Here is a 72,089-nt window from a genome sequence, read left to right on the forward strand (position 1 = left end):
CATATCTGGTGTCCATCTCTACCCCTCTCTACCCCTCTTTGACTATTCCTTTGGAGCCAGTGTCTCTTCTTAAACCTAGGAATCACATCTTTCTTAGACAGGAAGCCAGCAAGCCCCATTCTCAAGTTCCCACCCTCCTCTGACCTGGGGTCACAGGTGTGTACTGCAAGGCCAGCCTGTTACTTGGTTGTTGGGATCTGAATTTGGGTCCTCATGACATTCCAGCCAGTACTCTCAATTGCTAGGACATCTTCGTAGCTGCCCCCTACCACCAGCCCACTAACTGGTAAGCTCTACTCTCCTTTCTCTGAGTCACAGCTCTCTACAGGATCGGGAACAAAGTCTTTTTTTTTTTTTTTTTTTTTTTTTTTTTGTGAGGTCATCTCATACAATATGCATCATAGTTTAAAAAACCATTTTTTTTTTTTAGTTAGGTATATGTGTGTATGCCTGTGTAGGGATGTGTACATTAGAGGCCAGGAGCCCTTGGAAGGCAGCGGCAGTAGATCCTTCCAGAACTGGAGTTGTAGGTGCTTGTGAGCTGTCTGATACAAGTGCTGGAAACCTAACCTAGGTCCTTGGCCATAGTTTTAACTGCTGAGCCATTACTCCAGCCCCAGTGTTGTTCACGATTCCTTACATGCCTGTTGTGGTCGGTATTTCGTTAGCATCCCAAGTTTGGTAGTGAGATCTTTGGTTTCTTTAAAAACCCAGTTATGTTATGTGAATATGTCTCATGCTCTAGGAGAGAAATTATTTTTTTTTTCCAGCTGCAGATATGCTTGGAATTCTGGGGACACTGGAGAGAGTATAAATGGGAGCGCCCCAAGAGGGCCTGTGGTAGCTACTGCTGCCCCTGTTGCCGCTGCTCCCCCTGCTGCTGCCCCTGCTGCTGTGGCTCCTCCTGCTGCTGCTACTCCCCCCACTGTTGCTGCTCCCCCTGCAGCTGACCTTACTTTTCCTGGTCCTTGCTGCTGCATTTGCTGTAGTGTTTGCTGGATTGCTGGATATTCTGACCACAAAGGTTGGACTTGCCCCTAGGAACTCAACTTTCTTAATCAGCAGGGAACAGTCTGAAGAGGTCTATGCCCCTTTTCCCATCTGGCCTTCTTTCTCACCTACCAAGTGTTGAATGTTGTAGGAGGGCAGTTGGAGGAGATTAGGGTGGAATAAGGGTTGGAATAGATTTATAACGTATATAAGAACCCAATAAAATAGCTAAACAAATACCCAACATTAGACCCCTTGTGTCATCACCTCTGTCTGTCTGGAATGCTCTTATCATAGGCCTTGGCATGGCTTGTGACTTTCTTACCTAGCAGGCCCTAGGCTAACTGCCACCTTCCTCATACACTTTGTAACTCAGAATCCTGACACTTCCTTCTTCTTAGTGGTTACTTGGGTGCCTCATATGCTGTCTAAAACTGGCCTGTTGTATAACCTGCTGGAGTAGCGTGGCCTTCATTTTTTACTTACAATATCACAGTACACGCAGCTGGCTACAGTCTGCAGTTATGATGTGTCTTACTTAGGGTTCCTATTGCTGTGACAGAAAAACGTGACCAAATGTTACTCAGGGGAAGAAAAGTTTTATTCCACCTTACAGCTTGTAAATCCATCCCTGAGGGAAGTCTCGTGGGGCAGGAACCTGGAGGCAGGAACAGAGGTAGGAACCGTGGAGGACCATTGCTTACTGGTTTACTATTGTGGCTTGCTCTGACTGCAATTTTTTATAGCACCCTAGATCACTAGTCCAGAGATGGCACCTCTGACAGTAATCTGGGTTCTTCCATATCCCTCATTATTAAAACTCATCACACGTTTGCCACAGTCCAATCTGGGGTGTGTGTGGTATCTTTTCTCAGCAGAGGTTCCTTCTTCCAAAATGATTATAACTTGTGTCAGGTTGAAAGAAAACTAGCCAGCACACTTTGACAGATAACAGAAATGCAATGGTGAACAAAAATAGATGCTCTGTATTCACTGATAACAATTTTAATGTATTTAGTTAATAATTTATTATTTTATTACTATAAATTAATTATAATTTATAGTAATTATATTATCTTAGTTATTATAATTAACAATTAATAATAAATAATTTATTGTTAAAATTAGATTATTTAGGCAGCTTGTTATTCAGTCTTCAGCTTAGGAAATAATTATTATGTTCCTTCTATATCCCAGAACCTGAAGATTATGTCACTGAATAATAAGAAACAATATTTCCCTTACTTCCTGAATTCAAATTCAAGAAAGGAATCAGAAAAGAAAATAACAGGTAGACAAATATATAAGACCGTGAAAGGAGAACATCCAAATGTGCGAGAAGTGTGCTCTGACGTGGGAAGGCTGGGACAGCTCTTGTGGAGTGGTGTCCTTGGCAAGTCTCAAAAGTAGGAAAGGGTGCTGATGTGTTTAGAGAGGGACAGGAGGGAGGAAAGGAGGTTGACCAGATAGCTGGGAACCCATTCTGTACGGCGTTGGGTTTTACTTTAATGTGATGGGAATCCATCAGGGCTCAAAGCTGAAGAGTGACACAATGTTTTACAGTACAGATTTCCTTTTGGAACGATCTCTTGCTCGTGGAGTTCCTGCTGAGACTGGCTAAGAATACAGTTCCTAGGGCTCTTGACATTCCTGTCTGGTCCTCACACCAGGCCTTGGGATGGTAGCTAAGGATTCTGGAATGTGTTCCTGTACTTGGACATTTTGGGAGGAGGGCTCTTGCTTGACCAGTCTGTCTGGCAAAAGAATATCTCTTCCGACTCTTTTTTAAAAAAGAAAGAAGTACAGAAGGAGGGAAGAAAGGAAGGAAAGTATGAAGTGAGAGGGAGGTTTTGCAGAGTGATCACAGAAATCCGCTGACTGCCCGAAAAGACTAGTATAAACAATGAGCATGCATAGTTTGGGTCCTTTCCAAAAAACAAAAACAAAAACAAAACAAAACAAAACAAAAAATGCACAAAAAAACAAAGACCCCCAAATCAGGAAGGTCTTCTCTGGAATTTCTTTTTTCGGTTTAATGATTAATGTAGGCAGAAGTAGAGGCCAACTGACTGTGTAAAGCAAAACAGTCCCTGGGATCTGTTTGACCTACACGCGTTTGGATGACCCCTAAGACTAATGTTTTTTAAAACACGTTTTGACTTTCTCACATGGTTTGTCCATGGAGAGACATTTTGGAGTCAACCATGATGTTAATAAGTAAAAGAATTTCTGAGAAGGTTGGAAAAGGACACGGTGAGATCTGACCATAAGGGAAAATGGGAGCCAAGGAATGTTCTGAGGGAGCCCATGTGCCATGTATTCACTTCCTTGTTTCTAGAAAGACTGTTTGAATATATTATATTCTCTTAAGGCTTTTACTTGTGTGTGTGTGTGTGTGTGTGTGTGTGTGTGTGTGTGTGTTTGTGTGTGTGTGTTTTAATTTGAGAATTTTGTATATGAGTACACTGTATTTGCATTCTTCCTACCCCTTCTTTATTCTTCTCAAACTCCTCTTCTATTCCCAAGCACACCCTCTCAAATTCATGAACACACACACACACACACACACACACACACACACACACACACACACACATGCCAACTACTACTACTCAATCTACTGAGCTCTGTTGCCATTTCCCCAGTTGTTTGGGGCTGACCCCTTAGGATTGGGGATCTCATCCCTGTAAATACAAAGAAAAAAATCTGACCCTCCCTCTCTCAGTTAGGCATTGACTACCTATAGATATTCATTTAGGGATGGGGGCTTGCTAGTTTTTCCTTCGTCTATGTTGGCATGTTGATTGGTGTGGTCTTCATGGGTCTGTTCAGGTTCCCATAGTGTTGAGAGTTCATTGGGAGCAGCATTCTATCCTTGTTCAGAAGAAACCTTCGCACAGCAGACATTGTGGTCTTCAGGCTCTTACAGTCTTTCTGTCCCTCCTTCCATGATGTTTCCTAAACCCTAGGTGTAGATGTCATGTTACAAATGTCCTGATTGGGCCTGGGTACCCCATGGATCTCTACACTTGTCTCCATCTGCTACAAAAAGAAACTTCGATGAGGTGGGAAGATGGCACTTATCCACGAGTTTAAGCGTGAGTCTTTAGGAGGTGCAGGCAGAGTATGTTATTTTATTATATGGAGGGAGAACCTTCTTCTGTGGGACTTATGACCTCTCCAGCCAGGAGTCCTTGGCTACATGTACAGTACCAGGTATGTTTTTTTTTTCAGTTGAGCCAACTTTTGGTCTACTTCAACAGGTATTGTTTCCTTCCCCACACAGGCACCTTTAGGGATATCGTCCCAGTTCCATCTTGTGGGTCTCAAGCTTTATAGCTGGATAGGACTGCTGATAACTTCCAACCCTCGGCGGCCTGTGTAGTACCTACGCAAGCCAGTTCTCAGGGAGGAGGTTTTCAGGTTAGCATTAGTTTGACTTACCCATGTCCTATGACCAAAGTGTGTGGCGTCTGCAGGAACAGACATCACCCTTTATATTCTGGTCGAAAACCAAGAGCAATGACAATAGTCTGTGTTGCTTTAGGGTCTTTTGGAACCCTTTGACTAAACAGTAGAAAGGCAGGTTCCCTGTCCTTGGTTAGAAGTGTTAAATAGTCTGTGGTTCATATGAGGAGCATTGTTCCCTTGTGAAGGAACTACTGTAAAACTATAAACATACGAACATAGTGTATTCTTCATATAATCCACTTTAGCTGATTGGAATTGGGGGTGTCCATTTATAGGGAATGTGGTGAGGATAACACAGGCAGACTACTGTCTTCTCATTTTTGGAACAATGTCCAGGGTATTTAGCCACAGGTTCCTTAGGATACTCTTTCTTTCTTTTCTCTCTCTCTCTCTCCTTATATATTCTTATTATACTAAGGAAATAATCAAGTCCCTTATGAAAATCTTAAAATAAGGCTCTTGGTGGCTTTAAGATCCACTTAAACGAGAGCAGGTGTTTATCGTTGTTGCTGTTGCTTGTTTGTTTGTAGTTTTTCATCTGAGTTTACTTGGGATATGTTTTGTTGCTTCTTTTTTTTTTAATATGATTTTATTTATTTTATTTATTTTTATTAATTTGTTTTTGTTACATCTCAATGGTTATCCCATCCCTTGTATCCTCCCATTCTTCCTTCCCTCCCATTTTCCCCTTACTCCCCTCCCCTATGACTGTGCCTGAGGGGGATTACCTGCCCCTGTATATGCTCATAGGGTATCATGTCTCTTCTTGGTAGCCTGCTATCCTTCCTCTGAGTGCCACCAGGACTCCCCCTCCAGGGGACATGGTCAAATATGAGGCACCAGAGAACGTGTGAAAGTCAGACCCCACTCTCCACTCAACTGTGGAGAATGTCTTGAAGGTGGAAATGCAGGTTGCAGGATTTCCTCCTAGATGAGCTTTTGCCCTGAATTCCTACTGTTTTGTTTGTTTGTTTGTTTGTTTGCTTTTATCATTTTCTGGGATCCATAATAGCGATGCATATACTCTTACTCTCTTGAACAAATTGTTCTGACTTGGAAGTAGTCACTTGTGAGATCCAAATTTACATGATGAATAAAGTGTCCTTCATGGTCAGTCATAGGGCAAGCCTGTGTTGAAGTCAGTGGGGGACCTGTTGGCTCTTTCCGTTTTAGTGGTGGGTGACTGACGTAAGCCTTAAATACCCCTGCCTGGACTCTTCTGTTACAAGTACGTTACTTATAAGCTTTTGTTAGTGACTTTTACTCACTTCCTAATGTTTAATCACCATTAACTCAGAGCCTAATCATGTTCAACAGCTATGTAAACCCTGTGACTGTGTCAAACAAAGGACTTATTCAGAGAGCTCACAGAAGACCAGGCTGCCGTTGAAACTGAAAGGGCAAACAACCAGGCAAATATTTGGTATAAAGATGGACTGTCCAGTGAAGCTGAGCTGGTTATTTCAAAGTCTTGCTTTGTATTCCTTGGTCTCTTGACAGACATCGTGGTCTGAAAATGGTTATGAAGAAAGGGGAAAACCAAAAAACAAACAAGATTAACTTCCAGGACATCAGGTAGTAAAGTCTTTAGGATTGAAAGATCAATCATATGTAAGTGAGGAGTTTTTAAAAGAATACAGCGTTAGAAGGGAGACTGAGTTGAAATGACAGTGCAGCAGGCAGAAGCCTAACAAGTAACCCTGTGCCTTGTCTGGGCATTGTTAGTGATCAGACTAGATAGAGCAGAGGGAAAAGGCATACTTGAGCAGAAAAGCTGGCCAGAGGTCAAGGCAGCATTCACTCTGAGCCCAATGGGAGCCCCAGCCGGAGGGTCTGGCTGGTTGCTCGGATCCTGGGAGGTCTAAGCTCCGGAGCCTAACAAATCTTGGTGACACATATACTGTCCTCTTTACTGAATCTCATCTATTACTAGGATCTTGTACCTTTTTTTTTTTTTTAAACAGGGAGTAGATTTTCTGAACAGTTACTCTCATGTTATAGGTTAACATATTTCTCATCATAAATGAAAGAAAATGGCACCTCAGCTCTCGGGAGAACATTTAAAGTGAATCCCTTAAGATTTAGATCACTCCAGGGAAGGGTTGGCAAAGCTCATCTTTAAGGGCTGCCAAAGGCCTGAGCTTGAATCCCAGGCAGCATCTGGCTTTTTTTCTCAGCTTGCTTAGAAGGAGTATGCGGTGTTTCAGAAACACCAAGGAGGAGCCAAGAGGCACCTCAAGTCCACCATGATCTATGCTCACTTTTAATCACTGCACCATTGTGACTCAATTTTTATTTACACCCATTACTAACATATCTTAGTGATGCCGGTTCCTGCTCTCACACACACTTATATATTTCCTCTTGTGCCAATTCACATGGTTAATTGTCTTATGTCCAAGAACAAGCCAAGAATATTTTAAAATAAAAATATTTATAGGGAATGAAGAATACTAAATACTGACATTTGTAACTGTGACCACAATTACTTCTGAGTTATAATTAATGTAAGTACAGCCTTGTCATTTAAAATGTTCTACAAAAGAGCAAGAGGGACTGTGCTCATATCATATGCTTTCCCCCTCCAGTGGGGGTGCAGGAAGGGTTTTCTTGGGCTGGCTGTGTGAGCGCACAGGGAAGAAAGCACTAAACACAACACTGGACACAGGCAGGAAGTGGATTAGTGCACAACAAACCAGAAGCTCCACCTGTTAGCCTCCCCCCAAAGGACTGGGACGAGGGTTCCAAATGACACCATGGAACTTTCTTTTCACTTTAAATAATTTATGGGTAAATGTACCACAGTTTCTTTATCCATTCTTCTACTGAGGGACACTTAGGCTGTTACCAGGTTCTGGCTATCATGAATAAGGCCGCTGTGAACACGGTTGAGCATATGTCCTTGTTGTGTGCTGGTCTGGGTATATTCCAAGGAGTGGAATAGCTGGGTCTTGAGGAAGTCCTAATCCCAGTTTTCTGAGAAAGCGCCAGATAGATTTCCAAAGTGGTTGTACAAGTTTGTATTCCTACCAGCAATGAAGGAGTGTTCCTCTCTCTCCACATCCTCGCCAGCCAGCATGTGGTGTCGCTTGAATTTTTGATCTTAGCCATTCTGATGGGTGTAAGAGGACTGATTTTCACACGAACTCTGGTGCCCCATATTTGACCACATCCCCTTGATGGGGAGGCCCGGTGGCACTCAGAGCAGGCTACCAAGAAAAGACTTACTACCCTATGAGCATATACAGGGGGAGGAAGTTCCCCTCAGTCACAGACATAGGCGTGGGGAGTAGGGTAAAAGCGGGAGGGAGGGAGGAATGGGAGGATACAAAGGATGGGATAACAATTTAGATGTAATATGAATAAATTAACTTTAAAAATTTATCCTAAATAAATAAATTTATGGGATTTGATGCCCTTACGCACCCACCTCTAAGTAGAGTCATCCCAATATCGCAACATTGTTTTTTGCCACTGCTATTAACCTTTGAGAAAATGAACTCATTGGTCACAATGTGGTAAATGTGTATCAGAGTGACAGAGACATAAGAATATAGAAAACAGCCTTTCTTTCATAAAATATGTTACTAGGTTTTTTTAAAAAAAAAGTACTCCATTGATAATTATTGTTTAGATCACTGGATCTAGAAAACATAATTATAAGGAGGAAGTCATCTTAGTACAACTTCTTTGAAAACAGGTACTTTGATCCTTGGCTTCTAAACCGCAGTGCTCACAACAGTTAGTAAGGCACACAGGATATAGCTTGGGGGATGGAGTTTAGGCTGTGTCCTGAACAGGAGAAGAGACTACCATGGTGGTGTAATTGTTATGACTACTTTCTCAACATGTTCTATCTTTGTGCATCTTATGCTTTTAAAACAGAGTACACCAGTTTTGAAAGAGGCTTCTTTCCTACAGTTTGGCAGCTTAGGCAATTCAAATCCAAGAGGCTGGATCGGATGACTGGCTTTATGCTGCAATACCTCACACAGATGGTGGAAGCTTAGAGGATGTGTGTGTGTGTGTGTGTGTGTGTGTGTGTGTTCGTGCGTGTGCGTGTGTGTGTGTGTTCGTGCGTGTGCATACAGGAGGAGGCGCGAGCACGCTGTGCCGGAAAGGGCATGAGAAAGGTTAAACAGGCTTTTACAAAACAATCCATTCTCAAGATAAGAACCCACGCCTACCAAAACACTTTACATCCCTCATAACCTGATCACCTCTCACAGGCTCCACCTTTCGACCCTGTTGAGTCAGAGAGGAAATCTGACAGCCTGGAGGAAATGCTGTATTAAATATAAGGGCCCTGCTGTTCCTACTGTGCTATTTCCAGCACCTGGAGCAGACTCTCTCTCCCCTGCCAGGGTTTTCATACTGTCAGCAAACCTGACTCAGTGGTGACTGCGTCACGGAGAATTTCTGTGATTAGTCAGACTTGAGTCCCCCCTTCTTTATTTACCATGTGAGTTTATCTTACTTTGAATACGATGATGGCAACACTAGGGCATCTGTATCTAAAGCTATTGGCAGTTTTTGCCGGTTCCCTAGTTGTCTCTCTTTACAATGTCCCACTCGCCACTGCCTCTCTTTTTCTGGTTTGATCTTTTAGAATGTCTAAGATTTATGACTGAGACTTCCAACCCCACTCCACGCCACCCTCCTCCTGCTGTGTTACATGTGGACCACAATCTCCATGGTAATTAAGGTGATAAGTGACTCAAACCTCAAAATTCAACAGTTGGCACTGATGGACAGAATCCAGATCTGATAATCATCATCTGGTTTTGTTTCTAGAAGGGACTTCATCACAAGACAGTTCCGTGATACTTTCTTAAAGTAACAAGTTTGAGTTTTCGCATAGATCTGCCTTTCTGAAAATGTGCCCACATCTATGACAATGACTCTGGATAACTTCCTGGAAAGGTATTCCATGGGTGTGTTCATTTGTGCACTGCTGTCTATCACCAGCATGAATATTAGAAAGTTAGAGGTTCCAGAAAGGTTTGAAATACAGACATGTGATTTTGTTTTCGGGAACCACACTCACAGTTCCCCAGGGAGCTTAGTGAAGGAGTCACTAATCATACTTTTTGGGTGTCTGGGTTGCAGGTCCACTCCCCTTTATCTCCCGTATTAGATGCTATGACTATAAAGGGAACTGGGCCAGAGTTTCTGCTTTTCTGCCATAAACAGTCAAATAGGAGGGAGACACACTTAAGTGAAGGTAAGAGACCACAGAGGTTTGTTCAGATCATGATTGGTGTGGGCTGGGAAGACGACGGCTCGGCCAGTAAAGAGCCTGTGGCAGAGGCACGGAGACGCGAGTGTGGGCCTTTGGTGTGGCAGGACACAGACATCTGTAGTGCAGGGGTGCTAGAGACCAAGTCCCGAATCTCTTTGTCCTCATGTTCAGCATTATTTTGAGGAGCTAACCCTAAATTTGACCTGTGGCACCACATTACTGCTGACCGTGCATCAGAAATATAGTTGTATAGCTACAGAGTAAAGCCAAATATGAGAGAAAAGTAGGAAGCTGTTTTTTGTGGGATAAGATCCTGGTTACTTTTTATAATCGCATTTAATACAGATTTTTAAAAAGGAATTCTTTTCCTTACAAACACTTGAAGTATAGAGTTATTTTATTTAGGGGCCAAGGAAGGTCCTCTGAGGGGCAGGATATGGAAAAACCCAAGACTCAGGTTCTTTTCTCAAAGCAACTTGCCTAAATAGATCTCAGAAGGGCGCATTCACCTGGTGAAGGCTACGTCCCAGTAGCAGCACACACAGCTGAATGAGATGCTTTCAGGAGCCCACAAGCAGCCTCCCAAAGGAATTTTCTTTGTCAACTTCCCAGAACCCAGAAACCGAGTTAGACTGCAAACTGTTGCTGTAGATCATTTCTCAGAAGAAAGAAACCAGAATCCACCTTAAAAACAAACCATGCTATCAACCCTGGCTACTGAGTCATAAACTGAACACAGTAGGGGCAGGCTGAGAATGAGCGCTCTCTCTCTCTCTCTCTCTCTCTCTCTCTCTCTCTCTCTCTCTCTCTCTCTCTCTCTCTCTCTCTCCTTGTCTTTTCACACAAAGAGGTAAAGATAAACTTGAATGGTCTTACCCTAACATTCAAGGCCACCTCCCCTTCAGTTCTTGAAAGTGACAGGTATTTAAGGAATGCCCTGGGATTCCTTTGAAGGAAAACAACAGTAACAACAACAACAACAAAACAAACAAGGCATGCTGCACAGGTAGGGAAGAAAGCACGGGTCAATGGCTGTTTCACTTTCATTGACGCTAAGGATAGGGAGGTTGCTGTAACTGATCCTGGACCCCAAATACAGATTGCTGCGTTTGAAAGGAGCCTTGTGCTCTTATCAAAACCTAATGCAAAATGAAGTGAGACACTAGGCCTTTTTACTTGAGAGCCTAATAGCCTATTTCCGCATGCTTAGACTAGAGGGCTGCCACGCCAGTTTATCCACCTACTATCTCCGGTGCCATTCTCCACCTCTGCTCCGGCCACTCCCTTAACTTGATATCTGTTTACTCTAGAGGGAGCAGGCTTTGAGAACAGATCATAAATATCCTGGCCCAAGGCCTTAGCAGCCACAACAAGGAAAAAGAACATACTCGCCTGAAGATAATGTTATAGGGAATATTTAAATGTGCCGGTTAATTTTTTATCCACTTTAATAACTGTTTTTTTTTTTTTTTTCCTTCTCTTCCGTCTACTTCTTTGCTCTCTGTTTCTGCCCTGAAACTGCTGGCACACAGATTTCTGCAGACAAAATCCTCCAGTGCCTACTGCAGGGCAGCCCTGTAAGCACTAGTTCTTACCGTGCCTGGGTTGGGGTCCGTTCTCCGAAATGGCAGGTGTGAGTGGCTGTTTGAAATATTCTATGTTCTTCTTCAACTTCTTGTTCTGGGTAAGTATTTTTCTTTTAATTATCAGTTTTGTACAAGAAAGAAGATCTTGAGATAAATATCACAACCAAGAACAGACTTAAGCAGAGTTAGAGGATTGGGGGTGGGGTGGGGGTGGGGGGAGACATTTTCCATCTAAATGTTTAGATTTGTTTGTCTCTCTTTGGATGTTTGGGGAACTGAAAATAAGCCAATGACTCAAAAAAGTGTACTCAAGTTCTTTGAAGATAAACATTTCCCAAATGTTTTCATATTGCTGCAAGACTAAACACAGGGGGAAAATATCCCTTAATTAAAGCACAATTATTCCTAGTTATATGTAAATCAGCACTGTACGGTTTAAGGACTCCAAGGAAAACAGTTTGACTCAGTGTGGCTTCTGGTTTCCCCCTTTTGACATCAGGGTTGAAAACAGGTGACTAACCAGTGGCTGGCAGTAGTGATAAGTGCATGAAAAGATCATTTTCGGAGCCCCCAGGAAAAATAATAGGTCTTGAAATACTCCAGGAGAAGCCGTGAGAGTATTTAATCACAAGAGTCAGCTAAGCCAGTGACTATGTATCAGTATTTTGAAGTCAGTATTTTGATGTGTCATCAACCCGCCCTTTCAAACAACAGGGTTTGGCCTTGCAAACTATGCTTTTGCTGGAGTCTGTTGGTGTAGCTAAAACAAGGACACTGAAAGCATCATTTAACATTGAAAAATGAATATCACAACTTGAAGGGATGGGCTGGGATGTTTGGGAAATAGCCTTGCTGATTTATATATACGGAATAACTAAAATCTGTCCATGAGTAAAGCAATGGAAATATCCCAGGGTGCTTAAACAGAAAACATTTTTTATATTCTACATAGGAAAGTAGCTTATGCATTATTAAGAATAAAGAAAGATGGTTTTGGTGTCTGAACCTTTTGCTGGTTCAGTTCAATAAATTCCTTTCCTTTTCTTAACGAGACCTCGACAGGGCAGTGGGGTGAAAGAAAAGCTCCAATCCCATAAACTTCTGTTGCATTAAAATAAGGATGATATAAATAAACTAATAAAACTTTGGTGTGTGAAATGACTTCCCACTCAATGGCCAGTAGCCCTAATGAACATAGGTGACATAGTAGTGAGTTAAATTAATTTTAAAAACGTTTTCTTTATACTTTGTCCTTTTTTCCTAGAAAAAAGAAAATACTAGAAACTATAAAAAATTTTTGAAATTCAAGCATATATGACAAAATTTAAAAAGTAATCTGATATATTGCTACTCTTGAATTATTAAAGTCATTGAGAGTAGAATATAAAGGAAGAAATGAATGTGTTCTTTGGCTTTTTTTCAAGCCTTCCAACATTCATATAAGAAGACAAATTTGGAAAATAAACTCCATTACTTGGCCTCTAAAACCATGAAATAAATGTGCACACTCTCAACCCCTCGCCCAGACAATTATGAAGAAACTATTAGGGCTATCATTCCTCTATCAGTATGTTAGCATCTATCTCGAAAGGAAAATCCACTTACTAATGTAGCTACAATATCATTCTTATACTTTAATAATCAAATAAAGATTTCTTAATTGGGGTTTAAATTTCTGATTGCTTTAAATGTGTTATTTGAACTATTACCCAGTAAAGGCTGGTAGGCTGTGGCCAGCTGGTACAGCTCGTGCGGCCATTTGAATCTGTGGCTCTTTCTCAAACCTTATCGCTTCCCCTCTTTTTGAGGTTTTGTGTCATTTTTTTTTTTTTTCTCGAGGTTTCTGTGGTTTCAGTTTTCCTGTCCACACACTCAAGGTATGCCCTGCCATGCCTTTTTATCTTGTGTATTTCTGTAAGTTAGCAATGGCGTCAGGCTGCTTGTCGAGATTTAGTCTTCTGTGCAGGAGAAACTGCTGCTGCATGAGTTGTGCAGTTCTTTCATCAGGACATAGATGATGTGTCGCTGTGTGTGATGCTGCTCCAGTTCACTCTTTGGTCATTGAAAGATTGAAGTGGATGATAGTCTAGTGCATTCAATATTTCTTCATGTTAGTTGAGGAGGAATGTACTGTTTGGTTTCCAGAGCATCCAGTGTGTGTGTGTGTGTGTGTGTGTGTATGCACACCCACATAGGTGTGTATATATATATATATATATACACACACACACATATGTGTGTGAGAGAACACATATATGTACATAAATATATCACATACATTATGTATAATGAAAGGATACACAAATGTGATACAAATACTTCTTTCTTGCTTTTTATCAGATTTTATGAATGCACACACAAATATGATACAAACGCTTCTTTCTTGCTTTTTACCAGATTTCAAAACAATGAGTTAACTTTCTCATATCATTCAACAATAAGATATTTTCCTTATGAAATGAAAATATAGTTTAATAAAGTTTTTATTCTTATTGATGTACAGTTTATTCTGGCTTTTTGTCAAGAGGCACTTCAAGTTGGCTTCTTATTCTTTCTGACATGATTATAATAATCCTTATAACTTTTTTATTACTAAGTGGGGCAAGACTCACTTGCTCATTTTCTGAACAGTCAGAACTACCTATTTCTTTAAGAAATCCTGATCGTTTTGCTTTTTCCAGAACTACAGCCATTGTTTATATTTCTATGATATATGTGCCATCATATATGTATGGTAATTTAGACAACCAAATATTAATATGCTAATAAGTGCATAGGGTTTAAGATGTTAAAAATGTGTCTGAAAATACACACACCGGAAACACTTTTCAAACTAGGAAGAAGTTAAAATACATCTTTGTTTTATAAACCGAGAATGCAAAGTGCTGATGGAAATTGAGAATTCATTGTCTAATTCGCAAACAGGAATTTGGAATAGATCCAAATTTTAACAAAAAACATTACATAAAGATAATCCAGGAAAGGGATATATAATGGGTTTAAGATAAAGGCTCAAGGTCAGCTCCAGCTAGCCTCACTGTGCGCCATTTCATTCCCAGACACTGCCCCAGCTTTCCTGGGGAACTCTGATTACTTTATGGTTGCAATCTATTCTTTCTCTGAGGTCACACATGAAATCTTTCAGATACTATAGATTTCAGTTAGATAATTCTAACTTCCCTCATGGGTTTGTCTCATCGCCATGCGTGGTGGGACCTGCAGGCTCTATGTAAGGGACAGAGACTCTTGGTGAGAACAACAATTGGAAAGGCCAGTGATAACTTCTTAGCCACATGTCACATCAGCAAAAATGTGGGCATCTGGAGCTGTTCCTCAAGCTAAGGGACATTCCTTTTTTCACCCTCCTGTCTCCCCTCAGCCCAGAGCTCTCAGGGAAAGTTATGATCTTTCACAGGAAATTAGCAATTTGTCACATTCTTAATGTTTACCTAAGCAAAAATTTTAGTGTTCCCATTGATGTGGTTTCCTTGTAGAAGTCCAAGGCCTTGTGTTTTTAAGTACATTCTTTCTGGTTCTAACTTGTGAAAGTTGCCTTTGCTAAAGTAGGGCCAGATGTTGACATATCTCTGAGATATGCATATGGTCATTTGATCTAAACATAAGGGTTTCTCCTCAGGGAGAACTTGATGTGCCATACAAATATGTCGTGGTTTGCATGTGATAGAATTGCTATGGCAAGAAAAAAAAAACCCACATGAATTGAAAATCATTCCTAATCATCCTGGAGATTGCTGCAAATGGGAGAATTGGAGGTATTATCGATCCTAGGAACACTGCAGACACAAAACCTATTTCCCCGAGTCTCCTGTCAAACACAGGAAATGCCCAAATTCTCTCACACCATTCTTAGATAGGACAGGCCTGGGAGTATCAAAGAAACTTAGTGTTTCCTGGGCATCTGGGAGAGCATGGAGTGTGGGGCCTTCTATGGGAAGATGTAGGATAATAAATTCCAGACACATCATGTGGCCATCAGGTCTCATGAAGAAAAGCAAGTGACACATTACTAAGCTTTAAATGAGCACAGCGAGGAAAAGGGCTTAAGCCAGAAAGCCAAAGGAATTTGCACCTGAAGCCATGAGTGCATAAGGAAGGAGTCTGAAGTGTCCAGAAAGCAGTTTGAATGCAAAGCAAATCCAGGAACCAATGATTTAATGTTCACTGTTTTTTTGTTTTTTGTTTTTTTCTACACTGGATGTTCTCAGCTTCTTTAAGAGCTTGGATGCAAAGCAGACATATCTGTTGGGATAAGGGCACATCACAAATGATACAACATAATTATGTCTTATCCTGTCAGGGGATGAAAAGCCCCATGATGAACAGTTAAATGGGACTGAAATCTATGAGCTTTGTTAATACAGTGGCTGCTTGTCTTTGCACAGTTATGCTATTTGGTTGGACTATGGCAACAGCAAAGGTACAAGGGCCCAGCTGTAGTGAGCATGGGCCAAACAGGTACTGGTTCCTCATCAGCTTTGGAGGGCACAGCTTCTCAGTACTTCACAGTTCATCATCTGCACAAATTATGATCAAAGCTCTGCCTACCTCCTTGGATCATTGTGATGATTAAATGAATTAATGGCCATAGAAGACTCAACATAACAGTAACTGCTGATAAAAAAAAGTGGCATTTCAGTCAACATTTTAAAGGCATTTTTATGAAAAAGATAGGAAACTATTTCATATCACAATGAATAATTTTCTGTGTTGGATTTTGGAACAGAAAGAACTTATAAGAAGACAAGCATTCTTCCATCACAGTTAAAGAAATGGGAAAAAATGTGATTTACACCAATTGAGATTCAGATCCTGAATCCTGTCCTCTACTGCTTTGTGTGCTGATGTATTCTCACTGGCTGTTCTGTGCTCCACTTTCTGCATGCATAAAAAGGAGGGAGGCACTTTTACTTGGAAGGATTGATTATCAAGACAACTTATAAGCAAGGATTGGATGCAGCAGTTTAATTGATATAATTTTTATTCCTGTGATGGCTCATATTGCTGTTTTGTTTTGTGTTGTGTTGTGTAGCCCTGGCTATGCTGAACTCACTCTGTAGACCAGGCTGGCCTCGAACTCACAGTGATCCGCCTGCCTCTGCCTCTTGAATGCTGGGATTAAAGGCATGTGCCACCATGCCTGGCTTAAAGCATTTTAATATAAAAGAAATCGCCCCTCAAATGGTGATCATACTTCACGAATAGCAGGTGTTTAAGATATAAGCATATTTTTAGTCTTACTCCAGCCTTCCTGTTTCTCACAAGGCAAGAAGTCTGCGAGAATAAGGGGAGTACACACTCAATGATGCTGCACTCCACTCTAGATATTCCACTCAAGTGGCTTCAAGCCTATTGCTATTGATTATACAGACTGTTCTTCCCTGATGACCACTGGGGACATTGGGAGCTGTGCATGGGTTTCTAGGTACCCACATACATGCCTGTCAAGTGCTGTGGAGGGCAACCCAAAAGTTATTTCGTAATGGTGCCTTGCCACTCTCTTCTTGACATTTCGTTGGTTTCAGCACATTTTCTGTCATATTCGGCATGGGCTGCCATAAGAAATTACCATGAATGTTAGTTCAAACAACAGGAATTAATTTCTTACAGTTCTGAAAGGTGGGAGGCCTAAGATTGAGGTGCTGGCCAGTAGGATGTGTAGTGAGGGTCTTCCTGCCTTCTAACTATGTCCTCACATGGTCCTTCCCAGGGGTTCAAATTATGGACAGAGACAGATCTCTCTTCTAAAGTCCACAGTCTTACCAGATTAGGATTCTACTTTGAAGACCTCATTTAACCTAAATTATCTCCAAAAAGTCTTATTTCTGAATATAGGCACTGAAGCAGTGTTGTATGTGAGCGTCTGGGAAGACAGCGATCACACCACTGCTTGTCCACATGTGAATATCAAAGTTGCCTCCATTCTCAGAACACTGATTCAGATCAACTGCATCTCAATTGTAAAAATCAAAGGTGTCAAGTTAGAACTGGGTAAAAACCACAGCGATTGTTGAGTGAGTGTGAAACCAGAATAAAGATGGGCCAGGTAGTTCTACATGTCCACTGATGCCAGGCCTAGAGCCAGCTAATTAATCTGTTTCATTTCACAGTCTTACAACCCAAAATGCCTACAGTTAGACATGGCTTAACAACATGACAAATCCTCAGAGCTAAAGGAGAGGGCTGGGGATGGTTACCTGAGCTCACTCTGTTGGCCTGTCTCAAAGCAGTGGGAGTGGAACTCCTTGGCGCTTAATCAAGCTGAGAGAAGGCATATCTACTTTTAAGATTAGCTGTAGCACTTACGAAGGCTCTAATGATATTAAGTTTTGACCTTTACATATGAATTTCTCCAATGAGATGAGAAAGATGTGCTTTAAACAGTATCTTTTCATTTTAAAACTAAAATATTGAGAGGGGGGATGGGGAGAAAGAGGGAAGGAGGGGGAGAGAGAGAGAGAGAGAGAGAGAGAGAGAGAGAGAGAGAGAGAGAGAGAGAGAGAGAGAGAGAGAGAGAGGCGCTAATACTGGGAGATTTTAGTCAATCTGAGTGTCTGCAAAAAGGATTTTGTCTAATTGTGAAGACTGAAATTAGACAAAAAATATTCTTGACTTCCAAAATAATTGAGTACTCCTTCTTTTCAGTGCTCTTGTTCTAGGTAATGTTCAGTGGCTGAGAAAACCTAATACTATTTGAGGGTCAAATAAATAAGATATACAATTTATAAGTATACATAATATAAAATATATAAGTCTTCTAATTACTTTGAAAAAAATGAAATAAATAGAAATACAGGAAGAAATAAAGATTTAAAGAATATCACACTCCTACCGTAAGAGTTCTTTATTATTGTTACCTTATTTTTGGGGGGATCATAATATAGTTATGCCATTTTCCACTCCATTTTCTCCCTCCACACCTGCCATATACCATTCGGTGCTCTTTTGAAAATTCATAGCCCCCTTTTCTATTCATAATTCTTGTATACATATGCAAACATGTTAGTTGTAAGTGTTGTTTTTGTACACTTTAAGGGCTGACCATTTGGTCTTAGATAGCCAATTGGTGTGTTCTTCCTTGGGAAAGACTATTTCTTCAGCTCTCAGCACTTATTAGCTGTCTTAAGAGTTTCTCTTTGACAGTATAACAAATTCTGTGTAAATAATAGTTGCTAGGATAGTTAACATTACTTTCAGTTCAAGGTAAGGACCAGAGTAACTATCAGGCTGATAAGTATAAGGACGTAAGGAACCAGAGGTCAGGATAGAGGAGGCAATATGGAGAGGAATAAGCAGCACTTAAGGCTCTTTGCAAACCTACTGTTGTAGCAGCTTCTTCAAGTCCATACATACATAGAAGGAATTTAAATAGCATGACCATATAATAGGAGAGAGAGACAGAGACAGAGAGACAGAGACACAGAGAGAGACAGAGGCAGAGACAGAGACAGAGACAGAGACAGAATTCCAATTACACATCAAATGCTACTAAATAAAACTCCCAGTACCAGGAATGGCTACATAGTTTTGAATTGTAGGCCAAAGCGGTCCCATAAACTCCCCCAAACATTACAGACAATTGTACCCTCTACAATGCGATAGTAAAACATTACTGCTTAAGACATCACATACTTATGTCATCAGATATGGAGAAATCTGGCTGGTAGTCGATGAAGGCTTCATCTCTACTGGTTAAATGCTATACATGCTACTGGGAGAGAAAAGCAATCATCAGTTTCTCCCAACTATGCCCTCTAAGAGCTATAATGACAACCTACCTGCAAGATATGGCCACTGGTGCAACAGTGGCAGAAATGTTGTAGGAGCAACCAACCACTTTTTGATGGATTTCATGGGAGAGAACCTATTTCTGATACCATTAAAGATGCTGAGAACCTGAGACCGCATAGGTCATGGGGCCCAAAAGGAAAAGCTATTATTATTCTGCTAAATGAACTTAGCAATAAAATGACTCCTAATGACATATGACTTTACTCATAGATCAGTGCGTCCCTCAGCCCTCAATCAGAGGAGCTTCTTTGTCCAGTAGATGGCAAATGACACAGGGACAAACAACTGTACAGCCATGCAGAGGGAGAGACTCTGGAGTGCTCAGCCCTGAATGGGATTTTTAAAAACCACATTTCTCCACTATTGAGAGAGCCCCCTACTGGGACTCAGGGATCTATGCAGATGAGGGGTTAGAAAGATTATAAGAGGCAAAGGTGGTGGACGATTTTAAGAAAACAGAAACAATGGTGTGGATAAACATACAAACTCACAGAGACATTGAAAGCATGTTTGAGATCTGCACAAGCTCAAGGGAAACAAAATCCCAGCACAAAGAAGTGAGAACAAACTCCCAGCGCTAGACAAGAAGCTATCACAAATGACAGCAGCCAGGAGAGGGAAAGTCAGTCTTCTTCAGTGGAGTGACACTGGGTCCAGCGACCATACTCCAGGCTGACTGCTCACGGGTAATTGGCCAGCACAAATCAGACTCCATGCTTTTTAGTGGATTTTTCTTTTGTTTTTATTTTTTAAAAAGAGAAAGAACACAAAATTGGGTGGGAAGAGAAACAGGATAGCTTGTACATTTGGAGATGAAAAAGAACATAATAAAAGATATAGTGTATGAAATTCTTTTTCCTTTTTCTGTATGAAATTCCTAAGGAATACATTTTGAAAAAAGACGATAAGTATAAATATACTTGCAAAGAGAGAAGAAAAAAAAAAAAAGCCCAGAAAATATCAGCAAGAAAATCAATTAATAAGCAAGAAAAATGTGATTATTACAAGATCACCATCAGTAGGTTTTGTTATCACTTGACACTAATTCTCACTCTCTGACTTGCTAACTAACCCCCGCTGACATGGGGCCTTATCTTCCCTTGTAAATATTAGCTTTATAGGAAGGAAGGGGCAAAGAGGCTAGCAACTCTAAACATTCATTAATTTATGTTGTCTCACACGCCTGCATGGAACAGAATCAATTGCATAGGTTATTGGCCAGTGGACAAAATATTGTTTGAATTGCATTAGAATAACTGAGGCAAATTTTTGTAGGACTTAGAGCATGGGGGAAAAGCTGATTGCCTAGGTGCTGGCCTGGATTTCAACCTTGTGAGTGTAATCTACCAGGATACAGTTACCTTATCCGAACAGTTTGGACTAAGAAGGCTTTTGAGGTCTTTTAGGCAGCAGAGATTCCATGTCTTCTCAGCTGCTCGGTGCACATCCTGTTCTTTTAAAAAGCCCCTTCATCTTATTTCTACTGCAAACTTAGTGAGAAAGCACCTTTAGCTCTGCATACACGAAACTGCTATTTTATTCAGAAATCCTGAATGCATAGTGGATGATTAGTGAGTTACGCTTTTCTTTTGTGGTCCAAGAAGTGACACTCCAAGGCCACTGGATTTTGGAGAACTCAGACATTTCTCTGTTAGAGTATGGAAAGGTCAGAAACATCTAGAAAGTCCTCCAAGGCCTACTGCGTCTGGTATGTTACCGGGGCTGCTCTCAATCTAACTATCTAATGATACATCTTTGGTTTTCTGAGGCCACTTTGTATATCTCTTGCTTTTTTAACCTTGAAAGACAAGAGTTTTCCTTACACTAAAGTAAAATGTGTTTCGCATTTTATGTGTTGGCCATGGTCCAAATGAAAGAATCTGGAAAAGCCATTAAAGGGATTTAAGACATTAAATACTGCTCACCATTGTTTCTTTTCACTGGGTAAGCGTTACTACTTAAAAAAAAAATTTATGTTTTAGAAAGTTTATTTGAGTTTTAAAATATTGATTGATATATACTATCATTGCTTAATTTCACATTTTGTCAAATGTTCTACTATTGTCTGTCTTTGCAAACTTCTATCTTCTTCAGAAATCCTGAATGCATATTGAATGATTAGTGAGTTATGCCTTGCTTTCTTGGTCTAGAGAATCCAAGAGTCACATTCAGTGGCATATTAAGGGTATCTTGTCTTTAAACCGTAGGGGGAAAACACACACACACACACACACACACACACACACACACACACACACACACACACACACACACACGACTTGAATTAAATAGTGGGAAATGTCTTTTCCTCCCAGCAGAGGTCTCGTCTTGTCTTAACACTATAAATGGGCTGTTATTCTTATCAGTGCTATGGAGCACTCCAGCCTGCAATGGTCTATTATTTATGAACTACTGCAGCATCCAGATAAGTGGAGTTCATGGAGTTAGGAGGATGAGGGAGGGAAGGTAGGACTGGGAGGAGATGACGGAAGGGGCTGCAATTGGGATGTACAGTGAACAAATTAAAAATTAAAAAAAAAAAGGTTAAAAAGCATTTCATTTTATCTTTGTATTCTAACTTTCTTTTCCTTTTCTACAGATATGTGGCACATTGATCCTGGCACTAGCAATATGGGTGAGAGTCAGCAAGGATGGGAAAGAGGTAAGTATGGATACATGAAGCAACTGCATCTCCGTAAGGAAAAGCAATGACATTAATAATGGCAGATAGTAAATGTACTCTGGCATTTTTCTTATAGTTCTTCCCTCATCTTTTGTGATATTATATGGGTTTATAATTTAGACAATCACAATTGCTTATCATATGCCTTGTGTGGAACAGTCCTTTAAGAGAGCTGAGCAGGGTGAGCTATTGGTACAGAAGCACCCATGTGCCTTAAGGGAAAGCTATTTCTCTGGCATGGGGAGAGATCTAACGTTCCAAGCCACCCAAAATGTAGGACTTAGTCAATCCAATTGGACTAGTCAATCACTTGACCAAGGAACCAGTTCCTAGGAAGGCTGATGTATCTTAAGCCATTTTAAAATATGGCTGTTTGTCTGACATCCGTGGCTGAACATACCAGCCCAGATCAAGTTGTATGGCTTCTCTCTCCCGCTTAGCCCTCTTCCTCTGCCAGGAATCTGCCAAGATTTATAGCTCATCTGCCCTGCAGTTTTGTTTTGTTTTGTTTTGTTTTTTCAAGCTGAAATAAAACTGTCCTTGAGCTTTCTTCTAAGCCCATTCTTAAATTCTTTTATCAATGAGACTAAAACCCCAGTTTCCCTGTTAACATGCATTACCTGAGGTGGGGCTCTCTCCCAAATTCTAGAGTTATCATTCTCAAATTAGAAAGACTTTACCACAAGGAGATGTAGGAAGGGGTCTAAGTAAATTCTTGCCTCCTTTGCTATTAAAGGCCAGGTTGGACAGTTTAGAGACACAGCACATCTTTCCTCTGCACCAAGAACAACTTCTATGTAATATATTCTGATTATCATGAAGTACATGCCAGGGTGGGTGGTCCAAAGTAGAAGAAGATGAAATGTCTCTTTGGAGACAAATGTGATTCCAGATTTCAAGGGCAGCACAGTTCAAGGATAGTTAGTATCCCTGAGGCTACCATTTCATCCAGAGGCTGCCACTTGCACTAGTGTGACTCAGGTGGTGCCCCGCTTCTTGATCATGCAGACAATTAACAAGACTCATTTCGTCATGCTACAGATGGTTTCATCCCAGGGACAAAACTCTTATCAAGATGTCCTCAGGTTTGGAAGTTTAATTTACAGGCACAATTCCAGCGCCAGCCTTGGGACTCAACACATACTATTTCTATTCCATGCTCAAGTGTTACAAACGTGCAAGGAGGGAGAAAACACAAGGGGGTGGGTAGGTAGTTGTTCCAGACTTATCCAGAATAACACCATGCTGGCTCCATTTCTTGCCTCTCTTATGTCCACTCTCCTCTTCCCTCACAGTTCAAAGAACACCCCACAGCCCTGTTTTCCTGTTCTTAGTCCCTGCAGAGCCATTTGCTCACCCTTGGTTGTGAAGGCAGGCTCTTGCCTGGGCCAAATCAGCTATTGTCAGAACCTTTTCAAAGGTTTTGCTCCAGTAGTTTTTCATCCCTTAAAAACAATTCCAATTCCTAATGAATATTATAAAGATAATATATTAAGCCAGAAGCAAAGACAATATTTTAAAATTATTTAAATGCATTATATCGTAGGGCAACTAAAGGTTCTTTGACACAGCTCAGTGGGAAGACGTATTAAAAGCAAACTGATGGCTGGTTTGTTTCCTTTTCTAATATGGACAGATTTGCCAGAAATATTTTTTTTCCTCTCTCTCCCTCTCCTCGTCCTCTTCTCTCTTTCTCTAGCTGCCCCCCCAAACCCCTTTTATGACTTTCTTTTATCCTCAGAGAGTCCAGAGAACCCCCGAGGCAGTTAGCGACTTCCTCATTCCGTATTTCACCAAATGAGTAACTGGGAGAGGCTGGGTGGAGCAGGCAGTCTTACCTCCCAATTCATCAGAACTCCATTTGTTATTTATACTGATAAATGTGGCTCTAAGTTCCTGATGGCCTCAGCATCTGGTGTTTGAGAGGAGGAAGAGAGTAGGCATATATAATCTGTCTGACTTTGAGGTTCAAAATTAAAAACAAAGTTTAACAACCATCACTTTGAGAGTGCTTTAGAGTTTTGAAGATATGTAGGCAGCCTGAATTTTATATTATTATTTGATTTCTGGTCGGTGTTTCCCTTCTCCTGGTGTTTCTGTTAAGCAAACTTGGTGTTTAGTCTGCTAAGAAACACACATTGAACATATTACAAGAGAGCTGTTGTCCCTGAGAGAATGTGACTCCACATCTGGGGATGACAAAGGCTTACGGGGCTAGACAGCACTGGTTGTCAGTTAGAGCCTCCTACCCAGAACAAAAGTCAGGACCCGGACAACACCAGCCAGCCTGCCTTACACAAAGCCAGCGCCATTTGTGTTTATCTGCAGTTAGCGGCAAAGAGTCAACACCAAGCGAAGAGCTGAATTTTATTACTGGGAAAATAGAATTAGCAGTTTTACAAGGGCCAGCATGAGCACAAACACATAAAAGAATGACAGGGAGGTGACATCTCTTTCTGCTAATGTGCCTTGGAAAGATTGTTTTAAAGGATAAACCCAATAGCTCCCAAGGCCAAAAACATGGGCACCACCCTTGTTTCAGACGTCTCTTTTAAGCTAAAGAAGATCCTAGCATTCTCATCTTTCAGAGTCAGAGCTGCTCTTTAGTATTTCTCCCTTTCTTTTTGTTTTGTTTTGTTTTGTGTTGTGTTGTTTTTTCAAGACAGGGTATTCCCGTGTAACCTTGGCTGTCCTGGGACTCTCTTTGTAGACCAGGTTGGCCTCGAGCTCACTGAGATCTGCATGTGCTGGGATTACTGGTGTATGCTTTCTTTCCCCTTTTCTTAAGAAACATAAGAACTCTGTTTATACGGGACAGCTTTGCTGGGTTCTGGCTGTAAAAAGCATCTAACTCAGATTTCTAGCTCATTCTTCAAAAAGAACAGGCATCTGTTGGGGTGAACTGGCAACAGTGACGGCTGGTGAGGCCCCACGAGCCTTTCTTTCTGGCCCAGCCCTGGCAGTGGGCTACCCAGCAGGGTCAGTCTCACTATAGGTCTTACAACTGCCCGCACAGGCATCAGCTGCACTAAGCTCCCCATGGAGAAAGCCCACCTATTCTCGCTGTGTCTGAGCTCTCTCTCCTGAGTTCTAATAACTTTGCTAGAGTCTTCCACGTGCTTAGACATCACAGCATGTCCTGGAGATTAAGCAGAGCTGCTTTCTCAAAGCTGTTTTCCTGGCATATATGCTTTGTCTCTGACCTTTGGCCTGATTATTAACAACAATGGTTTTTCTGGCTGTAATAATTTCCTGATAATTTAAAAAATATTTTTTTATCAATTCATTGTGAATCTTATAAATCATACAAGGTATTTTGTTATATCCATCCACCCAGTCTTCCCCTGATCTCAGATCCACACATTCTACTTCCAACCCTTTCCAAAATTTATATTTTTACTTTTGTTTTTGTAATAACCCACCAAGCCCAATTTTCATTGCCCATATACTCATGGATGTGAGGCACAGCGATCTGTATACCAGGAGCCACATGCTTAAAGAAAACTAATTCTCCCTCCTGAGACGTCTGGCTCCAATCTTAAAAACAAAACAAATAAAAATCTCCACCCCCACCTCCAACAAAATAAAAGGATACAAGCGAGCCTTAAATTTGTAAACCTAAGCATTACATCTAAGCAAATACTTTCACAGATGAAGGAGGCTTGAGGAATCACAGAATTGGCTTGTTTCCCTTTTACAAACCCAAAATGGTCCCAAAGGCTCACATTAGCTTACTGTCCTGGGTTACAAACTTGTTACCTGTTGGGACCCCAAGTAGAATATGGATATTTGTGTTTAGGTTTTCATAATTTCCGTACACTCCTTCATACTGACTATTGAGTAAATATTCCCTGTAGGCTATGAGTGGATTTAAAAAGCTTTCAAAATGGAAGGATCACTAATGGCGCCACTTATCTTCGCAACCGGGGTGTGACCGATGAGTGGCCTGGCAGGTTAGGGAAGGCAGAGTACCTTTCCTTAGAGGCAGCCCAGAGCCCAGGGGCTCCCAGTAGCCCAGAGACCCTATTCAGCATGCATATATAATGCCAGGGCAGGATCTCCATCTTTAATTGTGATTGACTATTGCACATGCATGGTGGAGGACAATCGGGCATATGGGTTTGGGATCCCATGAGGTTAATGTCCAGGAATGTACTTGTGTTTCATGCAGAAGAACTGAATTATACCAGATGGGTAGCCCACCCACTGTAACCAGACCTAAGATATTTTCATCAACATCACATAATTTGAACAGTTGTAAAATTAAGTTTCCTGGTTAAGTCCTTCTGGGAATGAGAAGATAAGAGTTGATATGGACCATTAGGAACCGGGCTTTTTGTGTTCTTACCAAAATGTAAGAGCATTGTTTATTAGCCTGGAACCCTTTCCCGTTGTGTTTTTCCAGGCAGGTCCTGCTTTCTCTCCTATTTCACGCCAAGGCAAACTTCCTTGGTTTTTAATCACCACAGCTTTTCCTGTTCTTCAGCCCCATGTAAATGGATCTCACATTATTTGCTCTTTCACCTACGGCTTCTTCAGTTCAACATGACTCTGACGTTCACTCTTATAAACGGCAGCAACTTGGCGAACTCGGGATGTTTCCAAGTCAAAATAATTAGATTATTCTATAGAGCAAAGGCTCCACCGTGCTGCTCTAGGTACAAAATTTCCAGTGTGTGAAGCGAAGATCCTGTCAGAAAGGACTAAACGCATCTTTCATTTTAAATGTTTAGAAACAACTCAAGAAGGCCATTATAGCTCCTCCAAGTAACACACACAGTTTTATACTAGGACAGTTCAGTGCTGGAAACATGACTCAGGAAGGTGGCACTTCATAGGATGTGAGTTCTGCTGGGGCAGAGAGTTTCACTGGGTGAGATCACAAAAGCTTCTGGGGGGGGTCTCAGAACAGAGGCTGGCACCCAGTGGGTACTTGGAGGCATGGGGCAGGGGGCCAAGGAAGCAGGGGGGCAGGGGGCCAGAGGGCAGGAGGCATGGGGCAGGGGGGCAGGGGGGCAGGGGGCAGGGCCCAGGGGGCAGGGGGCAGGGGGGCAGGAGGCAGGGGGCATGAGGGCAGGGGGCAGGGGGGCAGGGGGCAGGGGGCAGGGGACAGGGGGCAGGGGGTAGGGGATAGGGAGGCAGGGGGCAAGGGGGCAGGGGGGCAGGGGACAGGGGGCAGGGGGAATATTTAGAGTATGAGAAAAATAAACACGAAGAGAAGGAATTCATACACCAATCTCTGCTTCTAGATCATCACTTCTGGAGACTCCAGCACGAACCCTTATGTTGCAGTGAATATCTTGATTGCAGTTGGGGCCATCATCATGGTCCTTGGTTTCCTGGGATGCTGCGGAGCTGTGAAGGAAAGCCGCTGCATGCTTCTCTTGGTGGGTTCCAGAGCAGCCCAAACATCCACCCTACAGACCTCAACAGTTATCCGTCCCTGTGATCTGCCAAGGACTAGCTAAGCTTTATGAAACCCTAACGTATTTTAGGGAATTTGATTATGCAAGACACTACGGAGTAGGCTTTGGATTACATCATTTTAAATCTGAGTTTACTCAACTTTAGAGCCTAAAGGAAGACACGTTTTTAAATCAGTCACGCCTTCTCTTGTTCAGGCATTCATTCATGCAATATGACCGTGTTTCTGTGTGTCAGGCACTGTGTTGAGTGGCGCAGAAAACAATAAGACAGAATCCATTGGGGGCGGGGGGAGGGAGAATAATAAATGAAAACATATTGCAGTGAGAGTGGCTGAAGAGGAGAAGGTGAGGATGGGGGAGTGAGCTTTCCAGCCAGAGGTGGAAGTAAGCAATCTGTGTGGGTGAGGGTGCGCTGTGGTCTCTGTGTGGGTGAGGGTGCGCTGTGGTCTCTGTGTGGGTGAGGGTGCGCTGTGGTCTCTGTGTGGGTGAGGGTGCGCTGTGGTCTCTGTGTGGGTGAGGGTGCGCTGTGGTCTCTGTGTGGGTGAGCATGTGCTGTGGTCTCTGTGTGGGTGAGGGTGCACCATGGTCTCTTTGTGGGTGAGCGTGCGCTGTGGTCTCTGTGTGGGTGAGGATGCACCGTGGTCTCTGTGTGGGTGAGGGTGCGCCGTGGTCTCTGTGTGGGTGAGGGTGCGCCGTGGTCTCTGTGTGGGTGAGGGTGCGCCGTGGTCTCTTTGTGGGTGAGGGTGCGCTGTGGTCTCTGTGTGGGTGAGGGTGCGCCGTGGTCTCTGTGTGGGTGAGGGTGCACCGTGGTCTCTTTGTGGGTGGGGGTGCGCCGTGGTCTCTGTGTGGGTGAGGGTGCGCCGTGGTCTCTGTGTGGGTGAGGGTGTGCCGTGGTCTCTGTGTGGGTGAGGGTGCGCCGTGGTCTCTGTGTGGGTGAGCATGTGCTGTGGTCTCTGTGTGGGTGAGGGTGCGCTGTGGTCTCTGTGTGGGTTAGCATGTGCTGTGGTCTCCAGGAAGAGAGCCTCGGATCCAGAGTCCAGGATTGCTGTGTTTGAGGAATGCGATTGTCCTGGGTGTGGCTGGAAGGAAATGTATTTGTTCAGGCTGTAGCTAAGTCATAAGGCACATGCTGTGCCAACAAAATTACAAGGCAGGTAATCAGATTTGTCACTTCGAATTTCCCAAAAGGGTGGATAATCTGGGATAGCTGATAGGCACTCACTTTTTAACATAGACACTAAAAGGTAATGGACAGATCTTGTAAAACCATTAGAAAATAGAGTATATGTTGGGTATAAATTTGAATGAGTCTAAACTTGTTCCTGTTATAAAGTAAGCATTGTCTGTGTCTGAGAGTAATGGCGTTTGGCCTTTTAACACCTCCTGTGAGAGCTTTTTGGGTAATGAGGCCTCTTTTGCCATGTGGGGAACTTAATTACTTGAGGAACTTGTTTTCAAAACAGGCTTGTATGCCACATCCTCCAGGCAGAGCTCAGGATGGGCACAGGGAACACGGTTCCAGCAATTTCCACAGCGGTGATTGTTTGGAAACCAGTTTTAAGCTTGTGTGTGTTCAGCTCGATTTATACAGGAATGGAGAAATACAACTTAGATCCTCTGGGCTGTCAAAGCTACTTCCCTTTAATACGCTAAAGCCAGCAATGGTCTTTCAATGAGACTTCACTGCAACCACTTCTGGATCAATTATGGAAGCAGATGAGTCTGGGTAGTAAAAGTCTGCAAATCTGTAGCTTCAACACAACGGAGTAATAAAGGAAGTCTGAGGCTGACCTCTACCTCTGAGGCTGGTGCTCTACCTCTGAGGCTATTCTGGCTGCCCGGGTCACGTGACTCTTAATACTGGCTGCTCCGAGAATAACACATCTCTGTGTCCTCTTTCAGTTTTTTATTGGCTTGCTCCTGATTCTGCTTCTGCAAGTGGCTGCAGGCATCTTAGGAGCTTCTTTCAAATCTGAGGTAGGTTCACAGAAGATGTTTGACAACTCTTGGAAAAGCCTAAAACATTGAAATTCTACACTCTGACATGAATAATTTAACAATATATTTTCCCCCCTCAATTTTCAGTCTAGCCGCCTTCTGAATGAAACTCTCTATGAGAATGCAAAGCTTTTGGCTGAGGTGACTGAAGAGGCAAAAGAATTCCAGAATGCCATGATTTCATTTCAAGCAGAGGTAATTAGAATTTCTTGAATGCGTGGGAATTTGAAAGTAATTCTTCAATGTTTAACTTTAAAGTTAAAAAAGAAATAATGATATTGTTATTAATTTTATTATTATTATTAATTATTACTGTCTGTGGTGTTTTGCTGCGTGTATGTCTGTGTACCACATGTATTCCTGGTGCCCTCAGAGGCCTAAGAGGGTATTGTATGCCCTGGAACTGAAGTTAGAGGTGCTAATGCACTTCCCTGTGGGCGCTGGGAATCACACACAGGTCCTCTGGAGCAGAAGGTATCCACTGCTCATAACCACTGAGCCATCTCTTTAGCCTGATACTTTTTTTTTTTTAATTATTGTGTTCCATGAAGATAAACTCTCCATTTTGTAGATTTTAGCTGATTATTATTTTACAATGTAATAAGAAAAAAAAAGTATTTTTAACAGTTTCCAATCCCTCAGGATTTGAAGCAACTTAGAACAGAGATTAAGAACATATGTCTGTATCAAATTAAGTTTTTATGGGACAAATCAATTTTAATGTTTACAATCTAACAGAGTAGTGTGCTAAGGAGTCTACCTCCTTCCACTTAAAACCAACACGTTGTGTTCCTTACAACCCTATGGATTAGTGTTTATTTTGTTTCCTGCTCATCCCACTTATATATTAGTCTGATAATCAGTGTGTTCTTCCTCAGCTAAAAAATACCCATTACCCTAGAATTTATATAATTGAGTCTTAATTATTTCTGAATCTCATAGGAATCTCATAAACACAGTGTTTTCTTTAAAGATGTCCTTGAAAAATTCAGTCTCAGGGAGGTCCTGGTCTTTGAAATGTCCCTGGTGCCAAGGTCACAGAATAAAAAAATTATTTTCAAAATTTCTCAAAAAATTTGAGCAGTAAGTGTATGTCTTTAAGTTAACAACTTGACTTTTTGTGACTCTAAATGCATAGATCAGATGCTTCCTCTTTTCATTAAAACTAAAAGGTAAGGGCCAACACGGTGCCACACGCCTTTAATCTCAGCACTCAGGATGCAGAGGTAGGTAGGTCTCTGTGAGTTCGAGGCCAGCCTGGTCTGCAAAGCAAGTCCAGGATAGCAGGGCTTGTTTTAAAAAGAAATTCTGTCTTGGCAAAAACAAAAAACAAAAACAAAAAATAAAAAATATATAAATAAATAAAAAACAAAACAAAACCCCAAGAATAAAAACCAAAAGAAAACAAACCTAAAGGTAAGAATTAGGTTTATTTTTAAAACTTTGTTTCCAATTTCTTCAAATGTTTACTATCTTTGTCATTATTACTTTATTGCTGTTGAGACCAAAAAGAAACATTCCCTTCCTTTCTAAAAGTAGATTTTATTTTTGGTTCGTTTTTCATTTTAATCATGTGTACGTGTGCCCTGTATGAGTAAGGTGACACATCGTCTTTTAGCATAGGTAGTGCTGCGGAGGTGGTTCAGTGGCTAAGAGCACCCTCTGGTTTCAGAGGACTGGAAAAGTTCAGTTCTCAGCATCCAAGTCCAGCTGGCTCATTATTGGCTGTCGCTCCTTTAAACACAGCTCCAGTGGACCCCACACCCTCTCTGCCTTCCGTGAGCACGTGATAGATAAAGCATACTTTAGCATATGCAGACACACACACACACAAATGCACGCACATGCCAGTGCAACGTAAGCAAGCACGTACACATAACACATAAACAAAATACAATCTATATTCTAGCATAAGAGACAGCTTTGTAATGAGATGTTTAAGAACGATACGGTGTAATTTAATTCTTCTGGTTATGCTAATGACTGAGCTCCGGTCTGCTTTTCTCTTCACAGTTCAAATGCTGTGGATTGGTCAACGGCCCTGAAGACTGGGGGAATAATTTTCAAAGTGCAAAAGAGTCGTGTGAATGCACAGGCACAGGCACAGGCTGTACTCCTTATCATGGGTATTTCATTTATTCACAGGTAAGAATACTATTCAGTTTGGCACAGTAAGTAGTTCTGTTTTATTCTTTCCACAATGGCCATCTCTGCAAAAACTTAAAATACAGCAAGCACCAAGGGAACTGCAATATGAAAATACACAATTATCCAAATATAAAACTAATTTTTATTAAATATAAAAAAAGATATTTTAAAACAAAAGCATTTTTGTCTATGAGCTTAGCATCATTTAAATCCAGCTTTCAATGGTCCAAGTTCAACCAAGTACAGAGTAACATAAAAGTTTATTTTATTCTGTCTTTGATGACTACAATTACCATCCTCTATTTTTTTTTAATCTTAATAAAAGTTCTGGAAGTTAATATTTTTACTTTAGTTTTCAAAAGTCAGTCATAATACACTTAAGAAAGAACCCATGTAAGTATAAATAAAAGATTTGATATTTAGGACTTTAGCTTTCTGATGTTAAGTATACTTGCTACTTTATCTATGTATTGTTGTAATTGAGAAATTACTTTGGATATTTGAAATCAATTTGAAAGATGAGTTTATACCTTCTATGTGTTACATATATATATATTTAAGTGTCTGAGTTGTGGGTACCACCTTCTACTTTTCATGTGTATGTTTTTAAATAAAAATTTATGACTATTTATAAAATAGTTATTGACTACCTCCTGTAAGCCAGGCCTTCTGGAGATCCATGCTTTCATTCACATCTGATCCTAAACAGCGAACAGTTACGACAGTTCTCCTGTCAGTTCCTGAAAGTCAGTGTGTACTGTGGGGTATAAAATCTATGCTCATTATACAGGGGGAGGTAATCCCCCTCAGGAACAGTCATAGGGGAGGGGAATAAGGGGAAAATGGGAGGGAGGGAAGAATGGGAGGATATAAGGGATGGGATAAACATTGAGATGTAACAAGAATAAATTAATTTAAAAAATTTAAAAAAATCTATGCTCATGAAAACTGATTATCAAATAGGGAAGAGAGGACCATAGCTGGGCAGCCTTGAAAGATAAGTAAAATGCTGGCGCTGGAGATGACACAAGTGTTAGGGTCCCCACATAAGTTAACTGTTGAAGTTCTGAATGTGGGCTCATGAGGGACCTGACATGTGCCCCTCAGCACAAAGCTTTTCACAAAGCTGTTCCATCTGCCTGGAGAGGCTTAGCATAAACATGACAATTGGTGTTAATGTTTGATTTTTACTGCTATTTTTCAGAGACCATTCCGTATCAGTTATACACGTGTAGCATAATAAAGGCATCAGCATCCGGTTATAATCTAGTTATGAGAATCCACGAAAGCTACTGCGCCTCACAATAGACAAGGCTATTCCCAATCTAGCATTGTTTTGATTTACTAATTGTTGGTGTCATTAATGAATGAAAGGAAATACCAAATCACAGGGAAACATTCTCCTCTCCAGACCGCTGCTGTTCCCTATCGCTGAGCTCATCTGCCCTGAAGTAGCATTGGTGTCACTCATATGTACAGTCATTCATTGGGGGGGGGGGGGGGGAGAAATTACCAGATGGCTACATTGCTGTGTCATTATCACTGTCAAAATAATAGCAATTATTTTCTATTCTTCTTACCTTTTATAATCCTTTCTGATTCTGCCCCACCCTGCCTACTTAAATTTAGACGCACACTGTTCCCAAGGTAGGATGGAAATCATTACCTGGTACTAATCAGTGTAGCTCCTCCTGATGAGCAGATCAATAGGGCCCTGTTGACATGGATTTCTACTTCCTATGAAAGACTCAGTTGAAAGACGTTTTCCTCAGTATACGTTATGAAAAGCCCCTATAAAATTATTTTTCCTGAAACTCCTCACACTAATCTGCTGAGTATAAGCCAACCGCTGACCTAGCACCCTGTAAGGAAGGTCATAAATTCATCGAATACCTCCATCTGCCGGTGACATTGGCAAGCCTGGAAAAGCAGGTCCTCTGCAATAGATGTCATTCATGGTCCCTTTTATTTTCTTCCCTGCCTTTTGCCGAGATAACATTATTTTCCTGTGTATTGGAGGAGACAGATAAGATGAATATGAACCGAGAGGGAGTCATTCCTTTCTGTGTTGACCTTAACTGACATGATGATGTCAGATGTCTGCTGATTTGGGCTGGAAGTGAATGAAGTAGTCCATTACATTAAGGGGTTAAGTCGGATGAAGACCTTCTCGTCCTTGGGGGCAGTTTTTACTGTTTCTAGCAAGTAGTATGATTTTTGGTCAGTCTTCATGCACTTATGACTGTCACACGGATGACAATCACGTTCACGGCAACACAGATTACGCTGTGCACTGTTTTTCCCTTTAAAGAAAAAGCTATCCTTCTAACTTTCAGTTATTGGAATCTTTAAAATTTGTCTGAAATGTTTTACAATTTGGTTTCTAGGCTGGTTTGAATACATTTCAAAATGATGTATCAGAGAGACAACTTTCTAAATTGTTTCTTTCTTAAAGTAATAGCATAAAAGTACACACAGTGGATCCAATAAAGACAAAAATTGCAGCCATCTTTATCAATGAAGGGATTTGCAATTCCTTGCTTTTAAGAGGGACATCTGCACTACACCTAGCTGTAGCCTCAACAGCAGGCTTTCCTGCTTCTTGTCACAAGCCCACATTATTCATGATTTTTGTTTATGAAAATTATAGTTTGGAGATACATTGTTATAAATTTACTTATTACTTTCTTTCCAAAGTTTCACCAAATTATTTTGTTTTAGTCTTTCATTTTTATTGTATCTTAATATTTAGAACAGTTTTTAGTTTTAAATATATTTTGATCATATTTATATTTTTGTTGACCTTGGTACCAACATAAAAAAATCAACCAGAAGAATTAAAAACTCAATGTGAGGTCAAAATTTCACTAAAAGCAATGTTTCCTCTTTTTTTTTTTTTTTTTTAACAGAGCTGTCTTAATGTGATAAAAGATCTGGTTGAAAAGAACATTATTATAGTCATTGGACTTGCTTTTGGACTGGCAGTTATCGAGGTACAGTATAACAGTGTGATGGTCTCTGCCTTCACTCCTCTCTCCATAGGTTGTAACAAATGCTCATGGTTAGCCACACAATAGTTTTTAAAAAGCACCAGGCAGTGGGCATACATGGCCAGGGCACAGCATCTCTGTGACTCATTCTTGAGCCTGGCACGGGTAAAATTATAATCCAAGAAGGACTGAGGCTGTTATTTCTAGAGAAAAAGTTAACTAATATGTATACAATTCTTAGTCATAGGTATCCCCTTTGCATCAAAACTGACACAAGGGTTAAAATTTCCTGAAGTAGAGCAGAAAGCAGGAAACAAAAGCAAAAGAAACATCCCTCACAATTCTTATTTTTAGCCATGATCTCAAAGCAGGAAATGAAAGCTAAACTCAAAGGAGTAGGGGAAATGTTTTTCCTCTAATTCATTCTAGAGAAATCTAAGAACTTCTAAACAGTAGAAAAAACATCCTCACATTTTCTCAGTTTAGGTACTATAAACATGGAGATGTTTCCATGAGAGCTCTGGGTGAGACTTGTGTAATGCTCCATCATTTCAATTACTGATGTTGAAAAATATATTCTCTATTGAATTTTTATCTTGATGGACTTTCTTGGTATGGCCTCCAGATATTTGCCAAGAAGAAATAAAACATTTTCAAAGAAGCATTTCCATAATTATCTCAGATCTTGAGAAACGTAGCTATCCAATGAGTCAGAGTCACTCATGAGCTCATGTCAATACAGTAGCAAGAGTTCAAACACCATGTGGCATCTCCGTGCTCATCTCCTCTGAATGACATTTGCTTCATTCTCATGGAATGCTGGGTGGTGTCACTTTGGGCTCTTTTATAGAAGACAGCCTCCTGTCACATCACTGACTGGTAGCAATTTTGCTTGATATTAAAGTAACATAATGCTCTCAGGTATTACTAGCATCACACACACACAAAAATTATTTTCTCGTAGCCCAAGTTTAAAGGCTGTGTTGGTAGAGCACAGGTTTCTTTGTATCAGACAAGAGTCAAAAAGTCAAAAGTGACTTTGCATTAGGTCTGTTTCTCTTGACTCTGCCATTTGTTATGTGTCCCTTGTTTGTTTACCTTGTATTCTGGCTTTGGTGCTAATTTAATAATTAAAGACCATGGCTACAAAGGTGAGGGAAGAATCACATATGCCTTCAAGGTCATATAAGCACATGGCACACGTATACTTGTGTTTGACAGAGTTAAGTTTAAATGAGTGGTCGTGCCCGAGAATATTGCTTGGTGGTGGAGAGTGAGGTTAATATGGTCAGAGACCTGGGTTTAATTACTAAGTAACTAAGATGGGAGGGCCTTAAATGAGGCTAAGTATTAAATTTCATGCTAGACTCAAACTTAGAGAGATGACTGTGGCAGAATAAAGCTCGCATATGCTTTTAAGAGGTTTATTGAAGTTGGGCCAAGAGTAACAAGGACACGATTGGCTGGAAAGATTGGTGGCTTGCATATGAGAGCCAAAATTACTTCCAAGAATCTTAACGGATCTAGTGGAAAATAAGATTGCAAGAGGAGTAGCACATTTCAGTATTTTACGATCTTGATATTACTCCTTGTAGTTGTTACACGTTCAGGGACATTATTGATTCTCCTATATGTCTTTCCAGTAAAATACCTGAATAAAACCACTATGGAGTTTGCATGGGACTGTTATCATGTGTAATGATGAGTGAGATGGTTAAATTGTGATGCCTCAACTATATGTAGATATGGTGAGATATGGTGAAGGAAAGAAGTATTGGATATTTTTCTTGTTTGATCTCCCAGCCCAAAGTCTGTCTTCCCTCTAGAGTTTGATGTAAAAGAAAAATATTTGCTGTCTTATTTAAAAAAGAGACCTTTGCAAATGGTCCTCAGTTACCCAATCAGTAGAAATGTGTCCCAGCTGAGACTTTGGCCTTAGCGTCATTACAGGAGTTGCTTAGTGCTTCTCTTTTTTCTTACCAAATTCAAGGAAACGTGAAGATGAATCTCTTCTCGTAAACATTTTTAAGGAAATAGAAGCAACTTTTGATAGACTAGTGCAGAAAATATATGCAGACAATCTTCTCAGGGAAAAAATATTTTGTATTTAGACCTTAGATGGAACCTTTTTTAAGACTCTGAACCTGACAGCTTCCTCTCAGAGTGCATACTAGAAACTCAAGCAAGGTGCTCCTGTTTGATTCTGAAAAAGAAATCATCTGTGGATGTTTGGAATCCTCATCTAGAGCTAAATAAGCAGATTATTTTTCTTATTAAAAAGTGGTCAGTGTTTTTAGGTTTTGCTTTCACTAATCAAAAAAATTATCAAATGACATAGAATATTCATCACTTAATAGGATGAAAGTTTACCTCACAGGAGGTCCCAGGAACAAATCAGTTCAGATTTTTTTTTTTTTTTAACCACACTTGACAAAACAGCCTCTGCATGTGGGACTGGGTGTACAAAGACTTAGCAGCAAGTTTGTTTTAAGTCTTAAGACACACATCCTAAAATGATGAATTTGTTTTCTGAATGTAAATGTTCTTACCAGGTATAAAGAACTGAAAGAAGTGTGCTATTAGTGATCAAACACTGACATAAATAAACATTTGAAAGTGTTTCGTTCAGTTTGTCAGTCTAAAGCCTTTCCTATCCCAATGGGTGGTAGGCGTTATCTCAAGGCATTAAAGACTGTAGATGCTCCAGCTCAGCGTTTTGGTCATCTTCCTTAGTTCTTGTGCCCCATCAATAACGTTTGGGATAAAGGCGAAAAGACTGTTACTGTTGAGCCTGCATCCCAGAACATTCTGAATGAACGCGGATGCTTTGGAGAACTCCTGTCTGCTTGCTTTTTGTGTCTGTCTTTTTTTTTTTTTCTTATAAGACAGAAAAAAAATTGACAGCAGTTCTCATTTGAGTTCTGTTTCTAGGAAGCTAGTAGTGAGAAAGTCAACACAGTAGGAGGGTTTAAGATGACAGGGAACTGGGTACAATTTCCATCAATACAGCACACAGGTCGTTTCTATCATTTCTCTGTCAAATCCTAAGTATTCAAGTCATCAACTGCAAAGCCAATTAGGACTAGTTCCGAGGTTCCTTACTTTTGGATGAACTAATGAGGTGGAATTCACACCCTAGATTTTCAGTTATGTTTTGTTACTTCAAAAGAAAGTTCTGGAGTTAAGTTATTACCCATGGTTTACAAGAGCTTATTTTTTTCTTCTTCAGAAACTTAAGTTTTTCACTTCTAAGCATTGCCTAAAACTTTAGTAGGAGAAATTTTAGACTCCTTGATTTCTATACAGATGATCCAAGCCAGATGACCATGGCTTTTCAATTGAATCAATAAGTATGTTTAGTTCCCACAGGCTGGTGGTACCCAGAGCTCAGAGGGAAATGTTTACAAAAGTAAACGTGCATACTGTAAAAGGAAAGCTTCCTGCAGTAGTAGCTGGTACTGCACAATTAAGCAGGGCCATTGAAGATTGACTAGCAAGCTGGAAAATCTGACACACACACACACACACACACACACACACACACACACACACAGGTGCGGGGGGGGGAAGCCAGGAGAGACAGAGAGACAGACAGAGACAGAGAGACAGAGACAGAGAGAGAATCAGAGAGACAGAGAGAGACACAGAGAGTCAGAGACAGAGAGACAGAGAGAGACACAGAGAGTCAGAGACAGAGAGACAGAGAGAGACACAGAGAGTCAGAGACAGAGAGACAGAGAGAGACACAGAGAGTCAGAGACAGAGAGACAGACAGACAGAGAAACAGAGATAGAGAGACAGAGACAGGGAGACAGAGAGAGAGAGACTCAGTATTTAAATACAGAATTTTCATTTGCCTGGTCTTATTCTTTAGAGTCCACATTAATCCTGTGTTTTATTTCTAGATTCTTGGTTTGGTGTTTTCTATGGTGCTGTACTGCCAGATTGGAAACAAATGAATCTGTGGACTTACCAAATTATCATAAACACCATTTAAGTTTTCGCTTTGGCTTTGTAATGTTAAATAGATGCGTACCTGTAAATTACAGGAGCCAATGTCTTATTGAAACACAGGCAGACTACAGATATCTTCACATATACTCCACATATTTAAATGTGAGGGACATAATACAAATGGCTGTGTATTTTTTCTCAAAATAAAAAGTGTCTGTGTTGATGCTGTTTTTGGTGTCTGGTCATTGTGTTCGGGCGGCTCTGTGTCTCCACTGGCGGCATCCACTGAGCTGCCCAGTGGAATAACCACATCTCTAAGTGACAAGACAACAGACAGGGCAATAAATCTGAAATTTTTCAAAAACATAGCTCTGTTTCATCAGGAGTATCAATGACTGACGATGAGGTGTCTAAGGTAGAAATACGTAAGAATAGTCTAGCTGTGTAAATCACTGTCTTTTTAAAAAATCTTTTTTTTTTTTTTTTAACCTTTCTGGTGTCTGTGTTTTGCTTCAACTATACTCTAAATGCCAAAACAAACAAACAAACAAACAAACGGTGTGCCTATACCCCAGCCTTAGAATCCCTGGTAGCTTTCTGGATCTTCCTAAGGGACACAAGAGTTAAAACTACATTTTCTTTCTAGTTCGTGGAAACAGGTTTTTAATTTTATGTTCTACTGAAATATAACATGCAGCAATATTAATACCTGCTAAGCGTGGAGCTCTCGGGTTATGCATATGCCTGTGTAAGCACTGCCCAATGACGACACTCTTGGCATACCACACTGCTCCCTGATGCAGCCTCCCAGTTCTGTTAGTCAGAGCAGAATATTCACATTTGTGTCTTTTTGCAAGTCTATTCATGGAGGTCTGTTCAGACTTGTAACACTATGGCAGTGGGAGTATTTGCTCAAAGTAATAGCCAAGAAGTAGAAAACTTGGGGCATCCTTGCTGGTTTGGACACCTTTGTTCTGTGCTCCCCCGTCAATGATAAAGGCAATAGTTCTTTGGTGGAACTGTGTCATCTGTCAGGAACTCTATAATAAAAGTCTGCATTTGTGTGTTTATGGTCTTACTTCTGCCCACACATCCTGATGAAATAGACACCATGATTACGGGCCTTGTTCAGGCGACACAGTGGAGGCTTAGAGAAGTTAGGTAACTTGCCCATGACTCAAACGGCTAGTGATTGGCTGAAGTGAGACTCAGCCCTTGACCGAAGCCTCCCAAAGCCCGAAGTTCGCGTTGGCCTTCCGATGACACAGAAGCCCCTTACTTTGCTGTCTCATCATAACTGCTGTTGTGTTCATCCCAATTCTCTACTGAAGACACCATTTCTTAATTGTGTGTGCGTCCCTGCTGCGTCATGGCTAGCACAGAACACACACACAGAAAAATTTAACTAAAAGCTACAGATTTATTGAGTTTTCTCAATCTAAACATGTTACACAGAACAGCCTTCTTATATTGTCACTATTACTAGACCCATTTTCAATCAAAGAAACCAAGGCCTAGAAAAACTAATTAATTTAAGGCCACACAGGTGGAGGCATTGTGACTGGTTCCAGATGACTCAGAGCCTATGTTTTTTATGCCATACTATCTAAAGTAGTTGCAACAATTTATTCTTATACAACATAAATATGACAATGTGCTCCCTTCTTCAGAGCATGAGGAAAAACAAGGAAGGCAGTTAATTACAAAAAAAAAAAAAAAAAAAAAACTTACAGTGTTTTTGAAGAAAATGAATATTAAAGTTTCTTCTGCATAATTTTGGGCATATGATAAGAGCTTAATAAATGTTACATTGTCTTGGCGACGTAAGGACCTTTGCTAGGCAGGCTTGGTAGGAAAACAGAAGCCCTGCAGTCTCTTCAAACAATCAAGGCATAGTACACGACTTAGCTGGTGAATGGTGTGTTGCCATAGTGAAATACAGCTGATGAACGGCTTAACACACAGAATCTCAGAGCGCTGGAAGCTGAAAAATTTAAGACCTAGGTACCAGTAGATCCAGTTTTTGATGAGGCCTCCTTTCTGCACTGCAGACAAGTCCTTCTTGCTGTTTCTTCATGTTAGGAAGGGGGATAAAGAGAGGTGGAGGGCATATGGCCTGGCTTGCTTTTCCTAGACAACGATGATGCTGTCAGAGCAAGGTTCTACCCCATGACCGTATTTAACATCAATTCCTCCCTATTCAAATACGTCCGCAATGGCAGTTGGGCCTTCAATATACGGAATATAGGGTGACATAACTCATCCTGTGGCTTACAGTTGCATAGATGGTGGGAAAAGTACATAGTTGTATGGAAATGTGGGGTAAGCCAGGGATTAGCCACAGGAAGACACTGCCGGCATATTTAGGAACAAAGGACGGAGATGACGCTGGGATCTGGGGTTGTGCGGTAGAGGATGCAACCAAGAGAGGAACGGCAGAAGAAGGATCGAGTAGCAGGATTAAGAGCCATGGAAGTCACACGGCAGCGTGGCCTTGCTTCTTCTATTCTACCAACTCCATTCCTTTGCCATCCCTCTGCTGCCTGAATCCATCTATGAGCCAGACAGCAAGGAGAGCCTGGGAGTACAGCGCCCACTGACGCAAAGCGTGGCTGGGAATGGGGAAACCCAACTGAGGGCAGAAACGGGAAAGATCATCATCACAGCAATGGCAGACTTTGAGAAAAAGCACTCAGGTGCTCAACTCTTTGAGAAAAGGACATGAACATGGTGAAAATGCTAATGAAGAAATTTTAGGATCTGTGTGAGAAATTGTGCAGTTTCTCACCTTGTTTTTTTCCCCCTCTTCCTGGCTAAAGGTCATGGTACTTCAAGGACAGAAAGGACTGAGAGCAATTGTTCTTAATTGGAGCCATTTTCCAGTCTCTGGAGACAGTTTTTGTTATCAGCACCGTGAGTGGGGTCGGGGGTTCGTGGCATCTGGTGGGCAGAGGCTAGGGATCCTAGTGCACTCTACAGTGCACGCAGGATTGCCCAACAGCCAAAACTATCCAGTCCGAAATGTTGGTAGTGCTGTGCAGGGTGAGGAGAGCTGGTTAGAGGGCCCTCTGTGAGCAGGAAGGAGCAGGAACAGGATTAAAGCCTTAGCTGGAGATAGGGTCCAGACGCAGCTGCTAAAGCCAACTAGACTAGGGTAAGGCGTTGGCAACTTGTTAGCTGTGGAACTTTCACAAGCCGCGTGAACTTTCTCTTCTTTAAGTGACAAATTTATATCGGAAAGATGCTAACATTTCCAGACATTGCTCTGTGAGTCTCAGCAGCTGAAATGTGCTCAGACCTCTTCTTCGCATGTTTTAGAGTGTTTACTTTCTTATGATAATTTGCTTGCTTTTAAATTTTGTTTTGGTTCTGAACGTGATTATAAAGGAAGCCTTTGCTTTCCTGATGTTAAATTATAATTTAAAAATAAATTCATCTTTTATTTTATGGCTCTAAGATCAAACCAGAATATTATAAAGTATATGAAAGTTTATTAATCACCTAAGACTTGTAGTAAGAACAAAATGAAAATAATTTCCCCACTAAACTACTAATTCAATGAAAATGGAAATGTTTCTCCAGTTCAGAGATGTATAGGCATTATTTTTCATTACGTTTAAGATTATGCATGACACTGATTTGAATTCATGAAATTCAAATTATGGCTTGGATATGTTTCTTAAATCTGCTCACTTCTCTGCTTCTCTTCCTTGCTATCATATTTTCATAATCTCCCCTGAAACGAAATCATTGTGGTAATCCTCTCTTAAAATACTTATTTATATGTATGGTGTATATCTGTGTGTGTGTGTGTGTGTGTGTGTGTGTGTGTGTGTGTGTGTGCATTCAGGTGTGTGCTGGTACCCACGGAGGACAAACATTGGCGTTGGATTCTCTGGAGCTAGAGTTATAGGCGGTCGTGAGCTGCCTGATCTGAGTGTTGGGAACTGAACTCTGGTCCTCGGCAAGAGCAGCAAGCATGCTTTAAGCACTGAGCCATCTCTCCAAACCGCACTGCAGTAACCTCCCAATGAGGTTTTCCATACTGATTTCACTTCTTTTTAGTCCACTGACTCTGGTGGCACTGGAGTGACCTGTCTAGAACACAAATGTTCCTAGGTCTTCCATAGCGTGTGGAGCTCTTCATCGATTCTCTGTTCCATCTATTTCCCCGGCTCCTCTCTAGGCTCCTTTACATAAACCTTTACATCATTTGGTTGGGCTCCTTTAAGATCTAGCTGGAAAACAACATTCTTTCTCACTAGGAAGAAATACTAACTGTTATATTTCCCTTATCATTTATTTAATTTTCATATTAAACTACGTTTTTGTCAAACAAACAAACAAACAAGCAAACAAACAAAAAAACCCAATAAAACAAAAACAAGATCTAGCTAGAGTCCCACCTTCTGCTTGGTGCATTTCTGTACTGCTTATTATATAAAACTCATATGCATCTATATTTATATTTATAATGTTCTTCGAGATAATTCAAGCTCATTGCAGTCTCACAGCAAGTCTCCTATGAGAGCTAGTCTTAGTGTTCAGAGGAGGAAATTAAAATACAGGGAAGTTAAGCACGTCATTCAAATTTACTAGAGCCACCATGCAAACTCAGGAACCCTGGTTCCATGTTACATTATTAAGACCTAATACGTACCCTGGGGGTAAAAAGCTGATTTAATTAAAATTTGAGTTTTAGATTCCGTCCAGAGAAGCCAGGTTGTCAGGGATAGTATGCGAACATCCGGTTGTGCCACAATCCAATGGAGTATATGTCCCCTTTTCACACCCTTCTACTACACGTATGTCCCATGGAGACATCAACTACACACTTGTTTCTGAGGTCATATATTTTACCAGAGGAGGACCAATTTGAAAAAAAGAAATGCGTTCTTTCTTAGCTGTACGTTCTATCCATTTATAGCTTGGCAAGTTGTAGGTGTTTGCCCAAACACTATCCTTCAAATAAATAAGAAGAAATAAGTTGTACATCTTAAGATACATCAGAATGGCCACTCCCTTGAATGACCGTTAATAAGGTCATATACAACCAATTCATCTGACTCCAAAAAGAGGATGAGAGTGTAGGGTTCTTTCCATGGGAAGAGTGGGTTTAGTCACCTCTTCCATCTCCTTCTTCTATTATGATGGATGGAGACTACAAACTACAGAATCTGGAAGCAGATTCCTTAAATTTCCAATCACAGCTTCAGCATCCAGCAACTGAGGGATGCTGGGTTTTTTCATGCTCCTGTGACTCATCCAGGGACTGAGAATGAAGAGAGGTCTCTACAGAGCTGTCGTGACATTAAGCTAACACACGGAAACTGTTCAGGACATACATTATGATGAGCCCCCAGTAAGTGTCAGTATCTATAATATCATGATTAATCAAATTATTACAATTAAATTACTGTAAAGACATATTCATCAAGTTTTGCCTTTGATTAGGAAATCCCTTCAGACTTCAAAGAAAGTGTAGGGCCATCAGCAACTTCATCTTCAAAGCCATGTAATATGAAATGGATTTTGATAATAACCCTTCCAGAAAAGGATAGATCCTTTGCTCAGAATCTCATCCCAAGGCTTTCTTCCAGATAGTGTGTTAAGTATGGAATCTAACAGACTGAGCCGAGACCGGGAGCCAGGAACGGAACCTCAGTGAGGGAAAGGCGGCAAATGAAAGAGAATGGGGCTGGCCATCGTCCTGATGTTTAACAGCATGTGTCGGGATGAGCAGACAGAGGGCACGGCCAGCTCTGCTGGCGAGCTGAAACCTAAGCAAGTCACGCCTGCGTAACACAATCTGAACATCAGTCATGGCGAAGCCAAGAACAATAACTAGCTGAGTCCAGCGCCGCACCACACCTGGCTCCCAGGATCTCCAAGAGTAATCCGTGACACTATTTCAAATGATTCCAACAGAACATTCTGTTCTCTGAAGAAATTGTGATTTTTGGAAAACAGGTTAGGGTTCTTGGCAAAAGTGAAGACGAAAACAAGTAGGAATGCTGCAAACAACCAAGAGAGCATTAATTAGTTCATAAACAGAAGGCATAATAATTGACAACTGAACTTCTCAGTTTAAAGAAAAAACATAGTACAGAACTGGGAAAGTAACACTTACTAAGCCAAACAAATACTCTGTGTTTGTAATGATGGATAATGAGCTTTTAGAATGTGCCCAGTGCTTGCTGAATCAAGGATGGGAGTCTCATGGGGCTGAAAGCTGGCATTATGTTCTGTAAATTGGGCCTTGGCTGGCTCAGGGTGATGCTAGCTAAGTCTCCAGTACTTTTTTTTTTTTAATCTTAGATAATTATCTCTCAGTGGCTCAAAAAATCTCCACATTGGAAAATATTTTCAATGGTTCAATGATCTTACAAATCCTTAGATAGAAGAAACAAGTTTCTGAGAGAAAAGCCAACTCTCCTTTCTGGGACACATCCAGCCATAAAAATAAATCTAACAGTATCTTGGAAACACTGTCTATTGGAGAAATATAAGCCAGAATGCTTCTTTTCCTTACCACCTAGCTTACTTGCACGTGTAATCATCTTCATGGTCAATGGCACTGCTGTAGCATGTTAAGGAGTGAGGAAATGTTATATCCAGCCGAGGGAAGAGAAATAAAGGAAGATACACATGGTTATGACACCACAAAGTAGGCAAAGCAAAATGGCTGTTCAGTTTTTCATTCCCTCAACTTTGTAGATTACATTTAAACATTGGATTACTTGCTTTTGTGGAGTAAAATATTGGTAAGATAACTAAAATTCTTTGTGCAACTTGCTTAATCGTTACATGAAAATCAAAGGCCCAGGAGAGGGGACGGGGACCAGAAGGGATTAGGTAACTATATTAGGTATTAGCTCTTTGTCAGTCTTAACTGTAGGCACTCCATAGGAAATGTCTCAGTACCAATGCCTGGGCCCCGCTCCTTGAGATTTTTGAAGTAACTGTTAAGTTTCAAACCTGGGACAAGTAGCTGAGGCGCCTATTTAATACTTCAAAGCATACCTGAATTCCAGGTTCTCCCAGCATCCCTCAGTCACTACCTGTTACAGGTTATGGCTGCCATACCCCACCCTCTATCCTAAACTCTGCAGCCCAGGGTCTCAGCTGCCCTTCCCCTGAGGCTCTTCCCTATATAATCTAGATATTTTTGTTACTAGCTCCTTTTTGTACCTTTTGTGCCTTTGGTTTCCTGGTTGCTGTATTTGGTTCTCCTCTCTCTCTTCCTCTTCTGCTCTCCCCACATGGCTCAGGATCGTGGCCACTCTGGGCTCTTCCAGATGAGTCTGCCTCTGGCTGTGCTCTCCCACGTATCTACAATTAACTTTCTCCTCCACAGCACCTAGGGGCAGTCCTTTCCTTTTTACTTTTTTTTTTTTTTTTTCATTCAATAGTGTGCAGCTGAGCTTGAGAATTGCTCACTTCAAGAGACTCTTGGAAACTGGAAAATGGTTTCTGCATTCCAGGCATTGGCTGCTTTCTGCAGCTAAATTCCACACATTCTTTCAGGGTTATATTTGTAAAGCACCTGAATTCCACCTTCAGTAACACAATTAACTAGAAACGCACCCACCAATTCTTGCATATTTTCTTACTCTTGAACCTGTCTAAAAACTCTTAGGTTCTACGGCTTCCTTGCTGTCCTAACTTCAGAGTGGAATTTGGGGCATCTGAGTGAGAGTTTCTTTGCTACATAGCTTCTAACAATATAAAGCTGTGCTTTTCCAGTACCACACTTGTAGTCTAGCATTGATCCACCTTTCCCTGTTCTGTCTAAGGCAGAATGATCATCTTCTGTCTTCAACTTGAATCTTTGCCTCAGATGTACTGTAAGGGCAAAATTAACGCCATATCCTATATGTAATGTATATTCTACAATTAATGCTGTGGTCTGTGAGAAGCTGTCCTCCAGGTGTTTTCACTACTTCCTGCATTCTGGGAAAGACCACGCACTGCCATAAACTAGACCTGCCAGCACTCTCCAGAAACTCCACTGGAACAATTAAATACAATTAACTCCCAATGATCTTCTGAGATAAAACAACTTCCCTGGAGATCCAGCCTCCTGGACCCAACCTGCCTGAGGGACGACATTCCTGAGACTCACAACTTTCCCTTGAGATCCGTTCTCCACCCAACCTGCCTGAAGGTCGACTTCCCAGTGACCCCAACCCCTAATTACAGGTTTTCCTTATAAACCCATTACCCTTGAAGCTCCGGTATCATTCTCCTGTCCTGCTGCATCAGGAAGGATTGTGATCCGAAGCTCCGAGCCCATAATACAGGACCCTGTGTATATTGCATTGGTGTCGAGTCCTGGTGGTCTTTTTTGGGGGTCTCACGACCTGGATAATCTCAGCATAACAGTACATATGGAAAAAAATGTGGCCACCTACATTATAAACCCTCCGGTATTTCTCTTAGGATGGCAAAGTGAAACTCATCTGTCCTGAGGGTTGGACTGCACCCCTTCATCCTCCCTTCCCTGCCCCCCAGTCCTTCCTCCTTCATACCATTGGAAGCCTGGACAATACAAAGAGAATGTGTACGAAGCCACCTGCTGTGGTTTAGGTAACTGCTCCCCCAGTGGCTTATACAAGAAAGACCTAGTCTTCAGACTTTGGGAGGTAGTGAAACCTTTGAGAAGTGCGGCTTCATGCAGAGATCTTCTGATGGCTAGGGGCACATAGTCAAAGAGGACTGTAAGATGCCGATATATCTGCCTCTGTTTGTCTGTCTCTTTGTCTTTGTCTTTCTGTCTGTCTGTCTCTCTCTCTCCCATGATATAATCAGGTTCATCCATCACACAATCCTACCATGATGACGTGTTTTGCTATCGGCACTAAAACCTCTCTTGGAAACATTTGACAACCCAGTTTAAATGAATAAATTCATTTCAAACCACAGCATCTCAATTTTACAAAAAGGAAATAGAACCATAACAATTAGAATTAATAAAAAAACTAATTTAATGGATATAATATCAATAAAAATGACTTTCTCTATGTGCCAGTAACAAATAAGTGGGGAATGGGTAAAACAAAATTTCATAGCAAAATCAAAGTAGTCATACACGCACAATCAATGAAATATGTGAAAAACTACGATGAAATTATGATATAGTATTGAGATGAATTATGAGAATCCTGTGTAAGCAGAGAGGTGCAGAGACATGTTATCCCCGTGAATATAGCTCTTGATTTCATATTAAAAAGTTAATATGTGACAGCCATTCATTTCAAATTGTCTTGCAGACTCACAGGAAACCAATTAAAGGCTCAGCATATTTTGTAATGAGAACCAGTGGATCAATGCTAAAATTATGGTGAAATTTCCATGGCTAGAAGAGCCAAAGCAATGCTTTGTGGTTAAAAAAAAGAAGAAGAAAGAAAGAAAAAAAGTTGTAAGCCTTTGACTCACAGGAATGAAACTTAGTGCAGGAATAGGAAGACTGAGACAGATGCACTGGGACGCGAAGGAACAAGCAGCCCCACGACATGAAACAGAGGCCGGAAGCACACCCATTTCTGCGAGGTCACCTTTTTCACAAGGCTGTTCCAACCACAGCTCAGTGAGCAGATGGCGTCAGGAGATGGGAACCGCACTGTAAAGTGACCAGGAAATTTAATATAAATCACTGCACACAGAGTAAAATGTTATTAGGTACTAAAAGAGGAAACAGAGAACTCTAGGGTGTAGCAAGTGCAGAAAGCAGTTACCACCCATCTGGCTGAGGCATCAAAGGGCAAAGCGGGGAAAGTGTGAGAAAAGGCTGCTAAGGCCAACGGCCAACGTTGAGTTGGGTCTTGCAGTTACCGTCCTGGAGGAGGAGGAGGCCTGTGCCTGGGGTTGCTAGGTCTCCAGGAAGAAAGCTGATCAAGCGCCACACACAGAAATCATCTATCACAGAAGACCCTACCGGAGGCAAGAATCGAACAAGGAATCAGGGAGAAGCAAACCCTTTTTGTCCAGCATTGAAATCTCTTTCTAGCCAGCCTTATATATAAATCTAAGGGGTAAGCCAGCCAGCACAGTGGAAAAATAGTTTGAAAGTCCCCAGCATAGCAGAACCAAGCTGAGGGGCAGAGGTTGGAGCCAAAAATCAATAGTCTTTCCAATAAATGGCAAACAATTTCAAGTTGTTAAAATTGAGCTTTAATCACTACTTCAAAATCATATATAAAAATTGATTCAAGATGGGCCATAGACCTAGATAGACTTTGGAATAAAGATTTCTTATGTAGATAGGAGAGCATTCATTTGTTAAGAAGTAATCTGGTTAACTATGAAAAGTGTGAAAACACAAGTGATAGGCCAGGAAAAATATTTTCAAAACATATAAATACTGGAAGAAAAGCAATTTAATTATAAACATGACAAAAGGAGAGATTTTTTAAAAAGTCACTGACCTACAGGCAATTTATGACCTGGATGCTATCAGTCTTTGTTTCAATTAGAACTGAACTCAAAGGAGTTATGTTTGGTATAAATAAAGAAGACTTTCAAATAATTTTTTTTTTGAGTCAGGGTTTCTGTGAGTAGCCTTGGCTGTCCTGGATTAGATTTGTAGACCCAGCTGGCCTCGAACTCACAATGATCTACTTGCTCTGTACCCTGCCTCCTGGGATTAGGACCACTGCGCCACTGTGCCCAGCTAATAGGAAACTTTTAAAAAATACAGTTCATAAAAAAAACTATCAAAATAGTATAAATACATGCACATTATTAATCACCATAAAACTACAAGTCATAATGAGAGAGTATGATTTACCACTGGATGACTTCAAAGACTGTTAAGGGAAGGACTGGTGAATGTGTGAAACAGCAGAAGTTCTTACACTGATGGCAGAGCTTTGCATCCTCTATGGAATAAATAATAGAGATTAGTGTTTATCATAGGAATGCTTACAGGAACTTTATTTGTATTGGAATTGAATAGATAAGACTGTGGCGATACACATTTGTGATGCCAGATTTTGTGAGGCTAAAACCAGACCTTGTTGAAAACCCAACCGAACAAACGAGGGCAAGTATTTTGCTCTGGGACAGTAAGAAAGAAGTCAACAAGTCCATCAAAACCTCAAAGATTTGTTAAGAACCGAGTCTTGAGATGTTTGCAAAATCAGAATCATATGGAAAATGGCAAGGGAGTGTTCTGCCAGCTTGAACAATTGGTACACCCTATGGTACCACAGATGCGGAAGTCTCTGTGCCCCTCAGTGACCATGGGTTCTGAGAAGACTTCCTGGGTAGCATGGTCTAGACTAGCGTGGTTTTGAGTCTCTGTTCTTAACAAATCTTTGAGGTTTTGATGGACATGTTGACTTCTTTCTTACTGTCCCAGAGCAAAATACTTGCTCTCGTTTGTTTGTTTGGTTTTTCTTCTCTCCGTTGCCCCAACAACGATGACAACGACGATGACGACAACAACAATAACCACAACAACAACAACAAAATCAAAAGTCCTATAATACGAAGGAATTCTTCCTTTTCTTCTAAGTGTGTAAGAGAATTGCTTTCTGAACTTTATGGTTACGTGATTATCCCAATATATAAAAAATTCCTATATAAAATTATCCACCTAACTTTCTATGGATGGATGGATGGATGTGAGGCATGAATGCAGAAAGGTGAGTGGAGAAGGGGAAGCCTGAGGGGAGAGAGAGCAGGCAACAGGAGAGGCTAGCACACATCAGGGGGCACAGGAGGCGCTATTTGGGGGGGGGGCGGTAGCAGGAGGAAAAGGAAGGACAGGGGTGAACAAGAACACACTGCAGTGCCATGTAACTATGAATATGTAACACTGTCTTTGTAAATGAACCAATAAGTACGTTAGGTAAGTAACTACATAAACTCGTGCGTTTAGGTTGTAGCCAGAAGGCATAACCTTAGAAAAGGGTTTTCTTTGTGAGTAGTGTATTTTTTCTTCTTGCTCTGTTTCCTAAACAGAGTTTACTCGCTACCCCAACGAGCAATTATCTTCGAAGCATAGTGATTTTATAACTGTTTAGAATTATTTATAAAGCTAAGTTACAGGTCAAGTAAAACTTTCCACAAACTGCCCCACCATGGTTCATTTACTACCATTGTGTAGAAACCTGACTCTTTGAAAGGGGGATAAAAGGCCCAGGAAATAAGAATAACTCCATTTATTCCCTCAGCAACCTTATCAATGGGTGGCGTCAGATGAAAGGAAGGCTAATATTTTTAAGAATTGAAACATTATGCTCTGACTCACACAAGGAAATCATCTCAGACACGATTGCGAACTCAGAAATATCTCCTTTCTGTGTGTTTTTATCTTCCCTTCCAGGACAGTTTCCCCCACACCCCCTAGCTCACTGCCTCCTCCCACCCTCTTCTTACCCTGTAGACACACAGGTGGGCCTAAAAGGTGTTTCCATCTTACAAGTCATTTTGCTTTCCGTTGGTTACTACATTTTTAAATCAAGGATTAAGAAATGAAACATAAGGCACTGCAAAGAGAAATGAATACTCGATTAATCAAGATCTGTGCTGGTTTGAATGAGAATGGCTCCCATAGGCTCATATATTGGAATACTTGGTCCTTAGTTGGCAGAGCTATTTGGGAAGAGTAAGGAGGTGTGTCTTCGTTGGAGGAGGCGTGTCACTGGGGGTGGGCTTTGAGCTTTCAATTACCCCAAGGGACTCCCAGTTAGCTTTCTCTTTCTCTCTGCTTCTTGGTTGTCCTCTCAACATGTAACCTCTCAGCTACTGTTCCTGTACCTTGCTGGCCTGCCTGCTTCCCTGCTCCCTGGCCCGATGTTCATGGACGCTTGCTCCTACACTCTAGAACTGAGTCAAGAGCCCTAAACAAAGTTGCCTTGGTCATGGTGTTTTGTCATGCCAACAGAAAAAAAAAATTAAGACAAGATTCAAACAAATGGATTTCTATTTCTTGCAGCATGGTAGGGTAAAGGAATGTATTCGGGAGCAGGGAGCCTTTTCCACATCTTAAATCACATTATCTTCATACCTACTTATTCAGAAGAGAAACCATAGCTGGATGACTAATATAAATATGAGCACAGTCACTGCACAGGCAGCTATAATTAGATTTTAGGAACATCTTGTTCATTATAATAAAATGATGAATTTGATTATGTCTAAAAGAGTGAAGATTTAAAAAGTGGCCGAAATCTTTGATTTATAATCAAGATAGAATAAATTTTAAATTTATTTTTAAGAATACATAAAATTTAAGTTACTTTAAAGGTTATAATGGAGTGAGTATTTAACTGTTGCCAAGTGTAAAAACATGATGGTATCGTGATTTGAAAAAAAAAATACATAATCTGAATAAAAGTTGGCAAGGAAAGACTAAGCCATGAGTGCAGAATAGGCACACACCATACTTGTTTATGGTACTGAAGTGAGCACAGTTGGTTTCCTCAGTATTCAGGAAAGGGAGTAGTAGTCAAAGCAGTCTGTTGTTTGGATAGGCCCATTGCCATCCTGTCTTTATCTGTCCCCTGAGCTGAAAAATGCTTTGTCCCAAAACGAAGGAAATGATTGTAGCTTAGTCCTTGACAGAAAAGCTCAGCACAGGTCCTGAGTTTGATAAAATAAAGGATAGTAAAGCCAACCAAATTTTAAATATTCTTTCTGAAGATATCCTCCAATATGGCAAAGCTTGTTTTTATAAGTCTCCAGAGCAATTTATCTCAGCTCCCAGCATCTCAGAATTAATCCAGAGCAATCGATTTCAGCTCTCAGCCTCTCAAACTGGATCCAGGGCAATGGATTTCAGCTCCCAGGCTCTCATACCGAATCAACATGGTTTCATAACAATTTTCATAGTGCTATCTTCTCCCTTCAGACCTCACTTAATAAAATTTACTCATTTCACAGATGGCTCTCTTTTGTTTTTGTTTTTGTTTTTCTTTCTTCATTAATGGCCTAAGATCCTAAATGACAGACGAAGGCTAAATGACTGAAAGAAAATAACTGGTGCTGCCCTTGACTTGCAGATAATCAGGTGGGAAAAGCAGACATATGGGCAATTACCAATAATTTGATAGTAAGTTTGTCCTAATATATTTCAAAATATCACTATATAAAATTTCCTGCTCTCAAATCTGTCTTTCTCTTGGGTTTAGAATTATCTAACTCATGGTCACATGTAACCTCCTTGATTTAAGTCTTGAGCTTGCTGCCCTCGTAATTCCCAAAGTCCCATATAAGTTTCTGGGTCTTTCTATGTTCAATCCCTGTCAAACATTTTCGATTTCCAACTGTTTGCCCTTGGCATCATGCTTTGCGATTTTCTACACGCTCTTTGGACTCTGAGTACCTGGCCATCCTTCCTACTGTTTTCCCTGTCTTGGGTTGACTACTCAGCTGAGTACAGGGAGGATCATGATGTGCTTCAGGTATCCCTTATGGATAGCCTCTTGGTTGGGGGGTGGGGTGGGGCTCTGTTTCCACTTCAGTGATTGGCTGCGAGCAGGCCTTCCCAGCACTGAGAGGGAAAGCCAGGATTCCTGGCAGAACTATGAGGGCAAAGACAAACCATTTTACTGCCGAACAGGTCAGTTTGTGCCTTATAGGTCACAACTCTGACCTTTTAGTGAAAAGAGCCATTTTTCTCCCATGAACGAGTTTCAGTTGAGTTCTTCCACATAAAACAGAAAGGATTCAGATACTATAGACCTCACAAAAAGTTGACGATTAAACTTCTCAGGGAGTAACACGTGTTTTTTGTTTTTGTTTCAATAGCAAAGTTGATAACAAAGCATCTTTTTTTTTCTATAGACTAGAATGCAGATGATGGGTTTCCGTCCACAGTCGACATGAAGTTTTTAAAACCCCCTCTTGAAAGGTCAACAGAATGCTTGACTTTGTGTTTTCTCCCAAATGTTTATTACAGAGAAAAATGCAGATAAAATTTGCATGGGAGAATAGCAAAGTAGAAGGATCCAGAGGGTCCTAGAAACCTACAAGTAGAACATTATGATAGGCAGATTTGGGCCCAGGGGTCCCGCTCAAACTAAGGCACCAGCCAAAGACAATACAGGCGATAAACTTTAAACCCCTTCCCAGATCTAGCCAATGGTCAGAACATTCTCCACAGTTGAGTGGAGAGTGGGGTATGACTTTCTCACGTACTCTGGTGCCTCACATTTGACCATGTCCCCTGGAGGGGGAGACCTGGTGGCACTCAGAGGAAGGACAGCAGGTTACCAAGAAGAGACTTGATATCCTATGAGCATATACAGGGGGAGGTAATCCCCCTCAGGAACAGTCATAGGGGAGGGGAATAAGGGGAAAAGGGAAGGGAGGGAAGAATGGGAGGATACAAGGGATGCAATAACCATTGAGATGTAACAAGAATAAATTAATAATAAAAAAATTTGACCAATTAGACTGCAGTTTTACAGGAAGCCATTATTATTGAGAATATATCTGCTGTCTTTGCCTTTTAAAACCAGAAACCTGTTCATTGGTTCCTAGAAATAAACATGACTTCATATCATTTTTTCCCTTTAAAATAAAAGATTTTGAAAATAGTTGGCTTTTCAAAACTTAACAAAAGGGGATTTTCACGCATTGTATGTCAATTGTGACTATTTTATTTAAAAAGGAACAAATAGAAACACCAGGTGAAACAAAACTAAGGCTTGCTGCGCGTGGTGGCACACACCTTTAATCCCAGCACTCAGGAGGCAGAAGCAGGTGGATCGTTGTGAATTTGAGGCCAGCCTGGTCTATAAAGTGAGTCGAGGACAGTCAGGACTACACAGAGAAACCCTGTTGAAGGAGAGATAAACATGTTTTTTGTTTAGATCACAAGTGGGGCATGAGAAAAGACTTATAAAAGAGCAGGTGATGTTTATCCCTTAGAAGTTGAACCATCATGTGGGGGAGATTGGCTATTAAGCAGCTGAAAATCCTTGAACAAATTCTGAGAGGAGGTATAAATGTGAGCCAAAAACAAGAGGCGGGGCCTATGAAGACTTGGGATAGTTTTGGCTGTTCATTGTTCCACTTCGAGACTCTCCTAGAGAGAACTGCTCCAGGGAAGGCTTCGGGGCTCCGGCTGAGGCTCAGGGTTCCAGATGTTCCAGGTTACAGCAGAAGAAATCCTGCTGATTACGCCAGAAGAATCATTCCTCGGAACTGATATCCTTATGGTTTCATTATTGTATTCTTTAATCTTCTTTTCCTATTGTTTAGGTTAGTCGGGTTATAAGTGAGATACTTTTGGCTGATAAATTCATAATAAAATATATTTGTTAAGAAGATTGAGCCTGCACCCTGTCTCAAAAAACAAAACAAAACAAAACACCATGAAGGCTTTATTGAACTTTAAAATGTACATGCCTTTGTCTTCTGTAGCCTTGGATGTATTCACTCACTCATTTATGTAGCACTTTGTGTAGAGCCCAATATGAGCCTGGTGTTGAAGGACATGCATAATGTGAGTCAGTTTTTCTTTGAATCTAGCAGAGGAAAAATCAACTAGACACAAATTAATGTGTAATTCTGAGCACTGACAGGTGTCCTAGGACAGGGGAAAGGACAAAAACTTAAGGCAGGCGGCAGCAGCTGAGCAAGCTGAAAACGAACAGGGGCACTGTCAATCACTATAAATCCCAGTGAACCTGTTGAATAATTTAGTGCAGTGATTCTCAACCTTTGGGTCACGACCCACTGGGGACCAAATGACCCTTTCACAGGGGTTGCACATCAGATATCCTGCATATCAGATAGTTACGCTATGACTCTTCACAGTAGCAAAATTACAGTTATGAAGTAGTAGCAAGATACTTTTATGGTTGGGGTCACCACAACATGAGAAGCTGTATTAAAGGGTCACAGCATTAGGAAGGTTGAGAGCCACTGACTGAGTGACTGGGGTTATTGCTACAAATGCAGTAAACCAGTTACCTATAATGTTAGTAGATGAGAGTATATATGTCTTCTGTAAAAATATGATGGAATTTAGTAAAATTTTGCAGCAGAGTCAGCCTCATCCCAAATTATTTTTTATTTATCTTTATAAATTTCTTTACAAGAAAATTAGTTATTTCTCTAAGAAAAATTGTTTCAGCAAAAGAAAAAAATGCTATTTTAGGAAAAATAGTCAATAGAAAAGGGAGCTCAGTAGCTGCTGTAGTAGTTCCTGATAATAAGGACTAAATTGGTTTTTTTTTTTTTTTTTTTTGCATATAGTTCAGTGACATCATCTTGTAAAAGTTCTTGTTTAATATTTGCTTGCTAAAATTAATGAATTGGTTGACCCAAATGAAGAGGGCCCAGTGTACTTCTGCCTGTTTATGTGGAGTAGATTCTTCTCTCACTTTTTGGCTTTGGTTTCACCATTTTTCTTGTACTACATTTGGGAATAGCCTTTAAGGCAGGAAAGACAATTGAGACAGCACAACATAAAACAGAAGGTTCTAGCAAAGCAGGGTAGGTGCTGCTATATTTTATAGTTCTTGCTTCTCCCCTGCCACTTGTCTGCCACTGCTGATTTCTCAGGTGAGGTCTGGCTGTCGGCAGGACCAGCTGGGTTCTTCAGGTCAGTGTCATAGCTTGACCTAAGGCTTTACGACTCACACATAAATCTAAGCTTTAGGAGAAATGCTTGCTCTGCAATTCATGATGACAACATTGGGCATTATTTTAGTTATCACCCGGACAGAATTTACACTAGAGACCATAGTGTTTTAATGACTTGTGGATATCACCAACATTTGACAGCCCAATGAGCATTGACAGGGGAGTAAGCATTCCCACAAAGCAGATGCATGTCTTGGCTGGGAAGAACGATTGCTTAGATTCTTTTTACTCTATTTTTAAGGGAATGTCTAAGGTAAGAAGCAGTTAGTTCATGCTTGATTAAGCTGAGGAAGTCATACACATCTCCTCCGAACATTAGGGATCAGTCACTTGTCTGATGCTTGAGAAATATATCCAAACACGGCCTTAAGGAATCCTGACTTTGGAAGTCAGCAAATACACCGCTCCCTTGATCCCAGACAAAGGTAATGATAAAGCAAGTTTCCAATAGTTTCTACTGTCTTATGCTAAACTTGGTTTGTGATATCTGTTGCATTGATTTAACGCTGCAAAGAACAGGAAAAAAAAAAGTCCTTGCAAAATCAGAATATGTCAATGCTTAATTGAACCCTTACCCCATGACTTTTCTTTTCAGTCGTAGGAAAATCTGATGTGGGGCTGGAGATCCTTCTCAGCAGGAGAGTATTTGCTTGACATATGTAAGGCCCCATGTTTGATGCTCTTAGTCCAATAACTAAGTAAATAAGTAACCAAAAGTTCTTTATATTTCTGCATGCACGACGAAACTCCTTCACTCAATACAACATTGCCTCTATGACCTTAATAATTATTTTCCAGCTACTCTGGCTATTATTTTTTCCTCTGAATATCTAGTATAAAAATCCCAGGATGTAGTTTGTGCTCAGTGTGTTAAATGACTGAACGAATGCCTTGGAACAGCTGTTACTGAACTTGCCGGCACATTGAAATCATGCTGTGAGCTTCCGAGGTATAAGGGTTAGAAGCACATATGTGGAGCTGCTGGTTGAGTTCCTGCTGCAGTGACAACGGCCCCTCCCCCTTCCAGGTTCGTCTGATATGCAGGCAGCCTTGAGACACTGTGGCTTGGAGCACCTCCCAGGCCACCAACACCATGCGCTGTCACCGGCATCATGCACAGATACCATTGCTACTTTCTCTTCCATCAGTGCTATAAGATCTTGGTGGGCATTAGCTGTTAGGATAATGAAAAAGCCTGATTGAATTTTATTCCTTTTGTGTTAATAAACACCAAAGTGATTCCTGAACATTTCAAACATGGGGGAGGAAGGGCTGTTTGAGTCTGTCTTGTACACTGTGCTTTGCTAATTAAAAATACTTGGGTAACAGCCAAAAGTATCATCATGTTGGCTTCGTGACCACTGCACAGCCAGGCACCCAGGCAGATCTGAAGTTCAAAGCTTATTTATTCTGGGAACACTTATTAAAGACAATGTCATTTGTGTTCAGAATAATAACTTGTAACTCTCCCAGAACTATTTTTTTTTTTTCACCTAATCAGATTCATCCTTAGAGAGGAAATTCCAAGGAGAAAATCTGGAAATTTTGCCCTGGTATGTGTGTGCAGAGATCAGATGGCTGCCAGGTACCAAGCTGTTTTTCTGTAGTGGGGTCCATTGAATGTAAAAGGCAAGACTTTTTGAAGATGACAATAAATTTCCTAATGGGCCTGTGTGAGATGTTTAAGGCTTGAAGATAAAGGTTTTGGGTTACATTGCCCTTAATATAAAAGTGGGCTAAACGGAGCCAGGTGGGCTGTTATTTCAACTGTGAGTAGGGTTGTCATTTAAATCTGTGAACATTATACAAGAAGACAGCTGCAATTTGGAAGCAATAAATTACCACACAGCCTACAGTGCAAGCACATCCGTGTGCTGGTGTACTCATGGCAGTCCTTTAGAAGGTGGGATGCAGGCATCTCAGTTAGTGAGGATCAAGGCTGGGAAGAGTCTTTTAACTATTGGAAATGGGGAAACAGCTTCTCTTCAAGGGATGAGGGGAGGGACCCGGGGGGGGGCATTCAATGAAGCAGATTTCTTTCCCTGTCACCCTTTAGACTTAAGAACTGGTTCTCTCCAGGGTACCCATGCATTAACCTTAACTCCAAAGTCCCAGAAGCTCTTGAAGGTGATTTCCCACACCTCCTCCTCCTCCCCCACCACCCCCATAGTTTATCTAAAGAGAAACTTGTCCTGGATTGATGGAAGCTGCCAATAAGGTTTATATTTATCCCTCTTAGTGTGAATGTTCATCTTTCTCTGTAACTACAACCATGTGTCTGCTGGGATGCTTCCTCAGGCTTTATTGGTGGTATTAATTTCTACTCAGCTTATGAACTTACTACCTCTAAAAAAAACCTTAAAAAATTGAATTCCAGTTGTACCTGACTTAGAATGGGAAGGAATATGATTACTCAAACTTGTTAATTCACATAAAGAAAAAAGTTCCTTAAGAGGCCGGGGAGATGGCTCAGTAGCTAAAACATTTGTCATACAAACCTTAGAATGACAGTTCAGATGCCCAGAACAAACTGTCTGGGAGTGATGACTCCTTTCACCTCAGCACTAGAGAGGCAGAGAGAGGATATGCTGGCGCAAGATGGCTTGCTAGACTGACTGGATTCAGTGAGCTGTAGGTTCAGCAAGAGCTCCTGCCTCCATAAAGTAGAGTATCATCACGGAAGGCCCTGCTATTAACATCACACATACACATACATGTATATATGCACACAACACACAGTCGTAAACAAATAATAAAAAAAAACTTAAGAAGCCTTCCCCCACAGATGGGGTACTGGGGGTGCAAAATTAACTCTTTCAATTATATCCAAGGAATGGTAATAGCTTTGACTAGCTTCAGAAACTAGCTCTAAAAAAGCAAAGTAGGAAGGCTTTACTATATGACTTGATTCTTAATTCATAAACACAAACAATGTTATATAATTGTGGCCTGACTGGTCATTTTTAGCACACTACTACTAAAAGTGAGTTTAACATAAATTTTGTTCTTTTAAAAATTTGTTATTCTTTTTGTAGTCCCCAAGCCAAACTCTGAGTGACGATTAAGATAAGATTTATGTAAACATCACAGAGATAAAAAGAATTGGCCAATTGGGGTCAGTTGGATAGGGTTTGAGCTGAACTTGGGTAATTATTCTGGGCTGATACGTAACAGATTTATTTGGAATAGATTTATAAGTTCCTTCTCTGTGAAGTGGTCAAGTTGAATAAAAAAGAGGATGATTACTTTGATTTGGACTGTTTGAAGATAGGAAAATTTATATGCCTGAAAATGATGAGGTTTATTTTCAGCATGATGCAGACCGATTATAAAAAGAGCAATAACAACAAACGAAAACCACACAAACACACAATTACATGAGTGGAGGATTATCATTTTTACAATTTAGGATACCAAGTAATGTTGTCCTGATGGCATTGGGATACAATTTTTGTTCTAAGTCATCCTTCCGCACCACTGCCCTTCTCTGTCTCCTCCTGCTCCGTTCTCCCCCCAAACAGCTTCCACCTGCTGCCATGTCCAAATGCTCCATCGTCCTCTTTCCTCGATGCCTCCTCCCTCAGATCTCTTCTTCCCTCTCAAGGCCACCTTTCTAGTTTCACCCCCACCATGAAAGAAATAGCTTTCAAAAGAAGAAACATAAATGGCCAACAAAAAATGTTTGAAATGTGTCTGACAGTTTTGACTTGCAGGGAAATGTGAATTGAAACTTGTGAGACTGTACCTCATAGCAATCAGAATGGCCACGGAGAAGAAAGTGAACACAAACACAGCTGAAAGTTTACGGAAGGAAACAGAGGTCTTCAAGTGGGCCCTATTCACTGCCTGCAGGAGTGCAAACTGGGGTAACCACTGTGGAAGTTAATGTGGATGCTACCCGAAAGGTAAAAACAGAACTAACATACGGTCCAATTGTGTCCTTACTAGTCAGATACCCGAAAGTGTACAGCAGGGAGATGCTTGTTTATCTGTATTTTATTTTGTTTTTTGTTTTTGTTACACTTGTAAATAGCTAATAGCTGAATGGAGGATTTGACTAAATTGAGCTCAGTTATAAATTTCTGAAACAGTAACAATTTTGGATGTTTTCTAATTGTGGCTTATTGCTTGTTTTGCGTTATTGACAGATGACCACGATCACCTTGGCTAGCACATTTTTAAGGATCTTAACAGAAAATGGAAATTTTCAGTGATAGACCAAAAAAAAAAAAAAAAATTCACTGGATTCTGGATCTCCTGAGGGTAGGGTTATAGCAAGAATGCACATAAGGACTGTACGGGACTTTCTTTTCATGTGGCATGTGTTAAAATTTTGGTACTATTACAAGCAGCACTGCTCTCTTTTGGTGTACCCCAACTGTACCCTTGCAAAGACTAGTTCTTATATGAATTTAGTTACCCTAAAGACTTCTGAACTAGAAAGACTTTGGAGGACATTTACCAATGCCTTCGCTTTGCAGGCAAGAAGGCAGGGTGCTTGTTACTCAGTCCATTATGTACTGAGAGGATACTATCCCTGGGAAAATTAGTATTAATTCTGAATTCCTCCAGTTTACTTGAATGAAATATAGAACACCAAATTTTTTTTTAAAAAAGGAGTAATGGAGGAAAAACGCTCTTCCACTCAGTAAATATTCCTATTACTGAATATTTTCCTATAACCATGCCAGTCTCTAGAACACTCTAGCTTTTCGAAGATTGCAGTTTATAATTTTATCCTTTTTCTATAGACTATAGAAAAGTGCCCTTGTTAAATGCTTTAATTTGAATGACCTTTTTTAACTTCTTCCAATCTTTACTGGTGGGTAAGTGAGATAAAAGGTGCATTTTGCTAGAGAAGAAACTGAGGTGCTGTAGGGCTAACTGACTAAGCAGTAGCTAAGAGCTAGGGCTTAAATTCAGTTGCCCCATTTCTAATTCATAAGCTCTCTACACTTCTCCATCATTGTATCTCAGTGTAGATATTCTTTTATATGGTGCTGTACTTCATAAAGAAATTGTGATTCAAGTGTATCTGTGTGCATGGACAACACCTGCCCTTTGGGGTCCGGTCATATGCAGATATGAGTTCATGGAAGCAGTGACTGTGTCACGTCCAGGAGACAGTATTTTATGGCCCCTCCCACTGATGTCATCATAGTTGGTTGAACACATGCATAAAGAATTCAAGCGTGCATGCATACATACACACATGCAATATATAAAATGTAATTGATATTGGAGTGATATTATATTTATTGAAAAGTTATAGTTAACGAAGAAAGTTCACACACATGTTTTACTTTTTCTAGTGTTAACGACTCTAATTATGATATACCGATCAACACTATGCAGAATATTAATTGGTGGAAGACTAGTAACCAAGTTCATGGGTTTTGAATTTCACCAGTTTTTCCACCACAGCTATGTAATCTGTTGTTGCTCAGGATGCAGTGAGGATTCGCCATTGCATTCAGTGTTTATGCCTCAGTTTCTCCTTACCCGCGGTGATTCCTTAGTCCATCCCTGCTTTTGAGGACATTGACACTTTGGAAGATTGTTCTGTGTCAATTTAGGCACACCAATTATTTTGTCGTGAGTAGAATAGGACTGTTTTCAAAACCCACATGTTGTTAACGTAATCCTCAAGTTTATACGTTAATGGCATTTAGAGGTAGGATCATTTGACAGGTACTGAGAGTTAAATGAAGTCATGAGGATGGGGCCAACATAAACTTTAGTGACTCACAGAAAGATCAAAGGAGGGTCACTCATCCGAGAAGAATTGCCCAGCAAATATTTGTTTTGTTTCTTAAGGACATAAATTTGGGTGGGCAGGAAGCGGGGGTGGATCTGAGAAGAGCTGAGAGAAGAGATGAATACAACAAAAATGCTTATGAAGTTCTTGAGGAACTAATAAAATATTGTTAAATAAAGAGAGGGAACAAGGTAGGAGAGGTATCACAGAGAGATTTGAGTGTGGCGCTCAGACCTGGGGACAGTAGGGGTAGAAGGACAGAGGGCCTGTAGAGAAAAGTGTAGGTGGGAGCATCTCTGTGTCAAGCTGGAGACCTAAGTCAGGGGAGGCTCCTGGAGAGATATAAGGGGGGGTTCTAGAAGAGTCTTCTAGTAGCAGAGGTCATAGAGACTGAAGAGAACACCCTCTAACTAGAAAGGACTCCTAGTAGAGGAAGGGGAACACCAATCCACCCACAGAAACTTTGACCCAAATTTTACCCTGCCTACAAGATATGCAGGGATAAAGACATAACAGAGAGAACAGAGATTGAGGGAATGTCCAACCAATGTCTGGCCCAAGACAACACCTACCCCATGGGAGAAATCCAACCCCTGACACTATTTTGTTATTAATTTATTCAGATTACATCTAAATTGTTATCCCCTCACTTTTAGCTTCCTGTTCTTCCCTTCTTCCCTCCCTCTTTCACCCTCTTTCCCTCCCCTAGGTCTGTGACAGAGGGGACATCCTTCCCCACTATATGGTCACAGCCTATCAAGTTGCATCCTGGTATCCTGCTTATCCTTTCTGACTGCCACCAGGCCTCCCCACCTAGGGGAAGTGGTCAAATATGGGGCACAAGAGTTCATGTCAGAGTCAGTCCTTGCTCTCATGCAACTGTGGAGAATGTCCTGTCCATTGACTAGATCTGAATAGAGGTTCAATGTTTACTGCATATATTGTCCTTGGTTGGTGCAGTTATACTCTGCTGTGCTTAAAGACAGGAGCCTGGCAGAGTTGTTCTCTGAGAGGCTCCACCCAGCAGCACTTTGAAATAGATGCTGAGACTCACAGCCAAACATTGGATGATACATAGGGAGCCTTGTAGAAAAGTGGGGTGGGGTGGGAAGAAAAGGACCTAGAGGAGACAGGAACTTCACAAGACTAACAGAACCAACTGACCAGGGTCCAGAGGGGCCTACTAAGACTGAAGACCATCCAAGGACCATACATGGACTGGACCTAGGTCCTCTACATGGACATAGTTGATGATGGGCTGCTCAGTCTTCATGTGGGTCCTCATGTAAGGGAGTAGGAGGTGGGGCTGTCTCTGACATGGACTCTGTTTCCTGCTTTTTAAAAACACTTCCCCCTGGCAGTGCTACCTTACTAGGCAACAGAGGAAGAGGATGTGTTCAGAATTGATGCAGCTTGTTGAGCAGGGGTGGATGGGAAGGGGGCGGTTTCCTCTTTTCTGAGAAATGGGGGATGGAGGAGAGGGAGGGAGAGAGGGGCTGGGAGATTAGGAGGGATGGAGCTATGACCAGGTTGTAAAGTGAGTAAAACTAAGTAAATAAATGAATAAAGTTTAAGGGAGTTCTATTCTGTCTGTGATGCACTCTGCTTTGTTACAAAGTGGCAAAAAGCCCCTCACAGGATACCAGCCTTATGAGTTCTCAAATTCTGAAACTGTGAATTCTAGCTCTTCTTTAAAAATTACCACACCTTCAGGGCCCGGAGGCCTGACTTGAAAGCTCCTTTTTGAGGTCTAACCTTTATTGTGCCATGCAAGTTTCCAAAGGTGGGAAGCCACCAACTGTCCTAGCCAGCCATGATGCCTGTGAACCACAACATCAACCAGCATGGCATAAAACCCAAAGGCGCAGTAGTGGCACTCACATCGTGGCTGTAACCAACAGCTCTCAAATGTACTTAACAAGAAGGCAATCATGCCTACTACAGGAAACCCGGGCAACTATCCAGGGCTTTGGAGTACATCTACAGCCACCATTTTAATAAACCAGCATAATCCTTAACTATATTCTAAATATGTGTCCTTATGTCCACAGATGAGTGTGATTCTCACTGCTGGCCTTCAGTGTTGCAGTTTCAAGAAGAGAAGTTTCCTCTTTGTCTGATTCTTTCTGGGGCCATGTACTGGTCATTGTGTTGTTTTCTTCTTCTTCTTCTTCTTCTTCTTCTTCTTCTTCTTCTTCTTCTTCTTCTTCTCCTCCTCCTCCTCCTCCTCCTCCTCCTCCTTCTCCTCCTCCTCCTTCTCCTCCTTCTCATGGGAAGTTTGCTCTAAGTCTCCCTAAGGCTAATGAGCTTAATCTCAAATCCCAGTCCTGTGCATTTGCTCATTTCTGATGCTAACATAGTTTATTTCAAATCAAGAGGCACCATTTTGATGTTGATTGGGTACAGAATTGAACCTGTGGTTTTGCACCACCATAGCTTTGTTGTCCTAGGTCCAAGTGCTGTAGAGAAGGTAAACTATATGACAGAAATCTGGTCTCAAGAGTTCAAATTTTTAAGTACCTTTGCTAGACAGAGTTTTAAACTATGCTCTGAATTTTACAAAGCAAATAATACGTCTCTTATTTACATTTTTATGAAGCAATGAGTCCAGACATTATTTTTGAATTTTATTTTACATTATTTACCTATTTATTTATTCACATATGTGCATGCATGTGAGCAAGCGCCATGTTGTGGAGATCAGAGGGTAATTTGCAGGGATTAGTTCTCTCCTTCCTCTCTCTGGGCTTCAGGACAGAACTCAAGTTGATAAGCTTAGCAGGAAGTGTAGGAAGTATGCTCATCCACTCAGCCATTTTGCTGGTCTCCAGAACACTTTTGCTATATACAGAGCTATTTGAATCTACGACTTGCATATCCCCCGGGTTTCACAAGTTAATAAATTAAATAAAGTTATTTTAATAATTTGTCTTTAGGTGTGGTCAATTAATAGCCTCTATTTTTTCTCTTTACAAGATCTCAGCTCTTTCCCTCATCTCTGCTATCCCATTAGCTCCTCCTATGGTCTGTCATGTCTGCATGGTCTACTGTGGGTCTACTTGTTGATCTGGCTTCTTCTACAGATCTGTGGATTGGCTAATCCTATAAAATCACCACTATTGATAGAGCATCAATGTTTGCTAGACATTATTATATGGCCTTAAACTAGTGAAGATATTGAAATCCCCATAATTTATAAGTTTTAAAGCACCTTGATTGACTACAAAATTACTTATTTGATTCAAACAAAATACAGATGCTAGGCAAAGAAAGAAAACCAAGACAGAAACCAGAATTCCACAGACCTGCAAGGTATTTACAGCCTCAGTAGTGGAAAAGACATCTAAAGGGCTTTAGAAATCTGGGGTGCAGTATTTGCTGGACAGTCTTATGTGGCCTTAAGTTAGTGACCATATTAAAATCTCTACAATTTTTAAGTTACAAAGAACCATGATTTATTACAAAAATACATTCAAGAGGGTTTAGGAATCTACAGTGGAATATGCTATGGCTTGAATGTGGCTTGCATAGTCTCTGTGTTTCTAGCTTAAGCTACAAAGCAGCGGTAATGAGGGGTGGACATTCCCGGAGGCATTTAGGTCAGGAGGTCCTTGCCCTTGTGAGTATTAGTGCTGTTTTCAGTGGGTTCAGTATTACAAAAGTGACTTATAAAAATTCAAGTTATGTAGAGTCCTGCTCTCTCCATGATGAAATATGGAGTAAAAAATGCTCTATGTGTTTTTTTATGTGATTCAGGCTTTTATTTTATTTAAAATATACTTTATTAATCTATTCATATTACATCTCAATGGTTATCCCATTCTTTGTATCCTCCCATTCCTCCCTCCCTCCCATTTTCCCCTTACTCCCCCCCCCCCCCATGACTGTGACTGAGGGGGACTTCCTCCTCCTGTATATGCATTTTTACATGACAAAATAGGTGACTATGACATATCTGATCCACGGACTTTCCCTAACCACCAGTGATATGCATTTCACAGCCAATGTCTCCTATCAGTTGTCTGTAACTAACAGTCCCTTTCTCCTTTTCAAATTTATTGTGGGTCAGTAAACTGAAGGTAATTGTTAGACTTTAGGTAAATAGACATAAGAGAGCCTCTAAAAGAAGCTCTCCTTTGAGAAAAAGGCATGAAATTAGACCCTTTGCTTCAGATGGTTAGAGATTGTCTTGTTTTTCTCCTTCTCTGTTCTTGTTGATTCGGATTCTGGTCCCAAAGGGTGGATTTTTAGTAGCAAGGTGTGCCTAAGTAAAGAGATCTTTCTGACACATTTCAGCACATTAGAAATGGAAATTGGCTAGAGGGTAGAATTTGTTCTCCAGGAGTATTGCAACCATGCGTTAAGTCTTCCATTGACTCTGATATAGGTGTAAATCCTTGGCTCTATCTGTCTTTGCATTTCTCTTTATAGTTAGCAGTTGCACAATAACTTTATTTAGAACTGCCAGGCACCACTGTGTCTATTTTCCCACTTTAGCTTTAGTGACAATATGGTTAATGTTTTCCAGATTTACTGAAGGGAGCTCTTCACATAGAGTGAGTGGCAAATTGGGAATCTCAGTTGACTTTCCATTTTCCATCCTTTGTGAAAATGGTGAACTATATATTATATTAAAAAAATATAAAAATTCACTGAGAATTAATAAAATGATTTTATTTTGTATTTGTATTTGATTAGATTGTATCTGTATTGTATTTTCATCCTCCCCTCCAAATCTTTCCATATCCATCCCCCATTCTTTTTTTTAAGATTTAATTTTTTATTATTTTATCTTTGTACATATATATTTATTTTACACATATATACAATAGATTATCTATGGCAAGAAGAGCTGTGACACAATCAGCAATTATGTAAATGTTGCATTCTTAGTGTTTTGGCTATTTGTATCTGACAGCCTTGAAGAAGACATCTTTCCTATCTTGGTGCATCCAAATTTCTGAATGTAAATCAATCTCCATCACATATCGTCATTTCAACTTAGAACACCTATCTAGACCTAAAAACATCTTAACCCCTAAACAATTAAGCTTCCTTGTAAAACTAAGCTCCCTGATCTTCAACTCCCTCAGAGACTTGAGAAGGAATAAACTTGATTGTCTGAGTATGCTGGCCATCCCCCATTCTTTAGTCATTCCCTTTTGTGTCCTCATTTTTTTTTATGTCTACCACATCCGGTTAATGTTGTCTGTATACTCTCAAGTGTGTATGCCATGTGTTAGATCCCTTGAATAAAATATTCTATCCCCCCCCCCCTCTCTCTCTCTCATTATCTCCTCAGCTCTGCATTGACCTTCTTGACCATCTTCTGCTCCATGCTGGGCTTGAGTCTGGCTTGAGCTTGTGCAGTTTTGTAGCTGCTGTCAGGAACTCTGTGAGCTCACGTGGTCCACTGCTCTGTGAGCTCCTATGGTCCAGTGCTCTATTGTACCCAGACAGTACTGTTTCCTTGTGGGTGTCCCCAGCTCACAGGGTCCACTGCCCTATTGTACTCAGACTGCACTGTTTCTTGTGGGCATTCCCAGCTTCCAGTACTTACAATCTTCCCTCCTCTCTTCCGTAATGGCCTCTGAGACTCAAGAGGAGGAGTGGGTGATATACGCGACACATTTAGGATTCAATATTTCACACCTAGCTGTTCTCTCAACCTCGGTAGTTATAAGACTCTGAGTTAATTTCCATCTGTAAAATAAAAAAAAGTTTTCTCTGATGAGGTTTGTGGAATGTGCTGACGTAGGGGTGTAAAGAGAAGTCACCAGGAGTCAGTTTAGTACAATGTCCTGCTAGCACAACAGGAGGAGCAAGTTCTCCCCCAAGAGCCTATAGCCTGTTTACCTGTCTACATACAGATTCTTGGCCCCTATAGCTGTGCTGGACACAGATTTCATCCTTGTGGCACAGGCCTTAAATCCATTCAGAAGGCGACCTGTCACTCCCATGACATTTCTACCACTGCTGTACCCGTGGACATATCTTTTAAGCTATAAAATATTTATCTTATATATATTACTAAATACTGAAAAATAAATAAAGTTATGGAAATCTGACAAAAGTTACCACTGTATGTTAAAATTATTATTATATATATTATATATTAAAAATTGTAGCCTGAGGACAATGGAATATTTTTATCATGTAGGCTCCCCAATTCATGTGACATAAGCAAAAACATTTAATGATTGTATATAAAAGGTGACTGAAGAAAAATGGAACCTTATTTTATATGGCTAGACCTATACTGATAAATGGTATAATATATGCTTCGTATTTGAATGATTTTTAGCTTTTACATTCCACATTTTATACAAAGAAGCAAAGAGAAGAAATAAGAAATAAAGGAAAAATAAAAGAACAAACTTTGAGGAAAGCACTCAACAGAAGTGTCTTTAGTTCGGCTATGCAGCTAACAGGTTTGAAGCTGCCCACCTGCTTTGAATAAGTGTGTAATGACTTCTCCTCCTGTAGTTAGGAAAACAAATGCCATTTTGTTATCTAAAGAGTTCTGAGGGCATAAAGCTCATTGATGTGCCAGATCATGGCAGGAGTGCCACTTAGAGAATATCTCACTCTTTTCATTTCCATATATATATTATATATTATAGATACACACATATATTATATGTAATATAAAATATGCCCACACATATACTATATACTAATATATATATAGTCTATAATACAATATAACATATATACTATGTATACATATTCCTGCATGATTCTACCTACCTTCAAAACTTGTCTTATCAAGAATGCATTTGAACAGGTCTTTGAAGAGTATGCTTGTATAACCTGCCCAGGTCTGGGATCAGGCAGATGTCCCATCCTGTTCTCTGTAATTCTTTGCCTGTAATCTTAACCTCAAGAAGAGTCAGTTTCCATATGATCTGGTCTTCCTGGGAAGGTTTGGTTACGGTGGATGCAGGACTTTTAATAAAACAGAGGTGTTTTGTGTGGTTATTATTGCTGCCCTTGTATGCTCCTTCTGGTAACTTTTCATTAACATTTCATTGTACCCCGAGGCTAGTTAAGTCCAGGAGACAGGTTTGTTTATAAGCCCACACCTCGTCTCTTCCAGCTCTCCATCTGCACCCACTAACCAGCTCACTGTGAGTCACTTGTGGCGCTGCAAGTGATACAGATTATAAAGACAGCTGGCTTTATTTTCAGTGAAATAAAGGCCAAACTATAATCAATGAGACATCCAAAAAATATAAAGAAAAAAGCAAAATCCCACATAAAATTTTTTTTTATCAGCTGGCTCACTAAAGAAATGAAAACAAAAACATATGAAAATTGACTTTCTGTCCTTTTATTTTGAACCAGAAGAAAGTACAAGGGACATTTTCTTAATCCATGAAATTTCTGTTTGTTCTTCTTGAGTTCCTACAGTGGCCGAGTTCATCCATGTGTATGGACAACTCTTGAAAGAAACACAACAGATGCCTTTGGGTCAAGTAAAAATTCTTCTGGGGGATTTGTGTACTTAAAAGGCAGATGACTGTGCTCTCTTGATACGGTGTCACGACTTGCCTGTTCCAAACGTCTCATCCCATCATTCCTCCTATGACAGTCAGACTTTGAGCTGCTGTGACAAATATAGAAGAAAAGCAGGTGAAAAGAAGGAGGTGCATTTTGTCTCATGGTTCTAGGGGAGTCAGTCAATAATTGGCCAGCTCCATTGCTACAGGCCTTTGGTGAGGTGGAGTATCATGGTAGAAAATGAATAGTGGAGCAGAGCTGTTCACCTCACCCAAGTCAGGGAGTGCAGCAATAAGAAGGCACAAGAGATAGAATGTACCTTTCCATGGCATACCTCTAGGGATTTTCTTCCTCCAATGAGGTCCCGATTTCTCATAGCTGTTTCAGCATGATGTTCATTAATGAAGTGACATCCTTGCAAGTCAAGTACATTGTGGCAGGGTCACTGTGTGGTTACCATGGCTTCATCATATAAGCCTTTAGAATGTGCACTGTACAACCAAAGAACAGTTTCTTTTTCTGTGCTCACTGCTCCTCCAGAAGCTTTTCACACAGGGAAATGAAATGCTGCTTCCTTCACATACATAATCGTTCTGGCAGGGGAAGGCCCACAGCCATGTGTTTCCTGAAACTCCTCTCTTGACTGTCCTCTGCTGCAGAAACTCTGCCCTGTGTCTCTAATTTCCATTTCCCCTAATTACAATGTCTACAGTTTGCAAATGGTGTACAAGCCTTACCAGATACGTTAGCTGTGATCTCAGGGCCGTTTCTCAGTGGTTAGTCTGGATAGTCTGCCTCAGAAAGGAAAGTCCTAGTACATTTATCATGACGTCGAAGCTACTGTCTGACCTCTGACTCTTGCGGACTGTGTTGTGGGGCTGATGGGCTTCCAGAAGTCTCTTAAGTTCTTCTCACAGTGTACGACCCAGTTTGCCCATGGGAGGAACTGGACTCTCTAGCATAGTTTAACTAAAATGGATAAAGTCTATTCTTTAGTCTCATCTACTTAAACGCTGTTTCAGAAGCAATGGGGCTTCCTTACAGCTGCGATCAGAGCTGTCCTTAGATGTCCAGCATTCACAGAGACCTTCATTATGATTCACCAGTCAATGCAGTGTTTACTGAGAACTAACAAATCGTTTATTTGAAAGACAAGGCGCTTGGGGTGGAGGGCAGCAATAGGACAGTTCCTTGGAAGTCAAAATGTTCTCTCTGTGTTCAGAAAGCTTGCTGCCTAGTTGGGAAGCCTATGCAAAGAACTGAACACACTGTGCTGATTAAAAGTGATAGCAAGAGCCGGAGACATGAGGACAGCTCATTTGGCTGGCATGGTCTAGAAGTCCATAAAGAAATTTGGAACCAAAGGCAGGTGTTGAAAAACGAAGAGCACTCCAGTGAGAAGAGAGGCATTTGCAAATGTGCTGGAAGTATTTGGATCCAGTGTCCATTTTCCTGTTTCCATTTTGTATCTGTGTGTCCATCATATTTCCATGGGCCAACTTTTATCTAGGGAACTTTTGTAGACCTTCCTTACTGATTGATCAGAGGTTGAAGGAACTTAATAATCAAGTTTTCCCCTTGCTTTTTGACAAACACTTGGGCCACCTTAATAAATATGTTGCTGAGGATTAAATTGTAATTTGTGGTTTTCTGAAATAACTATTGAGGTAAGCATCCTTACATTTTAAAAGCAAAGGTTTTTCATTATAGAAAATTTGCAAAGGAAAGGAAATTTACAAAGGAGCAAATAACTATCACTATCATCCCTGGAATTGTTGATTCCAGGAAGGGCATTCGAGTATAATTGGACAAGTTCGGTATTTCATAATACTTTTGTGTTTTACAGGTTAAAAATTGGAGAAATCCTGATATAGGCAAGGCAGTAACCTGACATTCATAATTGAGACATATTAAATGCACTTTATAATATTTTTCACTTATTAATCTAAGAAAATAACAAATACCTATTTAAAGTATTTAAAAATAAATAAACATCATTTCATCTTTGCATATATTACAATTTTAGGTCCTTACTGACTTTGTTTTCTTATTTTTAAAAATTAGTGTCATGATAAATATTCTTATAGGTGTATGCTTAAATTTTATTGTAAACTCCTGTATAATACTTGGAAAAGTCTACCAAGCACTCAGAACTTTTGTATTGTACAAGAATTGTACAAGCTAGAAGAATATGTGTGATGGACAGAGCGCCCATGCGGCTGGAGCCCTGTGTTCCCTGTTGGCCCTGACTGTGGCCAATTAGGCACAGTATTGATTTCTTATCTAATAGACTGTCTTGCCAAATTCTGTACTTCAATACAAATGGACCTGAACAATGTTGCCTGTGAGGTTCACAATTTAATGGCATGCACTTGACATTTGTCCATGACATTGCTGAAAGGACCCCAACTGAGGACTAAGGCATAACTTGTGCAGTTTACTACAGGAAAGTCTCAGAATAGTTTCTAGTTTGGGGTTGTTATAATTAGTGCTTTTTAAAGGTGTTCTAGTACCCATCCTTTGGTGAACGTGGGTGGCATTTTTGTCAGGAACGTGTGTAGGTAGGGAGTTGTTAGGTAGGGAACAATGCACACGTGAGTTTTAAAGAAGCTCCAGACTGTTTCATAAGGTGACGTTAGTGTCTTCTGCATGGCCACGGTGTGCAAATCTTGTCCCCTCAGCGTCACTGCAGTAGTGGAGATACCTCATAGTCCCATCTTAGCTACTCTGGCGTTTTGCTGTGCTTTCCAACCGCATCCTTCCTAGTATGTATAAGAACCATGTTTTGTGTTTGTGGTTTGTGAATCTCTTCTTTTGAGAACGTCTTCTCCAGTCTGTTGTGACTTTCTCTGATGAGGCGTCTATTGCTTTTCTACTGATTTGTGGAAACAGTCTGTCCTCAGAAGGTCAGAGGCATGCAAACAGGC

General features: G+C 40.8%; 1 protein-coding gene across 1 annotated transcript; it reads left to right on the forward strand.

Moving 5' to 3' along the window:
- The first annotated feature begins 10,972 nt into the window (after positions 1 to 10,972).
- Positions 10,973 to 38,526, forward strand: Tspan8 (tetraspanin 8). Its single transcript, XM_051172941.1, has 8 exons — positions 10,973 to 11,387; positions 21,698 to 21,760; positions 27,031 to 27,168; positions 29,110 to 29,184; positions 29,293 to 29,400; positions 31,219 to 31,350; positions 34,263 to 34,346; positions 38,249 to 38,526. The coding sequence occupies exons 1-8, from the start codon at positions 11,328 to 11,330 to the stop codon at positions 38,300 to 38,302; spliced, it is 714 nt and encodes a 237-aa protein (XP_051028898.1). The 5' UTR covers positions 10,973 to 11,327; the 3' UTR covers positions 38,303 to 38,526.
- Positions 38,527 to 72,089: the final 33,563 nt, after the last annotated feature.

Source organism: Acomys russatus, chromosome 31 (assembly GCF_903995435.1).
Source record: "Acomys russatus chromosome 31, mAcoRus1.1, whole genome shotgun sequence".
NCBI lineage: Eukaryota > Metazoa > Chordata > Mammalia > Rodentia > Muridae > Acomys > Acomys russatus.

Coding starts and splice junctions, on each gene's coding strand:
- Tspan8 (XM_051172941.1), top strand. CDS start 11,328: ATGGCAGGTGTGAGTGGCTGTTTGAAATATTCTATGTTCTTCTTCAAC. Junction 27,169..29,109: donor GCCGCTGCATGCTTCTCTTG/GTGGGTTCCAGA, acceptor GTCCTCTTTCAG/TTTTTTATTGGCTTGCTCCT. Junction 31,351..34,262: donor GGTATTTCATTTATTCACAG/GTAAGAATACTA, acceptor TTTTTTTAACAG/AGCTGTCTTAATGTGATAAA.